This window comes from Gorilla gorilla, chromosome 12, assembly GCF_029281585.2.
Source record: "Gorilla gorilla gorilla isolate KB3781 chromosome 12, NHGRI_mGorGor1-v2.1_pri, whole genome shotgun sequence".
Taxonomy (NCBI): domain Eukaryota; kingdom Metazoa; phylum Chordata; class Mammalia; order Primates; family Hominidae; genus Gorilla; species Gorilla gorilla.
In genome coordinates, this window is record NC_073236.2 from 17627859 (window position 1) to 17699947 (window position 72089).

The following is a 72089-nucleotide window of genomic DNA, read 5'->3' on the forward strand; positions in this document are numbered from 1 at the left end:
ATGGAACGGATTGGAATGGAATGGAATGGACAGGAGCAGAACGGAATGGAATGCAATGGAATGGAATGGAATGTACCCGAGCAGAACGGAATGGAATGAAATGGAAATGGAAAGGGAATGGAAATGGAACGGGAATGGAAATGGAACGGGAATGGAAATGGAACGGGAATGGAAATGGATCGGGAATGGAAATGGAATGGGAATGGTAATGGAACTGGAATGGAAATGGAACGGGAATGGAAAAGAAACGGGAATGGAAATGGAACGGGAATGGAAATGGAATGGGAATGGAAATGGAATGGAATGGAATGGAATGGAATGGAATGGAATGGAATGTACCGGAGTGGAGTGGAGTGGAGTGGAGTGCAGTAGAGTGCACTGGAACGGAATGGAATGGAATGGAAAGGAATGGAACGGAACGGAATGTACCCGAGAAGCACGGAATGGAATGGAATGGAATGGAATGGAATGGAATGGAATGGAATGGAATGGAATGGAATGTACCGGAGTGGAGTGGAGTGGAATGGAGTGGAGTGGAGTGGAGTGGAGTGGAGTGGAATGGAATGGAATGGAATGGAATGGAATGGAATGGAATGGAATGGAATGGAATGCAATGGAATGCAATGGAATGGAAAGGAATGGAATGGAATGGAATGGAATGGAATGGAATGGAATGGAATGGACACCAGTAGAATGGAATGGAATGGAATGGAATGGAATGGAATGGAATGGAATGGAATGGAATGGAATTCAATGGAATGGAATGGAATGGAATGGAATTCAATGGAATGGAATGGAACGGAATGGAATTCAATGGAATGGAATGGAATGGAATGGAATGGAATTCAATGGAATGGAATGGAATGGAATGGAATGGAATGGAATGGAATTCAATGGAATGGAATGGAATGGAATGGAATGGAATGGAATGGAACGGAATGGAATGGAATGGAATTCAATGGAATGGAACGGAATGGATTGGAATGGAATGGAATAGAATGGAATCAACCCGAGTAGAACGGAACGGAACACAACGGAACGGAACGGAATGCAACGGAACGGAACGGAACGGAACGGAACGGAATGGAATGGAATGGAACGGAATTCAGTGGAATGGAATGGAATGGAATGGAATTCTATGGAATGGAATGGAATGGAATGGAATGGAATTCCATGGAATGGAATGGAATGGAATGGAATTCCATGGAATGGAATGGAATGGAATGGAATGGAATGGAATGGAATGGAATTCAATGGAATGGAATGGAGTGGAATGGAATGGAATCGAATGGAATTGAATGGAATCGAATGGAATCAAATGGGATCGAATGGAATGGAATGGAATAGAATGGAATCAACCCGAGTAGAACGGAATGGAATGGAATGGAATGGAATGGGATGGAATGGAATGGAATGGAATGGAATGGAATGGAATGGAATGGGATGGAATGGAATGGAATGGAATGGAATGGAATGGAATTCCATGGAATGGAATGGAATGGAATGGAATGGAATGGAATGGAATGGAATGGAATGGAATTCAATGGAATGGAATGGAACGGAATGGAATTCAATGGAATGGAATGGAATGGAATGGAATGGAATTCAATGGAATGGAATGGAATGGAATGGAATGGAATGGAATGGAATGGAATGGAATGGAATGGAATGGAATGGAATGGAATGGAATGGAATGGAATGGAATGGAATGGAATTCAATGGAATGGAATGGAATGGAATCGAATGGAATGGAATGGAATGGAATGGAATGGAATGGAATAGAATGGAATCAACCTGAGTAGAACGGAATGGAATGGAATGGAATGTAATGGAATGGAATGGAATGGAATGGAATGGAATGGAATGTACCAAAGTAGAACGGAAAGGAATGGAATGGAATGGAATGGAATGGAATGGAATGGAACGGAAGGTACCCGAGTAGAACGGAATGGAATGGAATGGAATGGATTGGAATGGAATGGAATGGAATGGAATGGAATGTAACCGAGTAGAACGGAATGGAATGTAATTGAATGGAATGTAACCGAGTTGAACGGAACGGAATGGAATGGAATGGAATGGAATGGAATGGAATGGAATGGAATGGAATTGAGTGCAATGAAATGCAATGGAATGCAATGGAATGGAAAGGAATGGAATGGAATGGAATGGAATCTACCCGAGTAGAACAGAATGGAATGGAATTGAATGGAATGTAACCGAGTAGAACGGAACGGAATGGAATGGAATGGAATGGAATGCAATGGAATGGAATGGAATGGAATGGAATGGAATGGAATGGAATGGAATGGAATGGAATGGAATGGACACCAGTAGAATGGAATGGAATGGAATGGAATGGAATGGAATGGAATGGAATGGAATGGAATGGAATGGAATTGAATCTACCCGAGTAGAACGGAATGGAACGGATTGGAATGGAATGGAATGGACAGGAGCAGAACGGAATGGAATGCAATGGAATGGAATGGAATGTACCCGAGCAGAACGGAATGGAATGAAATGGAAATGGAAAGGGAATGGAAATGGAACGGGAATGGAAATGGAACGGGAACGGAAATGGAACGGGAATGGAAATGGAACGGGAACGGAAACGGAACGAGAACGGAAATGGAACGGGAATGGTAATGGAACGGGAATGGAAATGGAACGGGAATGGAAAAGGAACGGGAATGGAAATGGATCGGGAATGGAAATGGAACGGGAATGGTAATGGAACTGGAATGGAAATGGAACGGGAATGGAAAAGAAACGGGAATGGAAATGGAACGGGAATGGAAATGGAATGGGAATGGAAATGGAATGGAATGGAATGGAATGGAATGTACCGGAGTGGAGTGGAGTGGAATGGAGTGGAGTGGAGTGGAATGGAGTGGAATGGAATGGAATGGAATGGAATGGAATGGAATGCAATGGAATGCAATGGAATGGAAAGGAATGGAATGGAATGGAATGGAATGGAATGGAATGGAATGGACACCAGTAGAATGGAATGGAATGGAATGGAATGGAATGGAATGGAATGGAATGGAATTCAATGGAATGGAATGGAATGGAATGGAATTCTATGGAATGGAATGGAATGGAATGGAATTCAAATGAATGGAATGGAATGGAATGGAATTCTATGGAATGGAATGGAGTGGAATCGAATGGAATCGAATGGAATCGAATGGAATGGAATGGAATAGAATGGAATCAACCCGAGTAGAACGGAACGGAACGCAACGGAACGGAACGGAACGGAACGGGACGGAAAGGAACGGAATGGAATGGAATGGAACGGAATTCCATGGAATGGAATGGAATGGAATGGAATTCAATGGAATGGAATGGAATGGAATGGAATGGAATGGAATGGAATTCAATGGAATGGAACGGAATGGATTGGAATGGAATGGAATAGAATGGAATCAACCCGAGTAGAACGGAACGGAACACAACGGAACGGAACGGAACGCAACGGAACGGAACGGAACGGAACGGAACGGAATGGAATGGAATGGAACGGAATTCTATGGAATGGAATGGAATGGAATGGAATGGAATTCAATGGAATGGAATGGAGTGGAATGGAATGGAATCGAATGGAATTGAATGGAATCGAATGGAATCAAAAGGGATCGAATGGAATGGAATGGAATAGAATGGAATCAACCCGAGTAGAACGGAATGGAATGGAATGGAATGGAATGGGATGGAATGGAATGGAATGGAATGGAATGGAATGGAATGGAATTCAATGGAATGGAATGGAATGGAATGGAATGGAATGGAATGGAATTCAATGGAATGGAATGGAACGGAATGGAATTCAATGGAATGGAATGGAATGGAATGGAATGGAATTCAATGGAATGGAAAGGAATGGAATGGAATGGAATGGAATGGAATGGAATGGAATGGAATGGAATGGAATTCCATGGAATGGAATGGAATTCCATGGAATGGAATGGAATGGAATGGAATTCCATGGAATGGAATGGAATTCCATGGAATGGAATGGAATTCCATGGAATGGAATGGAATGGAATGGAATTCAATGGAATGGAATGGAATGGAATCGAATGGAATGGAATGGAATGGAATGGAGTGGAATGGAATAGAATGGAATCAACCTGAGTAGAACGGAATGGAATGGAATGGAATGTAATGGAATGGAATGGAATGGAATGGAATGGAATGGAATGGAATGTACCAAAGTAGAACGGAAAGGAATGGAATGGAATGGAATGGAATGGAATGGAACGGAATGTACCCGAGTAGAACGGAATGGAATGGAATGGAATGGATTGGAATGGAATGGAATGGAATGGAATGGAATGTAACCGAGTAGAACGGAATGGAATGTAATTGAATGGAATGTAACCGAGTTGAACGGAACGGAATGGAATGGAATGGAATGGAATGGAATGGAATGGAATGGAATTGAGTGCAATGCAATGCAATGGAATGCAATGGAATGGAAAGGAATGGAATGGAATGGAATGGAATCTACCCGAGTAGAACGGAATGGAATGGAATTGAATGGAATGTAACCGAGTAGAACGGAACGGAATGGAATGGAATGGAATGGAATGCAATGCAATGGAATGGAATGGAATGGAATGGAATGGAATGGAATGGAATGGAATGGAATGGACACCAGTAGAATGGAATGGAATGGAATGGAATGGAATGGAATGGAATGGAATGGAATGGAATGGAATGGAATCTACCCGAGTAGAATGGAATGGAACGGATTGGAATGGAATGGAATGGACAGGAGCAGAACGGAATGGAATGCAATGGAATGGAATGGAATGTACCCGAGCAGAACGGAATGGAATGAAATGGAAATGGAAAGGGAATGGAAATGGAACGGGAATGGAAATGGAACGGGAACGGAAATGGAACGGGAATGGAAATGGAACGGGAACGGAAACGGAACGAGAACGGAAATGGAACGGGAACGGAAACGGAACGGGAACGGAAATGGAACGGGAATGGTAATGGAACGGGAATGGAAATGGAACGGGAATGGAAATGGAACGGGAATGGAAATGGATCGGGAATGGAAATGGAACGGGAATGGTAATGGAACTGGAATGGAAATGGAACGGGAATGGAAAAGAAACGGGAATGGAAATGGAACGGGAATGGAAATGGAATGGGAATGGAAATGGAATGGAATGGAATGGAATGGAATGGAATGGAATGTACCGGAGTGGAGTGGAGTGGAGTGGAGTGCAGTAGAGTGCACTGGAACGGAATGGAATGGAATGGAAAGGAATGGAACGGAACGGAATGTACCCGAGAAGCACGGAATGGAATGGAATGGAATGGAATGGAATGGAATGGAATGGAATGGAATGGAATGGAATGGAATGTACCGGAGTGGAGTGGAGTGGAATGGAGTGGAGTGGAGTGGAGTGGAGTGGAATGGAATGGAATGGAATGGAATGGAATGGAATGGAATGGAATGCAATGGAATGCAATGGAATGGAAAGGAATGGAATGGAATGGAATGGAATGGAATGGAATGGAATGGACACCAGTAGAATGGAATGGAATGGAATGGAATGGAATGGAATGGAATGGAATGGAATGGAATGGAATGGAATGGAATGGAATTCAATGGAATGGAATGGAATGGAATGGAATTCAATGGAATGGAATGGAATGGAATGGAATTCAATGGAATGGAATGGAGTGGAATGGAAAGGAATCGAATGGAATTGAATGGAATCGAATGGAATCAAATGGGATCGAATGGAATGGAATGGAATAGAATGGAATCAACCCGAGTAGAACGGAATGGAATGGAATGGAATGGAATGGGATGGAATGGAATGGAATGGAATGGAATGGAATGGAATTCAATGGAATGGAATGGAATGGAATGGAATGGAATTCAATGGAATGGAATGGAACGGAATGGAATTCAATGGAATGGAATGGAATGGAATGGAATGGAATTCGATGGAATGGAATGGAATGGAATGGAATGGAATGGAATGGAATTCAATGGAATGGAATGGAATGGAATGGAATGGAATGGAATGGAATGGAATGGAATGGAATTCAATGGAATAGAACGGAATGGATTGGAATGGAATTTAATAGAATGGAATCAACCCGAGTAGAACGGAACGGAACACAACGGAACGGAACGGAATGCAACGGAACGGAACGGAACGGAATGGAATGGAATGGAACGGAATTCAGTGGAATGGAATGGAATGGAATGGAATTCTATGGAATGGAATGGAATGGAATGGAATGGAATGGAATTCTATGGAATGGAATGGAATGGAATGGAATGGAATGGAATTCCATGGAATGGAATGGAATGGAATGGAATGGAATTCCATGGAATGGAATGGAATGGAATGGAATGGAATGGAATTCCATGGAATGGAATGGAATGGAATGGAATGGAATGGAATGGAATTCCATGGAATGGAATGGAATGGAATGGAATGGAATGGAATGGAATTCAATGGAATGGAATGGAATGGAATGGAATGGAATGGAATGGAATGGAATTCAATGGAATGGAACGGAATGGATTGGAATGGAATGGAATAGAATGGAATCAACCCGAGTAGAACGGAACGGAACACAACGGAACGGAACGGAACGCAACGGAACGGAACGGAACGGAACGGAATGGAATGGAATGGAACGGAATTCTATGGAATGGAATGGAATGGAATGGAATGGAATTCCATGGAATGGAATGGAATGGAATGGAATGGAATGGAATGGAATTCAATGGAATGGAATGGAGTGGAATGGAATGGAATCGAATGGAATTGAATGGAATCGAATGGAATCAAAAGGGATCGAATGGAATGGAATGGAATAGAATGGAATCAACCCGAGTAGAACGGAATGGAATGGAATGGAATGGAATGGGATGGAATGGAATGGAATGGAATGGAATGGAATGGAATTCAATGGAATGGAATGGAATGGAATGGAATGGAATGGAATGGAATTCAATGGAATGGAATGGAACGGAATGGAATTCAATGGAATGGAATGGAATGGAATGGAATGGAATTCAATGGAATGGAAAGGAATGGAATGGAATGGAATGGAATGGAATGGAATGGAATGGAATGGAATGGAATGGAATTCCATGGAATGGAATGGAATTCCATGGAATGGAATGGAATGGAATGGAATTCCATGGAATGGAATGGAATTCCATGGAATGGAATGGAATGGAATGGAATTCAATGGAATGGAATGGAATGGAATCGAATGGAATGGAATGGAATGGAATGGAATGGAATGGAATAGAATGGAATCAACCTGAGTAGAACGGAATGGAATGGAATGGAATGTAATGGAATGGAATGGAATGGAATGGAATGGAATGGAATGGAATGTACCAAAGTAGAACGGAAAGGAATGGAATGGAATGGAATGGAATGGAATGGAATGGAACGGAATGTACCCGAGTAGAACGGAATGGAATGGAATGGAATGGATTGGAATGGAATGGAATGGAATGGAATGGAATGTAACCGAGTAGAACGGAATGGAATGTAATTGAATGGAATGTAACCGAGTTGAACGGAACGGAATGGAATGGAATGGAATGGAATGGAATGGAATTGAGTGCAATGCAATGCAATGGAATGCAATGGAATGGAAAGGAATGGAATGGAATGGAATGGAATCTACCCGAGTAGAACGGAATGGAATGGAATTGAATGGAATGTAACCGAGTAGAACGGAACGGAATGGAATGGAATGGAATGGAATGCAATGCAATGGAATGGAATGGAATGGAATGGAATGGAATGGAATGGAATGGAATGGAATGGAATGGACACCAGTAGAATGGAATGGAATGGAATGGAATGGAATGGAATGGAATGGAATGGAATGGAATCTACCCGAGTAGAATGGAATGGAACGGATTGGAATGGAATGGAATGGACAGGAGCAGAACGGAATGGAATGCAATGGAATGGAATGGAATGTACCCGAGCAGAACGGAATGGAATGAAATGGAAATGGAAAGGGAATGGAAATGGAACGGGAATGGAAATGGAACGGGAACGGAAATGGAACGGGAATGGAAATGGAACGGGAACGGAAACGGAACGAGAACGGAAATGGAACGGGAACGGAAACGGAACGGGAACGGAAATGGAACGGGAATGGTAATGGAACGGGAATGGAAATGGAACGGGAATGGAAATGGAACGGGAATGGAAATGGATCGGGAATGGAAATGGAACGGGAATGGTAATGGAACTGGAATGGAAATGGAACGGGAATGGAAAAGAAACGGGAATGGAAATGGAACGGGAATGGAAATGGAATGGGAATGGAAATGGAATGGAATGGAATGGAATGGAATGGAATGGAATGTACCGGAGTGGAGTGGAGTGGAGTGGAGTGCAGTAGAGTGCACTGGAACGGAATGGAATGGAATGGAAAGGAATGGAACGGAACGGAATGTACCCGAGAAGCACGGAATGGAATGGAATGGAATGGAATGGAATGGAATGGAATGGAATGGAATGGAATGGAATGGAATGTACCGGAGTGGAGTGGAGTGGAATGGAGTGGAGTGGAGTGGAGTGGAGTGGAATGGAATGGAATGGAATGGAATGGAATGGAATGGAATGGAATGCAATGGAATGCAATGGAATGGAAAGGAATGGAATGGAATGGAATGGAATGGAATGGAATGGAATGGAATGGACACCAGTAGAATGGAATGGAATGGAATGGAATGGAATGGAATGGAATGGAATGGAATGGAATGGAATGGAATTCAATGGAATGGAATGGAATGGAATGGAATTCAATGGAATGGAATGGAATGGAATGGAATTCAATGGAATGGAATGGAGTGGAATGGAAAGGAATCGAATGGAATTGAATGGAATCGAATGGAATCAAATGGGATCGAATGGAATGGAATGGAATAGAATGGAATCAACCCGAGTAGAACGGAATGGAATGGAATGGAATGGAATGGGATGGAATGGAATGGAATGGAATGGAATGGAATGGAATTCAATGGAATGGAATGGAATGGAATGGAATGGAATTCAATGGAATGGAATGGAACGGAATGGAATTCAATGGAATGGAATGGAATGGAATTCAATGGAATGGAATGGAATGGAATGGAATGGAATGGAATGGAATTCAATGGAATGGAATGGAATGGAATGGAATGGAATGGAATGGAATGGAATGGAATGGAATGGAATGGAATGGAATTCAACGGAATGGAACGGAATGGATTGGAATGGAATGGAATAGAATGGAATCAACCCGAGTAGAACGGAACGGAACACAACGGAACGGAACGGAATGCAACGGAACGGAACGGAACGGAATGGAATGGAATGGAACGGAATTCAGTGGAATGGAATGGAATGGAATGGAATTCTATGGAATGGAATGGAATGGAATGGAATGGAATTCCATGGAATGGAATGGAATTCCATGGAATGGAATGGAATGGAATTCCATGGAATGGAATGGAATGGAATGGAATTCCATGGAATGGAATGGAATGGAATGGAATGGAATGGAATGGAATGGAATTCAATGGAATGGAATGGAGTGGAATGGAATGGAATCGAATGGAATTGAATGGAATCGAATGGAATCAAATGGGATCGAATGGAATGGAATGGAATAGAATGGAATCAACCCGAGTAGAATGGAATGGAATGGAATGGAATGGAATGGGATGGAATGGAATGGAATGGAATGGAATGGAATGGAATGGAATGGAATGGGATGGAATGGAATGGAATGGAATGGAATGGAATGGAATTCCATGGAATGGAATGGAATGGAATGGAATGGAATGGAATGGAATGGAATGGAATGGAATTCAATGGAATGGAATGGAACGGAATGGAATTCAATGGAATGGAATGGAATGGAATGGAATGGAATTCAATGGAATGGAATGGAATGGAATGGAATGGAATGGAATGGAATGGAATGGAATGGAATTCCATGGAATGGAATGGAATGGAATGGAATTCAATGGAATGGAATGGAATGGAATCGAATGGAATGGAATGGAATGGAATGGAATGGAATGGAATGGAATAGAATGGAATCAACCTGAGAAGAACGGAATGGAATGGAATGGAATGGAATGGAATGGAATGGAATGGAATGGAATGGAATGTACCAAAGTAGAACGGAAAGGAATGGAATGGAATGGAATGGAATGGAATGGAATGGAATGGAACGGAAGGTACCCGAGTAGAACGGAATGGAATGGAATGGAATGGATTGGAATGGAATGGAATGGAATGGAATGGAATGTAACCGAGTAGAACGGAATGGAATGTAATTGAATGGAATGTAACCGAGTTGAACGGAACGGAATGGAATGGAATGGAATGGAATGGAATGGAATGGAATGGAATGGAATTGAGTGCAATGAAATGCAATGGAATGCAATGGAATGGAAAGGAATGGAATGGAATGGAATGGAATCTACCCGAGTAGAACAGAATGGAATGGAATTGAATGGAATGTAACCGAGTAGAACGGAACGGAATGGAATGGAATGGAATGGAATGCAATGGAATGGAATGGAATGGAATGGAATGGAATGGAATGGAATGGAATGGAATGGACACCAGTAGAATGGAATGGAATGGAATGGAATGGAATGGAATGGAATGGAATTGAATCTACCCGAGTAGAACGGAATGGAACGGATTGGAATGGAATGGAATGGACAGGAGCAGAACGGAATGGAATGCAATGGAATGGAATGGAATGTACCCGAGCAGAACGGAATGGAATGAAATGGAAATGGAAAGGGAATGGAAATGGAACGGGAATGGAAATGGAACGGGAACGGAAATGGAACGGGAATGGAAATGGAACGGGAACGGAAACGGAACGAGAACGGAAATGGAACGGGAACGGAAACGGAACGGGAACGGAAATGGAACGGGAATGGTAATGGAACGGGAATGGAAATGGAACGGGAATGGAAAAGGAACGGGAATGGAAATGGATCGGGAATGGAAATGGAACGGGAATGGTAATGGAACTGGAATGGAAATGGAACGGGAATGGAAAAGAAACGGGAATGGAAATGGAACGGGAATGGAAATGGAATGGGAATGGAAATGGAATGGAATGGAATGGAATGGAATGGAATGGAATGTACCGGAGTGGAGTGGAGTGGAGTGGAGTGGAGTAGAGTGCACTGGAACGGAATGGAATGGAATGGAATGGAATGGAACGGAACGGAATGTACCCGAGAAGCACGGAATGGAATGGAATGGAATGGAATGGAATGGAATGGAATGGAATGGAATGGAATGTACCGGAGTGGAGTGGAGTGGAATGGAGTGGAGTGGAGTGGAGTGGAGTGGAATGGAATGGAATGGAATGGAATGGAATGGAATGGAATGCAATGGAATGCAATGGAATGGAAAGGAATGGAATGGAATGGAATGGAATGGAATGGAATGGAATGGAATGGAATGGACACCAGTAGAATGGAAAGGAATGGAATGGAATGGAATGGAATGGAATGGAATGGAATGGAATTCAATGGAATGGAATGGAATGGAATGGAATTCAATGGAATGGAATGGAATGGAATGGAATGGAATTCAATGGAATGGAATGGAATGGAATGGAATGGAATGGAATGGAATTCAATGGAATGGAATGGAGTGGAATGGAATGGAATCGAATGGAATTGAATGGAATCGAATGGAATCAAATGGGATCGAATGGAATGGAATGGAATAGAATGGAATCAACCCGAGTAGAACGGAATGGAATGGAATGGAATGGAATGGGATGGAATGGAATGGAATGGAATGGAATGGAATGGAATGGAATTCAATGGAATGGAATGGAATGGAATGGAATGGAATGGAATGGAATGGAATGGAATTCAATGGAATGGAATGGAATGGAATGGAATGGAATTCAATGGAATGGAATGGAACGGAATGGAATTCAATGGAATGGAATGGAACGGAATGGAATTCAATGGAATGGAATGGAATGGAATGGAATGGAATTCAATGGAATGGAATGGAATGGAATGGAATGGAATGGAATGGAATGGAATAGAATTCCATGGAATGGAATGGAATGGAATGGAATTCAATGGAATGGAATGGAATGGAATGGAATGGAATGGAATGGAATGGAATGGAATGGAATAGAATGGAATCAACCCGAGTAGAACGGAATGGAATGGAATGGAATGGAATGGAATGGAATGGAATGGAATGGAATGGAATGGAATGTACCAAAGTAGAACGGAATGGAATGGAATGGAATGGAATGGAATGGAATGGAATGGAATGTACCCGAGTAGAACGGAATGAAATGGAATGGAATGGATTGGAATGGAATGGAATGGAATGGAATGGAATGTAACCGAGTAGAACGGAATGGAATGTAATTGAATGGAATGTAACCGAGTTGAACGGAACGGAATGGAATGGAATGGAATGGAATGGAATGGAATGGAATGGAATGGAATGGAATGGAATTGAGTGCAATGCAATGCAATGGAATGCAATGGAATGGAAAGGAATGGAATGGAATGGAATGGAATCTACCCGAGTAGAACGGAATGGAATGGAATTGAATGGAATGTAACCGAGTAGAACGGAACGGAATGGAATGGAATGGAATGGAATGGAATGGAATGGAATGGAATGGAATGGAATGGAATGGACACCAGTAGAATGGAATGGAATGGAATGGAATGGAATGGAATGGAATGGAATGGAATCTACCCGAGTAGAACGGAATGGAACGGATTGGAATGGAATGGAATGGACAGGAGCAGAACGGAATGGAATGCAATGGAATGGAATGGAATGTACCCGAGCAGAACGGAATGGAATGAAATGGAAATGGAAAGGGAATGGAAATGGAACGGGAATGGAAATGGAACGGGAACGGAAATGGAACGGGAATGGAAATGGAACGGGAACGGAAACGGAACGAGAACGGAAATGGAACGGGAACGGAAACGGAACGGGAACGGAAATGGAACGGGAATGGTAACGGAACGGGAATGGAAATGGAACGGGAATGGAAAAGGAACGGGAATGGAAATGGATCGGGAATGGAAATGGAACGGGAATGGTAATGGAACTGGAATGGAAATGGAACGGGAATGGAAAAGAAACGGGAATGGAAATGGAACGGGAATGGAAATGGAATGGGAATGGAAATGGAATGGAATGGAATGGAATGGAATGGAATGTACCGGAGTGGAGTGGAGTGGAGTGGAGTGGAGTAGAGTGCACTGGAACGGAATGGAATGGAATGGAATGGAATGGAACGGAACGGAATGTACCCGAGAAGCACGGAATGGAATGGAATGGAATGGAATGGAATGGAATGGAATGTACCGGAGTGGAGTGGAGTGGAATGGAGTGGAGTGGAGTGGAGTGGAGTGGAATGGAATGGAATGGAATGGAATGGAATGGAATGGAATGCAATGGAATGCCATGGAATGGAAAGGAATGGAATGGAATGGAATGGAATGGAATGGAATGGAATGGAATGGACACCAGTAGAATGGAATGGAATGGAATGGAATGGAATGGAATGGAATGGAATGGAATGGAATGGAATTCAATGGAATGGAATGGAATGGAATGGAATTCTATGGAATGGAATGGAATGGAATGGAATTCAATGGAATGGAATGGAATGGAATGGAATTCTATGGAATGGAATGGAGTGGAATCGAATGGAATCGAATGGAATCGAATGGAATGGAATGGAATAGAATGGAATCAACCCGAGTAGAACGGAACGGAACGCAACGGAACGGAACGGAACGGAACGGGACGGAAAGGAACGGAATGGAATGGAATGGAACGGAATTCCATGGAATGGAATGGAATGGAATGGAATTCAATGGAATGGAATGGAATGGAATGGAATGGAATGGAATGGAATGGAATTCAATGGAATGGAATGGAATGGAATGGAATGGAATGGAATGGAATGGAATGGAATGGAATGGAATGGAATTCCATGGAATGGAATGGAATTCCATGGAATGGAATGGAATGGAATGGAATTCCATGGAATGGAATGGAATGGAATGGAATTCCATGGAATGGAATGGAATTCCATGGAATGGAATTTAATGGAATGGAATTCAATGGAATGGAATGGAATGGAATCGAATGGAATGGAATGGAATGGAATGGAGTGGAATGGAATAGAATGGAATCAACCTGAGTAGAACGGAATGGAATGGAATGGAATGTAATGGAATGGAATGGAATGGAATGGAATGGAATGGAATGGAATGTACCAAAGTAGAACGGAAAGGAATGGAATGGAATGGAATGGAATGGAATGGAATGGAACGGAATGTACCCGAGTAGAACGGAATGGAATGGAATGGAATGGATTGGAATGGAATGGAATGGAATGGAATGGAATGGAATGTAACCGAGTAGAACGGAATGGAATGTAATTGAATGGAATGTAACCGAGTTGAACGGAACGGAATGGAATGGAATGGAATGGAATGGAATGGAATGGAATGGAATTGAGTGCAATGCAATGCAATGGAATGCAATGGAATGGAAAGGAATGGAATGGAATGGAATGGAATCTACCCGAGTAGAACGGAATGGAATGGAATTGAATGGAATGTAACCGAGTAGAACGGAACGGAATGGAATGGAATGGAATGGAATGCAATGGAATGGAATGGAATGGAATGGAATGGAATGGAATGGAATGGAATGGAATGGAATGGAATGGACACCAGTAGAATGGAATGGAATGGAATGGAATGGAATGGAATGGAATGGAATGGAATGGAATGGAATCTACCCGAGTAGAATGGAATGGAACGGATTGGAATGGAATGGAATGGACAGGAGCAGAACGGAATGGAATGCAATGGAATGGAATGGAATGTACCCGAGCAGAACGGAATGGAATGAAATGGAAATGGAAAGGGAATGGAAATGGAACGGGAATGGAAATGGAACGGGAACGGAAATGGAACGGGAATGGAAATGGAACGGGAACGGAAACGGAACGAGAACGGAAATGGAACGGGAACGGAAACGGAACGGGAACGGAAATGGAACGGGAATGGTAATGGAACGGGAATGGAAATGGAACGGGAATGGAAATGGAACGGGAATGGAAATGGATCGGGAATGGAAATGGAACGGGAATGGTAATGGAACTGGAATGGAAATGGAACGGGAATGGAAAAGAAACGGGAATGGAAATGGAACGGGAATGGAAATGGAATGGGAATGGAAATGGAATGGAATGGAATGGAATGGAATGGAATGGAATGTACCGGAGTGGAGTGGAGTGGAGTGGAGTGCAGTAGAGTGCACTGGAACGGAATGGAATGGAATGGAAAGGAATGGAACGGAACGGAATGTACCCGAGAAGCACGGAATGGAATGGAATGGAATGGAATGGAATGGAATGGAATGGAATGGAATGGAATGGAATGTACCGGAGTGGAGTGGAGTGGAATGGAGTGGAGTGGAGTGGAGTGGAGTGGAATGGAATGGAATGGAATTCCATGGAATGGAATGGAATGGAATGGAATGGAATGGAATGGAATTCAATGGAATGGAATGGAGTGGAATGGAATGGAATCGAATGGAATTGAATGGAATCGAATGGAATCAAAAGGGATCGAATGGAATGGAATGGAATAGAATGGAATCAACCCGAGTAGAACGGAATGGAATGGAATGGAATGGAATGGGATGGAATGGAATGGAATGGAATGGAATGGAATGGAATTCAATGGAATGGAATGGAATGGATTGGAATGGAATGGAATGGAATGGAATTCAATGGAATGGAATGGAACGGAATGGAATTCAATGGAATGGAATGGAATGGAATGGAATGGAATTCAATGGAATGGAAAGGAATGGAATGGAATGGAATGGAATGGAATGGAATGGAATGGAATTCCATGGAATGGAATGGAATTCCATGGAATGGAATGGAATGGAATGGAATTCCATGGTATGGAATGGAATTCCATGGAATGGAATGGAATGGAATGGAATTCAATGGAATGGAATGGAATGGAATCGAATGGAATGGAATGGAATGGAATGGAATGGAATGGAATAGAATGGAATCAACCTGAGTAGAACGGAATGGAATGGAATGGAATGGAATGGAATGGAATGGAATGGAATGGAATGGAATGGAATGGAATGTACCAAAGTAGAACGGAAAGGAATGGAATGGAATGGAATGGAATGGAATGGAATGGAACGGAATGTACCCGAGTAGAACGGAATGGAATGGAATGGAATGGATTGGAATGGAATGGAATGGAATGGAATGGAATGTAACCGAGTAGAACGGAATGGAATGTAATTGAATGGAATGTAACCGAGTTGAACGGAACGGAATGGAATGGAATGGAATGGAATGGAATGGAATGGAATGGAATGGAATTGAGTGCAATGCAATGCAATGGAATGCAATGGAATGGAAAGGAATGGAATGGAATGGAATGGAATCTACCCGAGTAGAACGGAATGGAATGGAATTGAATGGAATGTAACCGAGTAGAACGGAACGGAATGGAATGGAATGGAATGGAATGCAATGGAATGGAATGGAATGGAATGGAATGGAATGGAATGGAATGGAATGGAATGGAATGGAATGGACACCAGTAGAATGGAATGGAATGGAATGGAATGGAATGGAATGGAATGGAATGGAATGGAATGGAATCTACCCGAGTAGAATGGAATGGAACGGATTGGAATGGAATGGAATGGACAGGAGCAGAACGGAATGGAATGCAATGGAATGGAATGGAATGTACCCGAGCAGAACGGAATGGAATGAAATGGAAATGGAAAGGGAATGGAAATGGAACGGGAATGGAAATGGAACGGGAACGGAAATGGAACGGGAATGGAAATGGAACGGGAACGGAAACGGAACGAGAACGGAAATGGAACGGGAACGGAAACGGAACGGGAACGGAAATGGAACGGGAATGGTAATGGAACGGGAATGGAAATGGAACGGGAATGGAAATGGAACGGGAATGGAAATGGATCGGGAATGGAAATGGAACGGGAATGGTAATGGAACTGGAATGGAAATGGAACGGGAATGGAAAAGAAACGGGAATGGAAATGGAACGGGAATGGAAATGGAATGGGAATGGAAATGGAATGGAATGGAATGGAATGGAATGGAATGGAATGTACCGGAGTGGAGTGGAGTGGAGTGGAGTGCAGTAGAGTGCACTGGAACGGAATGGAATGGAATGGAAAGGAATGGAACGGAACGGAATGTACCCGAGAAGCACGGAATGGAATGGAATGGAATGGAATGGAATGGAATGGAATGGAATGGAATGGAATGGAATGGAATGTACCGGAGTGGAGTGGAGTGGAATGGAGTGGAGTGGAGTGGAGTGGAGTGGAATGGAATGGAATGGAATGGAATGGAATGGAATGGAATGGAATGCAATGGAATGCAATGGAATGGAAAGGAATGGAATGGAATGGAATGGAATGGAATGGAATGGAATGGAATGGACACCAGTAGAATGGAATGGAATGGAATGGAATGGAATGGAATGGAATGGAATGGAATGGAATGGAATTCAATGGAATGGAATGGAATGGAATGGAATTCAATGGAATGGAATGGAATGGAATGGAATTCAATGGAATGGAATGGAGTGGAATGGAAAGGAATCGAATGGAATTGAATGGAATCGAATGGAATCAAATGGGATCGAATGGAATGGAATGGAATAGAATGGAATCAACCCGAGTAGAACGGAATGGAATGGAATGGAATGGAATGGGATGGAATGGAATGGAATGGAATGGAATGGAATGGAATTCAATGGAATGGAATGGAATGGAATGGAATGGAATTCAATGGAATGGAATGGAACGGAATGGAATTCAATGGAATGGAATGGAATGGAATGGAATGGAATTCAATGGAATGGAATGGAATGGAATGGAATGGAATGGAATGGAATTCAATGGAATGGAATGGAATGGAATGGAATGGAATGGAATGGAATGGAATGGAATGGAATTCAATGGAATGGAACGGAATGGATTGGAATGGAATGGAATAGAATGGAATCAACCCGAGTAGAACGGAACGGAACACAACGGAACGGAACGGAATGCAACGGAACGGAACGGAACGGAATGGAATGGAATGGAACGGAAATCAGTGGAATGGAATGGAATGGAATGGAATTCTATGGAATGGAATGGAATGGAATGGAATGGAATTCCATGGAATGGAATGGAATGTAATTCCATGGAATGGAATGGAATGGAATGGAATTCCATGGAATGGAATGGAATGGAATGGAATGGAATGGAATGGAATGGAATGGAATTCAATGGAATGGAATGGAGTGGAATGGAATGGAATCGAATGGAATTGAATGGAATCGAATGGAATCAAATGGGATCGAATGGAATGGAATGGAATAGAATGGAATCAACCCGAGTAGAATGGAATGGAATGGAATGGAATGGAATGGGATGGAATGGAATGGAATGGAATGGAATGGAATGGAATGGAATGGGATGGAATGGAATGGAATGGAATGGAATGGAATGGAATTCCATGGAATGGAATGGAATGGAATGGAATGGAATGGAATGGAATTCCATGGAATGGAATGGAATGGAATGGAATTCCATGGAATGGAATGGAATGGAATGGAATTCAATGGAATGGAATGGAACGGAATGGAATTCAATGGAATGGAATGGAATGGAATGGAATGGAATTCAATGGAATGGAATGGAATGGAATGGAATGGAATGGAATGGAATGGAATGGAATGGAATTCCATGGAATGGAATGGAATGGAATGGAATTCCATGGAATGGAATGGAATGGAATCGAATGGAATGGAATGGAATGGAATGGAATGGAATGGAATGGAATAGAATGGAATCAACCTGAGAAGAACGGAATGGAATGGAATGTAATGTAATGGAATGGAATGGAATGGAATGGAATGGAATGGAATGTACCAAAGTAGAACGGAAAGGAATGGAATGGAATGGAATGGAATGGAATGGAATGGAATGGAACGGAAGGTACCCGAGTAGAACGGAATGGAATGGAATGGAATGGATTGGAATGGAATGGAATGGAATGGAATGGAATGTAACCGAGTAGAACGGAATGGAATGTAATTGAATGGAATGTAACCGAGTTGAACGGAACCGAATGGAATGGAATGGAATGGAATGGAATGGAATGGAATGGAATGGAATTGAGTGCAATGAAATGCAATGGAATGCAATGGAATGGAAAGGAATGGAATGGAATGGAATGGAATCTACCCGAGTAGAACAGAATGGAATGGAATTGAATGGAATGTAACCGAGTAGAACGGAACGGAATGGAATGGAATGGAATGGAATGCAATGGAATGGAATGGAATGGAATGGAATGGAATGGAATGGAATGGAATGGAATGGAATGGACACCAGTAGAATGGAATGGAATGGAATGGAATGGAATGGAATGGAATGGAATGGAATGGAATGGAATGGAATTGAATCTACCCGAGTAGAACGGAATGGAACGGATTGGAATGGAATGGAATGGACAGGAGCAGAACGGAATGGAATGCAATGGAATGGAATGGAATGTACCCGAGCAGAACGGAATGGAATGAAATGGAAATGGAAAGGGAATGGAAATGGAACGGGAATGGAAATGGAACGGGAACGGAAATGGAACGGGAATGGAAATGGAACGGGAACGGAAACGGAACGAGAACGGAAATGGAACGGGAACGGAAACGGAACGGGAACGGAAATGGAACGGGAATGGTAATGGAACGGGAATGGAAATGGAACGGGAATGGAAAAGGAACGGGAATGGAAATGGATCGGGAATGGAAATGGAACGGGAATGGTAATGGAACTGGAATGGAAATGGAACGGGAATGGAAAAGAAACGGGAATGGAAATGGAACGGGAATGGAAATGGAATGGGAATGGAAATGGAATGGAATGGAATGGAATGGAATGGAATGGAATGTACCGGAGTGGAGTGGAGTGGAGTGGAGTGGAGTAGAGTGCACTGGAACGGAATGGAATGGAATGGAATGGAATGGAACGGAACGGAATGTACCCGAGAAGCACGGAATGGAATGGAATGGAATGGAATGGAATGGAATGGAATGGAATGTACCGGAGTGGAGTGGAGTGGAATGGAGTGGAGTGGAGTGGAGTGGAGTGGAATGGAATGGAATGGAATGGAATGGAATGGAATGGAATGCAATGGAATGCAATGGAATGGAAAGGAATGGAATGGAATGGAATGGAATGGAATGGAATGGAATGGAATGGAATGGACACCAGTAGAATGGAAAGGAATGGAATGGAATGGAATGGAATGGAATGGAATGGAATGGAATTCAATGGAATGGAATGGAATGGAATGGAATTCAATGGAATGGAATGGAATGGAATGGAATGGAATTCAATGGAATGGAATGGAATGGAATGGAATGGAATGGAATGGAATTCAATGGAATGGAATGGAGTGGAATGGAATGGAATCGAATGGAATTGAATGGAATCGAATGGAATCAAATGGGATCGAATGGAATGGAATGGAATAGAATGGAATCAACCCGAGTAGAACGGAATGGAATGGAATGGAATGGAATGGGATGGAATGGAATGGAATGGAATGGAATGGAATGGAATTCAACGGAATGGAATGGAATGGAATGGAATGGAATGGAATGGAATGGAATGGAATGGAATTCAATGGAATGGAATGGAATGGAATGGAATTCAATGGAATGGAATGGAATGGAATGGAATTCAATGGAATGGAATGGAACGGAATGGAATGGAATGGAATGGAATGGAATGGAATGGAATGGACACCAGTAGAATGGAATGGAATGGAATGGAATGGAATGGAATGGAATGGAATGGAATGGAATTGAATCTACCCGAGTAGAACGGAATGGAACGGATTGGAATGGAATGGAATGGACAGGAGCAGAACGGAATGGAATGCAATGGAATGGAATGGAATGTACCCGAGCAGAACGGAATGGAATGAAATGGAAATGGAAAGGGAATGGAAATGGAACGGGAATGGAAATGGAACGGGAACGGAAATGGAACGGGAATGGAAATGGAACGGGAACGGAAACGGAACGAGAACGGAAATGGAACGGGAACGGAAACGGAACGGGAACGGAAATGGAACGGGAATGGTAATGGAACGGGAATGGAAATGGAACGGGAATGGAAAAGGAACGGGAATGGAAATGGATCGGGAATGGAAATGGAACGGGAATGGTAATGGAACTGGAATGGAAATGGAACGGGAATGGAAAAGAAACGGGAATGGAAATGGAACGGGAATGGAAATGGAATGGGAATGGAAATGGAATGGAATGGAATGGAATGGAATGGAATGGAATGTACCGGAGTGGAGTGGAGTGGAGTGGAGTGGAGTAGAGTGCACTGGAACGGAATGGAATGGAATGGAATGGAATGGAACGGAACGGAATGTACCCGAGAAGCACGGAATGGAATGGAATGGAATGGAATGGAATGGAATGGAATGGAATGTACCGGAGTGGAGTGGAGTGGAATGGAGTGGAGTGGAGTGGAGTGGAGTGGAATGGAATGGAATGGAATGGAAAGGAATGGAATGGAATGCAATGGAATGCAATGGAATGGAAAGGAATGGAATGGAATGGAATGGAATGGAATGGAATGGAATGGAATGGACACCAGTAGAATGGAAAGGAATGGAATGGAATGGAATGGAATGGAATGGAATGGAATGGAATGGAATTCAATGGAATGGAATGGAATGGAATGGAATTCAATGGAATGGAATGCAATGGAATGGAATGGAATTCAATGGAATGGAATGGAATGGAATGGAATGGAATGGAATGGAATGGAATTCAATGGAATGGAATGGAGTGGAATGGAATGGAATCGAATGGAATTGAATGGAATCGAATGGAATCAAATGGGATCGAATGGAATGGAATGGAATAGAATGGAATCAACCCGAGTAGAACGGAATGGAATGGAATGGAATGGAATGGGATGGAATGGAATGGAATGGAATGGAATGGAATGGAATGGAATTCAATGGAATGGAATGGAATGGAATGGAATGGAATGGAATGGAATGGAATGGAATGGAATTAAATGGAATGGAATGGAATGGAATGGAATTCAATGGAATGGAATGGAACGGAATGGAATTCAATGGAATGGAATGGAACGGAATGGAATTCTATGGAATGGAATGGAATGGAATGGAATGGAATTCAATGGAATGGAATGGAATGGAATGGAATGGAATGGAATGGAATAGAATTCCATGGAATGGAATGGAATGGAATGGAATTCAATGGAATGGAATGGAATGGAATGGAATGGAATGGAATGGAATGGAATGGAATGGAATAGAATGGAATCAACCCGAGTAGAACGGAATGGAATGGAATGGAATGGAATGGAATGGAATGGAATGGAATGGAATGGAATGTACCAAAGTAGAACGGAATGGAATGGAATGGAATGGAATGGAATGGAATGGAATGGAATGTACCCGAGTAGAACGGAATGGAATGGAATGGAATGGATTGGAATGGAATGGAATGGAATGGAATGGAATGTAACCGAGTAGAACGGAATGGAATGTAATTGAATGGAATGTAACCGAGTTGAACGGAACGGAATGGAATGGAATGGAATGGAATGGAATGGAATGGAATGGAATGGAATGGAATTGAGTGCAATGCAATGCAATGGAATGCAATGGAATGCAATGGAATGGAAAGGAATGGAATGGAATGGAATGGAATCTACCCGAGTAGAACGGAATGGAATGGAATTGAATGGAATGTAACCGAGTAGAACGGAACGGAATGGAATGGAATGGAATGGAATGGAATGGAATGGAATGGAATGGAATGGACACCAGTAGAATGGAATGGAATGGAATGGAATGGAATGGAATGGAATGGAATGGAATGGAATCTACCCGAGTAGAACGGAATGGAACGGATTGGAATGGAATGGAATGGACAGGAGCAGAACGGAATGGAATGCAATGGAATGGAATGGAATGTACCCGAGCAGAACGGAATGGAATGAAATGGAAATGGAAAGGGAATGGAAATGGAACGGGAATGGAAATGGAACGGGAACGGAAATGGAACGGGAATGGAAATGGAACGGGAACGGAAACGGAACGAGAACGGAAATGGAACGGGAACGGAAACGGAACGGGAACGGAAATGGAACGGGAATGGTAACGGAACGGGAATGGAAATGGAACGGGAATGGAAAAGGAACGGGAATGGAAATGGATCGGGAATGGAAATGGAACGGGAATGGTAATGGAACTGGAATGGAAATGGAACGGGAATGGAAAAGAAACGGGAATGGAAATGGAACGGGAATGGAAATGGAATGGGAATGGAAATGGAATGGAATGGAATGGAATGGAATGGAATGGAATGGAATGTACCGGAGTGGAGTGGAGTGGAGTGGAGTGGAGTAGAGTGCACTGGAACGGAATGGAATGGAATGGAATGGAATGGAACGGAACGGAATGTACCCGAGAAGCACGGAATGGAATGGAATGGAATGGAATGGAATGGAATGGAATGTACCGGAGTGGAGTGGAGTGGAATGGAGTGGAGTGGAGTGGAGTGGAGTGGAATGGAATGGAATGGAATGGAATGGAATGGAATGGAATGCAATGGAATGCCATGGAATGGAAAGGAATGGAATGGAATGGAATGGAATGGAATGGAATGGAATGGAATGGACACCAGTAGAATGGAATGGAATGGAATGGAATGGAATGGAATGGAATGGAATGGAATTCAATGGAATGGAATGGAATGGAATGGAATTCTATGGAATGGAATGGAATGGAATGGAATTCAATGGAATGGAATGGAATGGAATGGAATTCTATGGAATGGAATGGAGTGGAATCGAATGGAATCGAATGGAATCGAATGGAATGGAATGGAATAGAATGGAATCAACCCGAGTAGAACGGAACGGAACGCAACGGAACGGAACGGAACGGAACGGGACGGAAAGGAACGGAATGGAATGCAATGGAACGGAATTCCATGGAATGGAATGGAATGGAATGGAATTCAATGGAATGGAATGGAATGGAATGGAATGGAATGGAATGGAATTCAATGGAATGGAATGGAATGGAATGGAATGGAATGGAATGGAATGGAATGGAATTCAATGGAATGGAACGGAATGGATTGGAATGGAATGGAATAGAATGGAATCAACCGGAGTAGAACGGAACGGAACACAACGGAACGGAACGGAACGCAACGGAACGGAACGGAACGGAACGGAACGGAATGGAATGGAATGGAACGGAATTCAGTGGAATGGAATGGAATGGAATGGAATTCTATGGAATGGAATGGAATGGAATGGAATGGAATGGAATGGAATGGAATGGAATTCCATGGAATGGAATGGAATGGAATGGAATGGAATGGAATGGAATGGAATTCAATGGAATGGAATGGAGTGGAATGGAATGGAATCGAATGGAATTGAATGGAATCGAATGGAATCAAATGGGATCGAATGGAATGGAATGGAATAGAATGGAATCAACCCGAGTAGAACGGAATGGAATGGAATGGAATGGAATGGGATGGAATGGAATGGAATGGAATGGAATGGAATGGAATGGAATTCAATGGAATGGAATGGAATGGAATGGAATGGAATGGAATGGAATTCAATGGAATGGAATGGAACGGAATGGAATTCAATGGAATGGAATGGAATGGAATGGAATGGATTTCAATGGAATGGAATGGAATGGAATGGAATGGAATGGAATGGAATGGAATGGAATGGAATGGAATGGAATTCAATGGAATGGAATGGAATGGAATGGAATGGAATTCAATGGAATGGAATGGAATGGAATGGAATGGAATGGAATGGGATGGAATGGAATGGAATGGAATGGAATGGAATGGAATGGAATTCAATGGAATGGAATGGAATAGAATGGAATCAACCCGAGTAGAACGGAATGGAATGGAATGGAATGGAATGGAATGGAATGGAATGGTATGGAATGGAATGGAATGTACCAAAGTAGAACGGAATGGAATGGAATGGAATGGAATGGAATGGAATGGAATGGAATGGAATGTACCAAAGTAGAACGGAATGGAATGGAATGGAATGGATTGGAATGGAATGGAATGGAATGGAATGGAATGTAACCGAGTAGAACGGAATGGAATGTAATTGAATGGAATGTAACCGAGTTGAACGGAACGGAATGGAATGGAATGGAATGGAATGGAATGGAATGGAATGGAATGGAATTGAGTGCAATGCAATGCAATGGAATGCAATGGAATGGAAAGGAATGGAATGGAATGGAATGGAATCTACCCGAGTAGAACGGAATGGAATGGAATTGAATGGAATGTAACCGAGTAGAACGGAACGGAATGGAATGGAATGGAATGGAATGGAATGGAATGGAATGGAATGGAATGGAATGGAATGGAATGGAATCTACCAGAGTAGAACGGAATGGAACGGAATGGAATGGAATGGAATGGACAGGAGCAGAACGGAATGGAATGCAATGGAATGGAATGGAATGTACCCGAGCAGAACGGAATGGAATGAAATGGAAATGGAAAGGGAATGGAAATGGAACGGGAATGGAAATGGAACGGGAACGGAAATGGAACGGGAATGGAAATGGAACGGGAACGGAAACGGAACGAGAACGGAAACGGAACGGGAACGGAAACGGAACGGGAACGGAAATGGAACGGGAATGGTAACGGAACGGGAATGGAAATGGAACGGGAAAGGAAAAGGAACGGGAATGGAAATGGATCGGGAATGGAAATGGAACGGGAATGGTAATGGAACTGGAATGGAAATGGAACGGGAATGGAAAAGAAACGGGAATGGAAATGGAACGGGAATGGAAATGGAATGGGAATGGAAATGGAATGGAATGGAATGGAATGGAATGGAATGGAATGGAATGTACCGGAGTGGAGTGGAGTGGAGTGGAGTGGAGTAGAGTGCACTGGTACGGAATGGAATGGAATGGAATGGAATGGAACGGAACGGAATGTACCCGAGAAGCACGGAATGGAATGGAATGGAATGGAATGGAATGGAATGTACCGGAGTGGAGTGGAGTGGAATGGAGTGGAGTGGAGTGGAGTGGAGTGGAATGGAATGGAATGGAATGGAATGGAATGGAATGGAATGCAATGGAATGCAATGGAATGGAAAGGAATGGAATGGAATGGAATGGAATGGAATTGAATGGAATGGAATGGACACCAGTAGAATGGAATGGAATGGAATGGAATGGAATGGAATGGAATGGAATGGAATGCAGTTCAATGGAATGGAATGGAATGGAATGGAATTCAATGGAATGGAATGGAATGGAATGGAATTCTATGGAATGGAATGGAGTGGAATCGAATGGAATCGAATGGAATCGAATGGAATGGAATGCAATAGAATGGAATCAACCCGAGTAGAACGGAACGGAACGCAACGGAACGGAACGGAACGGAACGGGACGGAAAGGAACGGAATGGAATGGAATGGAACGGAATTCCATGGAATGGAATGGAATGGAATGGAATTCAATGGAATGGAATGGAATGGAATGGAATGGAATGGAATGGAATGGAATTCAATGGAATGGAATGGAATGGAATGGAATGGAATGGAATGGAATGGAATTCAATGGAATGGAACGGAATGGATTGGAATGGAATGGAATAGAATGGAATCAACCCGAGTAGAACGGAACGGAACACAACGGAACGGAACGCAACGGAACGGAACGGAACGGAACGGAACGGAATGGAATGGAATGGAACGGAATTCAGTGGAATGGAATGGAATGGAATGGAATTCTATGGAATGGAATGGAATGGAATGGAATGGAATTCCATGGAATGGAATGGAATGGAATGGAATGGAATGGAATGGAATGGAATTCAATGGAATGGAATGGAGTGGAATGGAATGGAATCGAATGGAATTGAATGGAATCGAATGGAATCAAATGGGATCGAATGGAATGGAATGGAATAGAATGGAATCAACCCGAGTAGAACGGAATGGAATGGAATGGAATGGAATGGGATGGAATGGAATGGAATGGAATGGAATGGAATGGAATTCAATAGAATGGAATGGAATGGAATGGAATGGAATGGAATGCAATGGAATGCAATGGAATGGAAAGGAATGGAATGGAATGGAATGGAATGGAATGGAATGGAATGGACACCAGTAGAATGGAATGGATTGGAATGGAATGGAATGGAATGGAATGGAATGGAATGGAATGGAATGGAATGTACCGGAGTGGAGTGGAGTGGAGTGGAGTGGAGTAGAGTGCACTGGAACGGAATGGAATGGAATGGAATGGAATGGAACGGAACGGAATGTACCCGAGAAGCACGGAATGGAATGGAATGGAATGGAATGGAATGGAATGGAATGGAATGTACCGGAGTGGAGTGGAGTGGAATGGAGTGGAGTGGAGTGGAGTGGAGTGGAATGGAATGGAATGGAATGGAATGGAATGGAATGGAATGCAATGGAATGCAATGGAATGGAAAGGAATGGAATGGAATGGAATGGAATGGAATGGAATGGAATGGACACCAGTAGAATGGAATGGAATGGAATGGAATGGAATGGAATGGAATGGAATGGAATGGAATTCAATGGAATGGAATGGAATGGAATGGAATTCAATGGAATGGAATGGAATGGAATGGAACGGAATTCAATGGAATGGAATGGAATGGAATGGAATGGAATGGAATGGAATGGAATTCAATGGAATGGAATGGAGTGGAATGGAATGGAATCGAATGGAATTGAATGGAATCGAATGGAATCAAATGGGATCGAATGGAATGGAATGGAATAGAATGGAATCAACCCGAGTAGAACGGAATGGAATGGAATGGAATGGAATGGGATGGAATGGAATGGAATGGAATGGAATGGAATGGAATGGAATGGAATGGAATTCAATGGAATGGAATTCAATGGAATGGAATGGAATGGAATGGAATGGAATGGAATTCAATGGAATGGAATGGAATGGAATTCAATGGAATGGAATGGAATGGAATGGAATTCAATGGAATGGAATGGAACGGAATGGAATTCAATGGAATGGAATGGAATGGAATGGAATGGAATTCAATGGAATGGAATGGAATGGAATGGAATGGAATGGAATGGAATAGAATTCCATGGAATGGAATGGAATGGAATGGAATTCCATGGAATGGAATGGAATGGAATGGAATGGAATGGAATGGAATGGAATGGAATAGAATGGAATCAACCCGAGTAGAACGGAATGGAATGGAATGGAATGGAATGGAATGGAATGGAATGGAATGGAATGGAATGGAATCTACCCGAGTAGAACGGAATGGAACGGAATGGAATGGAATGGAATGGACAGGAGCAGAACGGAATGGAATGCAATGGAATGGAATGGAATGTACCCGAGCAGAACGGAATGGAATGAAATGGAAATGGAAAGGGAATGGAAATGGAACGGGAATGGAAATGGAACGGGAATGGAAAAGGAACGGGAATGGAAATGGATCGGGAATGGAAATGGAACGGGAATGGTAATGGAACTGGAATGGAAATGGAACGGGAATGGAAAAGAAACGGGAATGGAAATGGAACGGGAATGGAAATGGAATGGGAATGGAAATGGAATGGAATGGAATGGAATGGAATGGAATGTACCGGAGTGGAGTGGAGTGGAGTGGAGTGGAGTAGAGTGCACTGGAACGGAATGGAATGGAATGGAATGGAATGGAACGGAACGGAATGTACCCGAGAAGCACGGAATGGAATGGAATGGAATGGAATGGAATGGAATGGAATGTACCGGAGTGGAGTGGAGTGGAATGGAGTGGAGTGGAGTGGAGTGGAGTGGAATGGAATGGAATGGAATGGAATGGAATGGAATGCAATGGAATGCAATGGAATGGAAAGGAATGGAATGGAATGGAATGGAATGGAATGGAATGGAATGGACACCAGTAGAATGGAATGGAATGGAATGGAATGGAATGGAATGGAATGGAATGGAATTCAATGGAATGGAATGGAATGGAATGGAATTCTATGGAATGGAATGGAATGGAATGGAATTCAATGGAATGGAATGGAATGGAATGGAATTCTATGGAATGGAATGGAGTGGAATCGAATGGAATCGAATGGAATCGAATGGAATGGAATGGAATAGAATGGAATCAACCCGAGTAGAACGGAACGGAACGCAACGGAAGGGAACGGAACGGAACGGGACGGAAAGGAACGGAATGGAATGGAATGGAACGGAATTCCATGGAATGGAATGGAATGGAATGGAATTCAATGGAATGGAATGGAATGGAATGGAATGGAATGGAATGGAATGGAATTCAATGGAATGGAATGGAATGGAATGGAATGGAATGGAATTCAATGGAATGGAACGGAATGGATTGGAATGGAATGGAATAGAATGGAATCAACCCGAGTAGAACGGAACGGAACACAACGGAACGGAACGGAACGCAACGGAACGGAACGGAACGGAACGGAACGGAATGGAATGGAATGGAATGGAATTCTATGGAATGGAATGGAATGGAATGGAATGGAATTCCATGGAATGGAATGGAATGGAATGGAATGGAATGGAATGGAATTCTATGGAATGGAATGGAGTGGAATGGAATGGAATCGAATGGAATTGAATGGAATCGAATGGAATCAAAAGGGATCGAATGGAATGGAATGGAATAGAATGGAATCAACCCGAGTAGAACGGAATGGAATGGAATGGAATGGAATGGGATGGAATGGAATGGAATGGAATGGAATGGAATGGAATTCAATGGAATGGAATGGAATGGAATGGAATGGAATTCAATGGAATTGAATGGAACGGAATGGAATTCAATGGAATGGAATGGAATGGAATGGAATGGAATTCAATGGAATGGAAAGGAATGGAATGGAATGGAATTCTATGGAATGGAATGGAATGGAATGGAATGGAATGGAATGGAATGGAATGGAATGGAATGTACCGGAGTGGAGTGGAGTGGAATGGAGTGGAGTGGAGTGGAGTGGAGTGGAATGGAATGGAATGGAATGGAATGGAATGGAATGGAATGCAATGGAATGCAATGGAATGGAAAGGAATGGAATGGAATGGAATGGAATGGAATGGAATGGAATGGAATGGAATGGACACCAGTAGAATGGAATGGAATGGAATGGAATGGAATGGAATGGAATGGAATGGAATGGAATGGAATTCAATGGAATGGAATGGAATGGAATGGAATTCTATGGAATGGAATGGAATGGAATGGAATTCGATGGAATGGAATGGAATGGAATGGAATTCTATGGAATGGAATGGAGTGGAATCGAATGGAATCGAATGGAATCGAATGGAATGGAATGGAATAGAATGGAATCAACCCGAGTAGAACGGAACGGAACGCAACGGAACGGAACGGAACCGAACGGGACGGAAAGGAACGGAATGGAATGGAATGGAATGGAACGGAATTCCATGGAATGGAATGGAATGGAATGGAATTCAATGGAATGGAATGGAATGGAATGGAATGGAATGGAATGGAATGGAATGGAATTCAATGGAATGGAATGGAATGGAATGGAATGGAATGGAATGGAATGGAATGGAATTCAATGGAATGGAACGGAATGGATTGGAATGGAATGGAATAGAATGGAATCAACCGGAGTAGAACGGAACGGAACACAACGGAACGGAACGGAACGCAACGGAACGGAACGGAACGGAACGGAACGGAATGGAATGGAATGGAACGGAATTCAGTGGAATGGAATGGAATGGAATGGAATTCTATGGAATGGAATGGAATGGAATGGAATGGAATTCCATGGAATGGAATGGAATGGAATGGAATGGAATGGAATGGAATTCAATGGAATGGAATGGAGTGGAATGGAATGGAATCGAATGGAATTGAATGGAATCGAATGGAATCAAATGGGATCGAATGGAATGGAATGGAATAGAATGGAATCAACCCGAGTAGAACGGAATGGAATGGAATGGAATGGAATGGGATGGAATGGAATGGAATGGAATGGAATGGAATGGAATTCAATGGAATGGAATGGAATGGAATGGAATGGAATGGAATGGAATGGAATTCAATGGAATGGAATGGAACGGAATGGAATTCAATGGAATGGAATGGAATGGAATGGAATGGAATTCAATGGAATGGAATGGAATGGAATGGAATGGAATGGAATGGAATGGAATGGAATGGAATGGAATTCAATGGAATGGAATGGAATGGAATGGAATGGAATGGAATGGGATGGAATGGAATGGAATGGAATGGAATGGAATGGAATGGAATTCAATGGAATGGAATGGAATGGAATGGAATGGAATGGAATGGAATGGAATGGAATGGAATGGAATGGAATGGAATGGAATCTACCAGAGTAGAACGGAATGGAACGGAATGGAATGGAATGGAATGGACAGGAGCAGAACGGAATGGAATGCAATGGAATGGAATGGAATGTACCCGAGCAGAACGGAATGGAATGAAATGGAAATGGAAAGGGAATGGAAATGGAACGGGAATGGAAATGGAACGGGAACGGAAATGGAACGGGAATGGAAATGGAACGGGAACGGAAACGGAACGAGAACGGAAACGGAACGCGAACGGAAACGGAACGGGAACGGAAATGGAACGGGAATGGTAACGGAACGGGAATGGAAATGGAACGGGAAAGGAAAAGGAACGGGAATGGAAATGGATCGGGAATGGAAATGGAACGGGAATGGTAATGGAACTGGAATGGAAATGGAACGGGAATGGAAAAGAAACGGGAATGGAAATGGAACGGGAATGGAAATGGAATGGGAATGGAAATGGAATGGAATGGAATGGAATGGAATGGAATGGAATGGAATGGAATGTACCGGAGTGGAGTGGAGTGGAGTGGAGTGGAGTAGAGTGCACTGGTACGGAATGGAATGGAATAGAATGGAATGGAACGGAACGGAATGTACCCGAGAAGCACGGAATGGAATGGAATGGAATGGAATGGAATGGAATGTACCGGAGTGGAGTGGAGTGGAATGGAGTGGCGTGGAGTGGAGTGGAGTGGAATGGAATGGAATGGAATGGAATGGAATGGAATGGAATGCAATGGAATGCAATGGAATGGAAAGGAATGGAATGGAATGGAATGGAATCGAATGGAATGGAATGGACACCAGTAGAATGGAATGGAATGGAATGGAATGGAATGGAATGGAATGGAATGGAATGCAATTCAATGGAATGGAATGGAATGGAATGGAATTCCATGGAATGGAATGGAATGGAATGGAATTCTATGGAATGGAATGGAGTGGAATCGAATGGAATCGAATGGAATCGAATGGAATGGAATGCAATAGAATGGAATCAACCCGAGTAGAACGGAACGGAACGCAACGGAACGGAACGGAACGGAACGGGACGGAAAGGAACGGAATGGAATGGAATGGAATGGAATTCCATGGAATGGAATGGAATGGAATGGAATTCAATGGAATGGAATGGAATGGAATGGAATGGAATGGAATGGAATGGAATTCAATGGAATGGAATGGAATGGAATGGAATGGAATGGAATGGAATGGAATGGAATGGAATGAAATGGAATGGAACGGAATGGATTGGAATGGAATGGAATAGAATGGAATCAACCCGAGTAGAACGGAACGGAACACAACGGAACGGAACGGAACGCAACGGAACGGAACGGAACGGAACGGAACGGAATGGAATGGAATTGAACGGAATTCAGTGGAATGGAATGGAATGGAATGGAATTCTATGGAATGGAATGGAATGGAATGGAATGGAATTCCATGGAATGGAATGGAATGGAATGGAATGGAATGGAATGGAATGGAATTCAATGGAATGGAATGGAGTGGAATGGAATGGAATCGAATGGAATTGAATGGAATCGAATGGAATCAAATGGGATCGAATGGAATGGAATGGAATAGAATGGAATCAACCCGAGTAGAACGGAATGGAATGGAATGGAATGGAATGGGATGGAATGGAATGGAATGGAATGGAATGGAATGGAATTCAATGGAATGGAATGGAATGGAATGGAATGGAATGGAATGGAATTCAATGGAATGGAATGGAACGGAATGGAATTCAATGGAATGGAATGGAATGGAATGGAATGGAATTCAATGGAATGGAAAGGAATGGAATGGAATGGAATGGAATGGAATGGAATGGAATTCCATGGAATGGAATGGAATGGAATTCCATGGAATGGAATGGAATGGAATGGAATTCCATGGAATGGAATGGAATGGAATCGAATGGAATGGAATGGAATGGAATGGAATGGAATGGAATAGAATGGAATCAACCTGAGTAGAACGGAATGGAATGGAATGGAATGGAATGGAATGGAATGGAATGGAATGGAATGGAATGGAATGGAATGGAATGTACCAAAGTAGAACGGAAAGGAATGGAATGGAATGGAATGGAATGGAATGGAATGGAACGGAATGTACCCGAGTAGAACGGAATGGAATGGAATGGAATGGATTGGAATGGAATGGAATGGAATGGAATGGAATGTAACCGAGTAGAACGGAATGGAATGTAATTGAATGGAATGTAACCGAGTTGAACGGAACGGAATGGAATGGAATGGAATGGAATGGAATGGAATGGAATGGAATGGAATTGAGTGCAATGCAATGCAATGGAATGCAATGGAATGGAAAGGAATGGAATGGAATGGAATGGAATCTACCCGAGTAGAACGGAATGGAATGGAATTGAATGGAATGTAACCGAGTATAACGGAACGGAATGGAATGGAATGGAATGGAATGCAATGGAATGGAATGGAATGGAATGGAATGGAATGGAATGGAATGGAATGGAATGGAATGGAATGGACACCAGTAGAATGGAATGGAATGGAATGGAATGGAATGGAATGGAATGGAATGGAATCTACCCGAGTAGAACGGAATGGAACGGATTGGAATGGAATGGAATGGACAGGAGCAGAACGGAATGGAATGCAATGGAATGGAATGGAATGTACCCGAGCAGAACGGAATGGAATGAAATGGAAATGGAAAGGGAATGGAAATGGAACGGGAATGGAAATGGAACGGGAACGGAAATGGAACGGGAATGGAAATGGAACGGGAACGGAAACGGAACGAGAACGGAAATGGAACGGGAACGGAAACGGAACGGGAACGGAAATGGAACGGGAATGGTAATGGAACGGGAATGGAAATGGAACGGGAATGGAAATGGAACGGGAATGGAAATGGATCGGGAATGGAAATGGAACGGGAATGGTAATGGAACTGGAATGGAAATGGAACGGGAATGGAAAAGAAACGGGAATGGAAATGGAACGGGAATGGAAATGGAATGGGAATGGAAATGGAATGGAATGGAATGGAATGGAATGGAATGGAATGTACCGGAGTGGAGTGGAGTGGAGTGGAGTGCAGTAGAGTGCACTGGAACGGAATGGAATGGAATGGAACGGAACGGAATGTACCCGAGAATCACGGAATGGAATGGAATGGAATGGAATGGAATGGAATGGAATGGAATGGAATGGAATGGAATGGAATGTACCAGAGTGGAGTGGAGTGGAATGGAGTGGAGTGGAGTGGAGTGGAGTGGAATGGAATGGAATGGAATGGAATGGAATGGAATGGAATGGAATGCAATGGAATGCAATGGAATGGAAAGGAATGGAATGGAATGGAATGGAATGGAATGGAATGGACACCAGTAGAATGGAATGGAATGGAATGGAATGGAATGGAATAGAATGGAATGGAATGGAATGGAATTCAATGGAATGGAATGGAATGGAATGGAATTCAATGGAATGGAATGGAATGGAATGGAATGGAATTCAATGGAATGGAATGGAATGGAAAGGAATGGAATGGAATGGAATGGAATGGAATTCAATGGAATGGAATGGAGTGGAATGGAATGGAATCGAATGGAATTGAATGGAATCGAATGGAATCAAATGGGATCGAATGGAATGGAATGGAATAGAATGGAATCAAATGGGATCGAATGGAATGGAATGGAATAGAATGGAATCAACCCGAGTAGAACGGAATGGAATGGAATGGAATGGAATGGGATGGAATGGAATGGAATGGAATGGAATGGAATGGAATGGAATGGAATTCAATGGAATGGAATGGAATGGAATGGAATGGAATGGAATGGAATGGAATGGAATTCAATGGAATGGAATGGAATGGAATGGAATGGAATGGAATGGAATTCAATGGAATGGAATGGAACGGAATGGAATTCAATGGAATGGAATGGAATGGAATGGAATGGAATGGAATTCAATGGAATGGAAAGGAATGGAATGGAATGGAATGGAATGGAATGGAATTCCATGGAATGGAATGGAATGGAATTCCATGGAATGGAATGGAATTCCATGGAATGGAATGGAATGGAATTCCATGGAATGGAATGGAATTCCATGGAATGGAATGGAATGGAATGGAATTCCATGGAATGGAATGGAATGGAATGGAATTCAATGGAATGGAATGGAATGGAATGGAATGGAATGGAATGGAATGGAATGGAATAGAATGGAATCAACCTGAGTAGAACGGAATGGAATGGAATGGAATGTAATGGAATGGAATGGAATGGAATGGAATGGAATGGAATGGAATGGAATGTACCAAAGTAGAACGGAAAGGAATGGAATGGAATGGAATGGAATGGAATGGAATGGAACGGAATGTACCCGAGTAGAACGGAATGGAATGGAATGGAATGGATTGGAATGGAATGGAATGGAATGGAATGGAATGTAACCGAGTAGAACGGAATGGAATGTAATTGAATGGAATGTAACCGAGTTGAACGGAACGGAATGGAATGGAATGGAATGGAGTGGAATGGAATGGAATGGAATGGAATGGAATTGAGTGCAATGCAATGCAATGGAATGCAATGGAATGGAAAGGAATGGAATGGAATGGAATGGAATCTACCCGAGTAGAACGGAATGGAATGGAATTGAATGGAATGTAACCGAGTAGAACGGAACGGAATGGAATGGAATGGAATGGAATGCAATGGAATGGAATGGAATGGAATGGAATGGAATGGAATGGAATGGACACCAGTAGAATGGAATGGAATGGAATGGAATGGAATCTACCCGAGTAGAACGGAATGGAACGGATTGGAATGGAATGGAATGGACAGGAGCAGAACGGAATGGAATGCAATGGAATGGAATGGAATGTACCCGAGCAGAACGGAATGGAATGAAATGGAAATGGAAAGGGAATGGAAATGGAACGGGAATGGAAATGGAACGGGAACGGAAATGGAACGGGAATGGAAATGGAACGGGAACGGAAACGGAACGAGAACGGAAATGGAACGGGAACGGAAACGGAACGGGAACGGAAATGGAACGGGAATGGTAACGGAACGGGAATGGAAATGGAACGGGAATGGAAATGGAACGGGAATGGAAATGGATCGGGAATGGAAATGGAACGGGAATGGCAATGGAACTGGAATGGAAATGGAACGGGAATGGAAAAGAAACGGGAATGGAAATGGAACGGGAATGGAAATGGAATGGGAATGGAAATGGAATGGAATGGAATGGAATGGAATGGAATGGAATGTACCGGAGTGGAGTGGAGTGGAGTGGAGTGCAGTAGAGTGCACTGGAACGGAATGGAATGGAATGGAACGGAACGGAATGTACCCGAGAATCACGGAATGGAATGGAATGGAATGGAATGGAATGGAATGGAATGGAATGGAATGGAATGTACCGGAGTGGAGTGGAGTGGAATGGAGTGGAGTGGAGTGGAGTGGAGTGGAATGGAATGGAATGGAATGGAATGGAATGGAATGGAATGCAATGGAATGCAATGGAATGCAATGGAATGGAAAGGAATGGAATGGAATGGAATGGAATGGAATGGAATGGAATGGAATGGAATGGACACCAGTAGAATGGAATGGAATGGAATGGAATGGAATGGAATGGAATGGAATGGAATGGAATGGAATGGAATGGAATTCAATGGAATGGAATGGAATGGAATGGAATTCAATGGAATGGAATGGAATGGAATGGAATGGAATTCAATGGAATGGAATGGAATGGAATGGAATGGAATGGAATGGAATGGAATGGAATTCAATGGAATGGAATGGAGTGGAATGGAATGGAATCGAATGGAATTGAATGGAATCGAATGGAATCAAATGGGATCGAATGGAATGGAATGGAATAGAATGGAATCAACCCGAGTAGAACGGAATGGAATGGAATGGAATGGAATGGGATGGAATGGAATGGAATGGAATGGAATGGAATGGAATGGAATGGAATTCAATGGAATGGAATGGAATGGAATGGAATGGAATGGAATGGAATGGAATGGAATGGAATTCAATGGAATGGAATGGAACGGAATGGAATGGAATGGAATAGAATGGAATCAACCCGAGTAGAACGGAATGGAATGGAATGGAATGGAATGGAATGGAATGGAATGGAATGGAATGGAATGTACCAAAGTAGAACGGAATGGAATGGAATGGAATGGAATGGAATGGAATGGAATGGAATGTACCCGAGTAGAACGGAATGGAATGGAATGGAATGGATTGGAATGGAATGGAATGGAATGGAATGGAATGTAACCGAGTAGAACGGAATGGAATGTAATTGAATGGAATGTAACCGAGTTGAACGGAACGGAATGGAATGGAATGGAATGGAATGGAATGGAATTGAGTGCAATGCAATGCAATGGAATGCAATGGAATGGAAAGGAATGGAATGGAATGGAATGGAATCTACCCGAGTAGAACGGAATGGAATGGAATTGAATGGAATGTAACCGAGTAGAACGGAACGGAATGGAATGGAATGGAATGGAATGGAATGGAATGGAATGGAATGGAATGGAATGGACACCAGTAGAATGGAATGGAATGGAATGGAATGGAATGGAATGGAATGGAATGGAATGGAATGGAATGGAATCTACCCGAGTAGAACGGAATGGAACGGAATGGAATGGAATGGAATGGACAGGAGCAGAACGGAATGGAATGCAATGGAATGGAATGGAATGTACCCGAGCAGAACGGAATGGAATGAAATGGAAATGGAAAGGGAATGGAAATGGAACGGGAATGGAAATGGAACGGGAACGGAAATGGAACGGGAATGGAAATGGAACGGGAACGGAAACGGAACGAGAACGGAAATGGAACGGGAACGGAAACGGAACGGGAACGGAAATGGAACGGGAATGGTAATGGAACGGGAATGGAAATGGAACGGGAATGGAAATGGAACGGGAATGGAAATGGATCGGGAATGGAAATGGAACGGGAATGGAAATGGATCGGGAATGGAAATGGAACGGGAATGGTAATGGAACTGGAATGGAAATGGAACGGGAATGGAAAAGAAACGGGAATGGAAATGGAACGGGAATGGAAATGGAATGGGAATGGAAATGGAATGGAATGGAATGGAATGGAATGTACCGGAGTGGAGTGGAGTGGAGTGGAGTGCAGTAGAGTGCACTTGAACGGAATGGAATGGAATGGAACGGAACGGAATGTACCCGAGAAGCACGGAATGGAATGGAATGGAATGGAATGGAATGGAATGGAATGGAATGGAATGGAATGTACCGGAGTGGAGTGGAGTGGAATGGAGTGGAGTGGAGTGGAGTGGAGTGGAATGGAATGGAATGGAATGGAATGGAATGGAATGGAATGCAATGGAATGCAATGGAATGGAAAGGAATGGAATGGAATGGAATGGAATGGAATGGAATGGAATGGAATGGAATGGACACCAGTAGAATGGAATGGAATGGAATGGAATGGAATGGAATGGAATGGAATGGAATGGAATGGAATGGAATGGAATGGAATGGAATGGAATGTACCAGAGTGGAGTGGAGTGGAATGGAGTGGAGTGGAGTGGAGTGGAGTGGAATGGAATGGAATGGAATGGAATGGAATGGAATGGAATGGAATGCAATGGAATGCAATGGAATGGAAAGGAATGGAATGGAATGGAATGGAATGGAATGGAATGGAATGGAATGGAATGGAATGGACACCAGTAGAATGGAATGGAATGGAATGGAATGGAATGGAATGGAATGGAATGGAATGGAATGGAATGGAATTCAATGGAATGGAATGGAATGGAATGGAATTCAATGGAATGGAATGGAATGGAATGGAATGGAATTCAATGGAATGGAATGGAATGGAAAGGAATGGAATGGAATGGAATGGAATGGAATTCAATGGAATGGAATGGAGTGGAATGGAATGGAATCGAATGGAATTGAATGGAATCGAATGGAATCAAATGGGATCGAATGGAATGGAATGGAATAGAATGGAATCAACCCGAGTAGAACGGAATGGAATGGAATGGAATGGAATGGGATGGAATGGAATGGAATGGAATGGAATGGAATGGAATTCAATGGAATGGAATGGAATGGAATGGAATGGAATGGAATGGAATTCAATGGAATGGAATGGAACGGAATGGAATTCAATGGAATGGAATGGAATGGAATGGAATGGAATTCAATGGAATGGAAAGGAATGGAATGGAATGGAATGGAATGGAATGGAATGGAATGGAATGGAATTCCATGGAATGGAATTCCATGGAATGGAATGGAATGGAATTCCATGGAATGGAATGGAATGGAATGGAATTCCATGGAATGGAATGGAATGGAATCGAATGGAATGGAATGGAATGGAATGGAATGGAATGGAATGGAATAGAATGGAATCAACCTGAGTAGAACGGAATGGAATGGAATGGAATGGAATGGAATGGAATGGAATGGAATGGAATGGAATGTACCAAAGTAGAACGGAAAGGAATGGAATGGAATGGAATGGAATGGAATGGAATGGAACGGAATGTACCCGAGTAGAACGGAATGGAATGGAATGGAATGGATTGGAATGGAATGGAATGGAATGGAATGGAATGTAACCGAGTAGAACGGAATGGAATGTAATTGAATGGAATGTAACCGAGTTGAACGGAACGGAATGGAATGGAATGGAATGGAATGGAATGGAATGGAATGGAATGGAATTGAGTGCAATGCAATGCAATGGAATGCAATGGAATGGAAAGGAATTGAATGGAATGGAATGGAATCTACCCGAGTAGAACGGAATGGAATGGAATTGAATGGAATGTAACCGAGTATAACGGAACGGAATGGAATGGAATGGAATGGAATGCAATGGAATGGAATGGAATGGAATGGAATGGAATGGAATGGAATGGAATGGAATGGAATGGAATGGAATGGACACCAGTAGAATGGAATGGAATGGAATGGAATGGAATGGAATGGAATGGAATGGAATCTACCCGAGTAGAACGGAATGGAACGGATTGGAATGGAATGGAATGGACAGGAGCAGAACGGAATGGAATGCAATGGAATGGAATGGAATGTACCCGAGCAGAACGGAATGGAATGAAATGGAAATGGAAAGGGAATGGAAATGGAACGGGAATGGAAATGGAACGGGAACGGAAATGGAACGGGAATGGAAATGGAACGGGAACGGAAACGGAACGAGAACGGAAATGGAACGGGAACGGAAACGGAACGGGAACGGAAATGGAACGGGAATGGTAATGGAACGGGAATGGAAATGGAACGGGAATGGAAATGGAACGGGAATGGAAATGGATCGGGAATGGAAATGGAACGGGAATGGTAATGGAACTGGAATGGAAATGGAACGGGAATGGAAAAGAAACGGGAATGGAAATGGAACGGGAATGGAAATGGAATGGGAATGGAAATGGAATGGAATGGAATGGAATGGAATGGAATGGAATGTACCGGAGTGGAGTGGAGTGGAGTGGAGTGCAGTAGAGTGCACTGGAACGGAATGGAATGGAATGGAACGGAACGGAATGTACCCGAGAATCACGGAATGGAATGGAATGGAATGGAATGGAATGGAATGGAATGGAATGGAATGGAATGGAATGGAATGTACCAGAGTGGAGTGGAGTGGAATGGAGTGGAGTGGAGTGGAGTGGAGTGGAATGGAATGGAATGGAATGGAATGGAATGGAATGGAATGGAATGCAATGGAATGCAATGGAATGGAAAGGAATGGAATGGAATGGAATGGAATGGAATGGAATGGAATGGAATGGACACCAGTAGAATGGAATGGAATGGAATGGAATGGAATGGAATGGAATGGAATGGATTGGAATGGAATTCAATGGAATGGAATGGAATGGAATGGAATTCAATGGAATGGAATGGAATGGAATGGAATGGAATTCAATGGAATGGAATGGAATGGAAAGGAATGGAATGGAATGGAATGGAATGGAATTCAATGGAATGGAATGGAGTGGAATGGAATGGAATCGAATGGAATTGAATGGAATCGAATGGAATCAAATGGGATCGAATGGAATGGAATGGAATAGAATGGAATCAAATGGGATCGAATGGAATGGAATGGAATAGAATGGAATCAACCCGAGTAGAACGGAATGGAATGGAATGGAATGGAATGGGATGGAATGGAATGGAATGGAATGGAATGGAATGGAATGGAATGGAATGGAATGGAATTCAATGGAATGGAATGGAATGGAATGGAATGGAATGGAATGGAATGGAATTCAATGGAATGGAATGGAATGGAATGGAATGGAATGGAATGGAATTCAATGGAATGGAATGGAACGGAATGGAATTCAATGGAATGGAATGGAATGGAATGGAATGGAATGGAATTCAATGGAATGGAAAGGAATGGAATGGAATGGAATGGAATGGAATGGAATTCCATGGAATGGAATGGAATGGAATTCCATGGAATGGAATGGAATTCCATGGAATGGAATGGAATGGAATTCCATGGAATGGAATGGAATTCCATGGAATGGAATGGAATGGAATGGAATTCCATGGAATGGAATGGAATTCCATGGAATGGAATGGAATTCCATGGAATGGAATGGAATTCCATGGAATGGAATTGAATGGAATGGAATTCAATGGAATGGAATGGAATGGAATGGAATGGAATGGAATGGAATAGAATGGAATCAACCTGAGTAGAACGGAATGGAATGGAATGGAATGTAATGGAATGGAATGGAATGGAATGGAATGGAATGGAATGGAATGGAATGTACCAAAGTAGAACGGAAAGGAATGGAATGGAATGGAATGGAATGGAATGGAATGGAACGGAATGTACCCGAGTAGAACGGAATGGAATGGAATGGAATGGATTGGAATGGAATGGAATGGAATGGAATGGAATGTAACCGAGTAGAACGGAATGGAATGTAATTGAATGGAATGTAACCGAGTTGAACGGAACGGAATGGAATGGAATGGAATGGAGTGGAATGGAATGGAATGGAATGGAATGGAATTGAGTGCAATGCAATGCAATGGAATGCAATGGAATGGAAAGGAATGGAATGGAATGGAATGGAATCTACCCGAGTAGAACGGAATGGAATGGAATTGAATGGAATGTAACCGAGTAGAACGGAACGGAATGGAATGGAATGGAATGGAATGCAATGGAATGGAATGGAATGGAATGGAATGGAATGGAATGGAATGGAATGGACACCAGTAGAATGGAATGGAATGGAATGGAATGGAATGGAATGGAATCTACCCGAGTAGAACGGAATGGAACGGATTGGAATGGAATGGAATGGACAGGAGCAGAACGGAATGGAATGCAATGGAATGGAATGGAATGTACCCGAGCAGAACGGAATGGAATGAAATGGAAATGGAAAGGGAATGGAAATGGAACGGGAATGGAAATGGAACGGGAACGGAAATGGAACGGGAATGGAAATGGAACGGGAACGGAAACGGAACGAGAACGGAAATGGAATGGGAACGGAAACGGAACGGGAACGGAAATGGAACGGGAATGGTAACGGAACGGGAATGGAAATGGAACGGGAATGGAAATGGAACGGGAATGGAAATGGATCGGGAATGGAAATGGAACGGGAATGGCAATGGAACTGGAATGGAAATGGAACGGGAATGGAAAAGAAACGGGAATGGAAATGGAACGGGAATGGAAATGGAATGGGAATGGAAATGGAATGGAATGGAATGGAATGGAATGGAATGGAATGTACCGGAGTGGAGTGGAGTGGAGTGGAGTGCAGTAGAGTGCACTGGAACGGAATGGAATGGAATGGAACGGAACGGAATGTACCCGAGAATCACGGAATGGAATGGAATGGAATGGAATGGAATGGAATGGAATGGAATGGAATGGAATGTACCGGAGTGGAGTGGAGTGGAATGGAGTGGAGTGGAGTGGAGTGGAGTGGAATGGAATGGAATGGAATGGAATGGAATGGAATGGAATGCAATGGAATGCAATGGAATGGAAAGGAATGGAATGGAATGGAATGGAATGGAATGGAATGGAATGGAATGGAATGGACACCAGTAGAATGGAATGGAATGGAATGGAATGGAATGGAATGGAATGGAATGGAATGGAATTCAATGGAATGGAATGGAATGGAATGGAATTCAATGGAATGGAATGGAATGGAATGGAATGGAATTCAATGGAATGGAATGGAATGGAATGGAATGGAATGGAATGGAATGGAATGGAATGGAATTCAATGGAATGGAATGGAGTGGAATGGAATGGAATCGAATGGAATTGAATGGAATCGAATGGAATCAAATGCGATCGAATGGAATGGAATGGAATAGAATGGAATCAACCCGAGTAGAACGGAATGGAATGGAATGGAATGGAATGGGATGGAATGGAATGGAATGGAATGGAATGGAATGGAATGGAATGGAATTCCATGGAATGGAATGGAATGGAATGGAATTCCATGGAATGGAATGGAATGGAATCGAATGGAATGGAATGGAATGGAATGGAATGGAATGGAATGGAATAGAATGGAATCAACCTGAGTAGAACGGAATGGAATGGAATGGAATGGAATGGAATGGAATGGAATGGAATGGAATGGAATGGAATGTACCAAAGTAGAACGGAAAGGAATGGAATGGAATGGAATGGAATGGAATGGAATGGAATGGAACGGAATGTACCCGAGTAGAACGGAATGGAATGGAATGGAATGGATTGGAATGGAATGGAATGGAATGGAATGGAATGTAACCGAGTAGAACGGAATGGAATGTAATTGAATGGAATGTAACCGAGTTGAACGGAACGGAATGGAATGGAATGGAATGGAATGGAATGGAATGGAATGGAATGGAATTGAGTGCAATGCAATGCAATGGAATGCAATGGAATGGAAAGGAATTGAATGGAATGGAATGGAATCTACCCGAGTAGAACGGAATGGAATGGAATTGAATGGAATGTAACCGAGTATAACGGAACGGAATGGAATGGAATGGAATGGAATGCAATGGAATGGAATGGAATGGAATGGAATGGAATGGAATGGAATGGAATGGAATGGAATGGAATGGAATGGACACCAGTAGAATGGAATGGAATGGAATGGAATGGAATGGAATGGAATGGAATGGAATCTACCCGAGTAGAACGGAATGGAACGGATTGGAATGGAATGGAATGGACAGGAGCAGAACGGAATGGAATGCAATGGAATGGAATGGAATGTACCCGAGCAGAACGGAATGGAATGAAATGGAAATGGAAAGGGAATGGAAATGGAACGGGAATGGAAATGGAACGGGAACGGAAATGGAACGGGAATGGAAATGGAACGGGAACGGAAACGGAACGAGAACGGAAATGGAACGGGAACGGAAACGGAACGGGAACGGAAATGGAACGGGAATGGTAATGGAACGGGAATGGAAATGGAACGGGAATGGAAATGGAACGGGAATGGAAATGGATCGGGAATGGAAATGGAACGGGAATGGTAATGGAACTGGAATGGAAATGGAACGGGAATGGAAAAGAAACGGGAATGGAAATGGAACGGGAATGGAAATGGAATGGGAATGGAAATGGAATGGAATGGAATGGAATGGAATGGAATGGAATGTACCGGAGTGGAGTGGAGTGGAGTGGAGTGCAGTAGAGTGCACTGGAACGGAATGGAATGGAATGGAACGGAACGGAATGTACCCGAGAATCACGGAATGGAATGGAATGGAATGGAATGGAATGGAATGGAATGGAATGGAATGGAATGGAATGTACCGGAGTGGAGTGGAGTGGAATGGAGTGGAGTGGAGTGGAGTGGAGTGGAATGGAATGGAATGGAATGGAATGGAATGGAATGGAATGGAATGCAATGGAATGCAATGGAATGGAAAGGAATGGAATGGAATGGAATGGAATGGAATGGAATGGAATGGAATGGACACCAGTAGAATGGAATGGAATGGAATGGAATGGAATGGAATGGAATGGATTGGAATGGAATTCAATGGAATGGAATGGAATGGAATGGAATTCAATGGAATGGAATGGAATGGAATGGAATGGAATTCAATGGAATGGAATGGAATGGAAAGGAATGGAATGGAATGGAATGGAATGGAATTCAATGGAATGGAATGGAGTGGAATGGAATGGAATCGAATGGAATTGAATGGAATCGAATGGAATCAAATGGGATCGAATGGAATGGAATGGAATAGAATGGAATCAAATGGGATCGAATGGAATGGAATGGAATAGAATGGAATCAACCCGAGTAGAACGGAATGGAATGGAATGGAATGGAATGGGATGGAATGGAATGGAATGGAATGGAATGGAATGGAATGGAATGGAATGGAATTCAATGGAATGGAATGGAATGGAATGGAATGGAATGGAATGGAATGGAATTCAATGGAATGGAATGGAATGGAATGGAATGGAATGGAATGGAATTCAATGGAATGGAATGGAACGGAATGGAATTCAATGGAATGGAATGGAATGGAATGGAATGGAATGGAATTCAATGGAATGGAAAGGAATGGAATGGAATGGAATGGAATGGAATGGAATTCCATGGAATGGAATGGAATGGAATTCCATGGAATGGAATGGAATTCCATGGAATGGAATGGAATGGAATTCCATGGAATGGAATGGAATTCCATGGAATGGAATGGAATGGAATGGAATTCCATGGAATGGAATGGAATGGAATGGAATGGAATGGAATGGAATAGAATGGAATCAACCTGAGTAGAACGGAATGGAATGGAATGGAATGTAATGGAATGGAATGGAATGGAATGGAATGGAATGGAATGGAATGGAATGTACCAAAGTAGAACGGAAAGGAATGGAATGGAATGGAATGGAATGGAATGGAATGGAACGGAATGTACCCGAGTAGAACGGAATGGAATGGAATGGAATGGATTGGAATGGAATGGAATGGAATGGAATGGAATGTAACCGAGTAGAACGGAATGGAATGTAATTGAATGGAATGTAACCGAGTTGAACGGAACGGAATGGAATGGAATGGAATGGAGTGGAATGGAATGGAATGGAATGGAATGGAATTGAGTGCAATGCAATGCAATGGAATGCAATGGAATGGAAAGGAATGGAATGGAATGGAATGGAATCTACCCGAGTAGAACGGAATGGAATGGAATTGAATGGAATGTAACCGAGTAGAACGGAACGGAATGGAATGGAATGGAATGGAATGCAATGGAATGGAATGGAATGGAATGGAATGGAATGGAATGGAATGGACACCAGTAGAATGGAATGGAATGGAATGGAATGGAATGGAATGGAATCTACCCGAGTAGAACGGAATGGAACGGATTGGAATGGAATGGAATGGACAGGAGCAGAACGGAATGGAATGCAATGGAATGGAATGGAATGTACCCGAGCAGAACGGAATGGAATGAAATGGAAATGGAAAGGGAATGGAAATGGAACGGGAATGGAAATGGAACGGGAACGGAAATGGAACGGGAATGGAAATGGAACGGGAACGGAAACGGAACGAGAACGGAAATGGAACGGGAACGGAAACGGAACGGGAACGGAAATGGAACGGGAATGGTAACGGAACGGGAATGGAAATGGAACGGGAATGGAAATGGAACGGGAATGGAAATGGATCGGGAATGGAAATGGAACGGGAATGGCAATGGAACTGGAATGGAAATGGAACGGGAATGGAAAAGAAACGGGAATGGAAATGGAACGGGAATGGAAATGGAATGGGAATGGAAATGGAATGGAATGGAATGGAATGGAATGGAATGGAATGTACCGGAGTGGAGTGGAGTGGAGTGGAGTGCAGTAGAGTGCACTGGAACGGAATGGAATGGAATGGAACGGAACGGAATGTACCCGAGAATCACGGAATGGAATGGAATGGAATGGAATGGAATGGAATGGAATGGAATGGAATGGAATGTACCGGAGTGGAGTGGAGTGGAATGGAGTGGAGTGGAGTGGAGTGGAGTGGAATGGAATGGAATGGAATGGAATGGAATGGAATGGAATGGAATGCAATGGAATGCAATGGAATGGAAAGGAATGGAATGGAATGGAATGGAATGGAATGGAATGGAATGGAATGGAATGGAATGGACACCAGTAGAATGGAATGGAATGGAATGGAATGGAATGGAATGGAATGGAATGGAATGGAATGGAATTCAATGGAATGGAATGGAATGGAATGGAATTCAATGGAATGGAATGGAATGGAATGGAATGGAATTCAATGGAATGGAATGGAATGGAATGGAATGGAATGGAATGGAATGGAATGGAATTCAATGGAATGGAATGGAGTGGAATGGAATGGAATCGAATGGAATTGAATGGAATCGAATGGAATCAAATGCGATCGAATGGAATGGAATGGAATAGAATGGAATCAACCCGAGTAGAACGGAATGGAATGGAATGGAATGGAATGGGATGGAATGGAATGGAATGGAATGGAATGGAATGGAATGGAATGGAATTCAATGGAATGGAATGGAATGGAATGGAATGGAATGGAATGGAATGGAATGGAATGGAATTCAATGGAATGGAATGGAACGGAATGGAATTCAATGGAATGGAATGGAATGGAATGGAATGGAATTCAATGGAATGGAATGGAATGGAATGGAATGGAATGGAATGGAATGGAATTCCATGGAATGGAATGGAATGGAATGGAATTCAATGGAATGGAATGGAATGGAATGGAATGGAATGGAATGGAATGGAATGGAATGGAATGGAATGGAATGGAATCAACCCGAGTAGAACGGAATGGAATGGAATGGAATGGAATGGAATGGAATGGAATGGAATGGAATGGAATGGAATGTACCAAAGTAGAACGGAATGGAATGGAATGGAATGGAATGGAATGGAATGGAATGGAATGGAATGGAATGTACCCGAGTAGAACGGAATGGAATGGAATGGAATGGATTGGAATGGAATGGAATGGAATGGAATGGAATGTAGCCGAGTAGAACGGAATGGAATGTAATTGAATGGAATGTAACCGAGTTGAACGGAACGGAATGGAATGGAATGGAATGGAATGGAATGGAATTGAGTGCAATGCAATGCAATGGAATGCAATGGAATGGAAAGGAATGGAATGGAATGGAATGGAATCTACCCGAGTAGAACGGAATGGAATGGAATTGAATGGAATGTAACCGAGTAGAACGGAACGGAATGGAATGGAATGGAATGGAATGGAATGGAATGGAATGGAATGGAATGGACACCAGTAGAATGGAATGGAATGGAATGGAATGGAATGGAATGGAATGGAATCTACCCGAGTAGAACGGAATGGAACGGAATGGAATGGAATGGAATGGACAGGAGCAGAACGGAATGGAATGCAATGGAATGGAATGGAATGTACCCGAGCAGAACGGAATGGAATGAAATGGAAATGGAAAGGGAATGGAAATGGAACGGGAATGGAAATGGAACGGGAACTGAAATGGAACGGGAATGGAAATGGAACGGGAACGGAAACGGAACGAGAACGGAAACGGAACGGGAACGGAAATGGAACGGGAATGGTAACGGAACGGGAATGGAAATGGAACGGGAATGGAAATGGAACGGGAATGGAAATGGATCGGGAATGGAAATGGAACGGGAATGGCAATGGAACTGGAATGGAAATGGAACGGGAATGGAAAAGAAACGGGAATGGAAATGGAACGGGAATGGAAATGGAATGGGAATGGAAATGGAATGGAATGGAATGGAATGGAATGGAATGGAATGTACCGGAGTGGAGTGGAGTGGAGTGGAGTGCAGTAGAGTGCACTGGAACGGAATGGAATGGAATGGAACGGAACGGAATGTACCCGAGAATCACGGAATGGAATGGAATGGAATGGAATGGAATGGAATGGAATGGAATGGAATGGAATGTACCGGAGTGGAGTGGAGTGGAATGGAGTGGAGTGGAGTGGAGTGGAGTGGAATGGAATGGAATGGAATGGAATGGAATGGAATGGAATGGAATGCAATGGAATGCAATGGAATGGAAAGGAATGGAATGGAATGGAATGGAATGGAATGGAATGGAATGGAATGGAATGGACACCAGTAGAATGGAATGGAATGGAATGGAATGGAATGGAATGGAATGGAATGGAATGGAATGGAATTCAATGGAATGGAATGGAATGGAATGGAATTCAATGGAATGGAATGGAATGGAATGGAATGGAATTCAATGGAATGGAATGGAATGGAATGGAATGGAATGGAATGGAATGGAATGGAATGGAATTCAATGGAATGGAATGGAGTGGAATGGAATGGAATCGAATGGAATTGAATGGAATCGAATGGAATCAAATGCGATCGAATGGAATGGAATGGAATAGAATGGAATCAACCCGAGTAGAACGGAATGGAATGGAATGGAATGGAATGGGATGGAATGGAATGGAATGGAATGGAATGGAATGGAATGGAATGGAATTCAATGGAATGGAATGGAATGGAATGGAATGGAATGGAATGGAATGGAATGGAATTCAATGGAATGGAATGGAACGGAATGGAATTCAATGGAATGGAATGGAATGGAATGGAATGGAATTCAATGGAATGGAATGGAATGGAATGGAATGGAATGGAATGGAATGGAATTCCATGGAATGGAATGGAATGGAATGGAATTCAATGGAATGGAATGGAATGGAATGGAATGGAATGGAATGGAATGGAATGGAATGGAATGGAATAGAATGGAATCAACCCGAGTAGAACGGAATGGAATGGAATGGAATGGAATGGAATGGAATGGAATGGAATGGAATGGAATGGAATGTACCAAAGTAGAACGGAATGGAATGGAATGGAATGGAATGGAATGGAATGGAATGGAATGGAATGGAATGTACCCGAGTAGAACGGAATGGAATGGAATGGAATGGATTGGAATGGAATGGAATGGAATGGAATGGAATGTAGCCGAGTAGAACGGAATGGAATGTAATTGAATGGAATGTAACCGAGTTGAACGGAACGGAATGGAATGGAATGGAATGGAATGGAATGGAATTGAGTGCAATGCAATGCAATGGAATGCAATGGAATGGAAAGGAATGGAATGGAATGGAATGGAATCTACCCGAGTAGAACGGAATGGAATGGAATTGAATGGAATGTAACCGAGTAGAACGGAACGGAATGGAATGGAATGGAATGGAATGGAATGGAATGGAATGGAATGGAATGGAATGGAATGGAATGGACACCAGTAGAATGGAATGGAATGGAATGGAATGGAATGGAATGGAATGGAATCTACCCGAGTAGAACGGAATGGAACGGAATGGAATGGAATGGAATGGACAGGAGCAGAACGGAATGGAATGCAATGGAATGGAATGGAATGTACCCGAGCAGAACGGAATGGAATGAAATGGAAATGGAAAGGGAATGGAAATGGAACGGGAATGGAAATGGAACGGGAACTGAAATGGAACGGGAATGGAAATGGAACGGGAACGGAAACGGAACGAGAACGGAAATGGAACGGGAACGGAAACGGAACGGGAACGGAAATGGAACGGGAATGGTAATGGAACGGGAATGGAAATGGAACGGGAATGGAAATGGAACGGGAATGGAAATGGATCGGGAATGGAAATGGAACGGGAATGGAAATGGATCGGGAATGGAAATGGAACGGGAATGGTAATGGAACTGGAATGGAAATGGAACGGGAATGGAAAAGAAACGGGAATGGAAATGGAACGGGAATGGAAATGGAATGGGAATGGAAATGGAATGGAATGGAATGGAATGGAATGTACCGGAGTGGAGTGGAGTGGAGTGGAGTGCAGTAGAGTGCACTGGAACGGAATGGAATGGAATGGAACGGAACGGAATGTACCCGAGAAGCACGGAATGGAATGGAATGGAATGGAATGGAATGGAATGGAATGGAATGGAATGGAATGGAATGGAATGTACCGGAGTGGAGTGGAGTGGAATGGAGTGGAGTGGAGTGGAGTGGAGTGGAATGGAATGGAATGGAATGGAATGGAATGGAATGGAATGCAATGGAATGCAATGGAATGGAAAGGAATGGAATGGAATGGAATGGAATGGAATGGAATGGAATGGAATGGAATGGACACCAGTAGAATGGAATGGAATGGAATGGAATGGAATGGAATGGAATGGAATGGAATGGAATGGAATGGAATGGAATGGAATGGAATGGAATGGAATGGAATGTACCAGAGTGGAGTGGAGTGGAATGGAGTGGAGTGGAGTGGAGTGGAGTGGAATGGAATGGAATGGAATGGAATGGAATGGAATGGAATGGAATGCAATGGAATGCAATGGAATGGAAAGGAATGGAATGGAATGGAATGGAATGGAATGGAATGGAATGGAATGGAATGGAATGGAATGGACACCAGTAGAATGGAATGGAATGGAATGGAATGGAATGGAATGGAATGGAATGGAATGGAATGGAATGGAATTCAATGGAATGGAATGGAATGGAATGGAATTCAATGGAATGGAATGGAATGGAATGGAATGGAATTCAATGGAATGGAATGGAATGGAAAGGAATGGAATGGAATGGAATGGAATGGAATTCAATGGAATGGAATGGAGTGGAATGGAATGGAATCGAATGGAATTGAATGGAATCGAATGGAATCAAATGGGATCGAATGGAATGGAATGGAATAGAATGGAATCAAATGGGATCGAATGGAATGGAATGGAATAGAATGGAATCAACCCGAGTAGAACGGAATGGAATGGAATGGAATGGAATGGGATGGAATGGAATGGAATGGAATGGAATGGAATGGAATGGAATGGAATGGAATGGAATGGAATGGAATTCAATGGAATGGAATGGAATGGAATGGAATGGAATGGAATGGAATGGAATGGAATTCAATGGAATGGAATGGAACGGAATGGAATGGAATGGAATGGAATGGAATGGAATGGAATGGAATGGAATTCAATGGAATGGAAAGGAATGGAATGGAATGGAATGGAATGGAATGGAATGGAATTCCATGGAATGGAATGGAATTCCATGGAATGGAAAGGAATGGAATGGAATGGAATTCAATGGAATGGAATGGAATGGAATGGAATGGAATGGAATGGAATGGAATGGAATGGAATAGAATGGAATCAACCTGAGTAGAACGGAATGGAATGGAATGGAATGTAATGGAATGGAATGGAATGGAATGGAATGGAATGGAATGGAATGTACCAAAGTAGAACGGAAAGGAATGGAATGGAATGGAATGGAATGGAATGTAATGGAACGGAATGTACCCGAGTAGAACGGAATGGAATGGAATGGAATGGATTGGAATGGAATGGAATGGAATGGAATGGAATGTAACCGAGTAGAACGGAATGGAATGTAATTGAATGGAATGTAACCGAGTTGAACGGAACGGAATGGAATGGAATGGAATGGAGTGGAATGGAATGGAATGGAATGGAATGGAATTGAGTGCAATGCAATGCAATGGAATGCAATGGAATGGAAAGGAATGGAATGGAATGGAATGGAATCTACCCGAGTAGAACGGAATGGAATGGAATTGAATGGAATGTAACCGAGTAGAACGGAACGGAATGGAATGGAATGGAATGGAATGCAATGGAATGGAATGGAATGGAATGGAATGGAATGGAATGGAATGGACACCAGTAGAATGGAATGGAATGGAATGGAATGGAATGGAATGGAATCTACCCGAGTAGAACGGAATGGAACGGATTGGAATGGAATGGAATGGACAGGAGCAGAACGGAATGGAATGCAATGGAATGGAATGGAATGTACCCGAGCAGAACGGAATGGAATGAAATGGAAATGGAAAGGGAATGGAAATGGAACGGGAATGGAAATGGAACGGGAACGGAAATGGAACGGGAATGGAAATGGAACGGGAACGGAAACGGAACGAGAACGGAAATGGAACGGGAACGGAAACGGAACGGGAACGGAAATGGAACGGGAATGGTAACGGAACGGGAATGGAAATGGAACGGGAATGGAAATGGAACGGGAATGGAAATGGATCGGGAATGGAAATGGAACGGGAATGGCAATGGAACTGGAATGGAAATGGAACGGGAATGGAAAAGAAACGGGAATGGAAATGGAACGGGAATGGAAATGGAATGGGAATGGAAATGGAATGGAATGGAATGGAATGGAATGGAATGGAATGTACCGGAGTGGAGTGGAGTGGAGTGGAGTGCAGTAGAGTGCACTGGAACGGAATGGAATGGAATGGAACGGAACGGAATGTACCCGAGAATCACGGAATGGAATGGAATGGAATGGAATGGAATGGAATGGAATGGAATGTACCGGAGTGGAGTGGAGTGGAATGGAGTGGAGTGGAGTGGAGTGGAGTGGAATGGAATGGAATGGAATGGAATGGAATGGAATGGAATGGAATGGAATGGAATGGAATGCAATGGAATGCAATGGAATGGAAAGGAATGGAATGGAATGGAATGGAATGGAATGGAATGGAATGGAATGGAATGGAATGGACACCAGTAGAATGGAATGGAATGGAATGGAATGGAATGGAATGGAATGGAATGGAATGGAATGGAATGGAATTCAATGGAATGGAATGGAATGGAATGGAATTCAATGGAATGGAATGGAATGGAATGGAATGGAATTCAATGGAATGGAATGGAATGGAATGGAATGGAATGGAATGGAATGGAATGGAATTCAATGGAATGGAATGGAGTGGAATGGAATGGAATCGAATGGAATTGAATGGAATCGAATGGAATCAAATGGGATCGAATGGAATGGAATGGAATAGAATGGAATCAACCCGAGTAGAACGGAATGGAATGGAATGGAATGGAATGGGATGGAATGGAATGGAATGGAATGGAATGGAATGGAATGGAATTCAATGGATTGGAATGGAATGGAATGGAATGGAATTGAATGGAATTCCATGGAATGGAATGGAACGGAATGGAATTCAATGGAATGGAATGGAATGGAATGGAATGGAATTCAATGGAATGGAAAGGAATGGAATGGAATGGAATGGAATGGAATGGAATGGAATGGAATGGAATGGAATGGAATTCCATGGAATGGAATGGAATGGAATGGAATTCCATGGAATGGAATGGAATTCCATGGAATGGAATGGAATGGAATGGAATTCCATGGAATGGAATGGAATTCCATGGAATGGAATGGAATGGAATGGAATTCCATGGAATGGAATGGAATTCCATGGAATGGAATGGAATGGAATGGAATTCCATGGAATGGAATGGAATGGAATTCCATGTAATGGAATGGAATGGAATGGAATTCAATGGAATGGAATGGAATGGAATGGAATGGAATGGAATAGAATGGAATCAACCTGAGTAGAACGGAATGGAATGGAATGGAATGGAATGGAATGGAATGGAATGGAATGGAATGGAATGTACCAAAGTAGAACGGAAAGGAATGGAATGGAATGGAATGGAATGGAATGGAATGGAATGGAATGGAACGGAATGTACCCGAGTAGAACGGAATGGAATGGAATGGAATGGATTGGAATGGAATGGAATGGAATGGAATGGAATGTAACCGAGTAGAACGGAATGGAATGTAATTGAATGGAATGTAACCGAGTTGAACGGAACGGAATGGAATGGAATGGAATGGAATGCAATGGAATGGAAAGGAATGGAATGGCATGGAATGGAATCTACCCGAGTAGAACGGAATGGAATGGAATTGAATGGAATGTAACCGAGTAGAACGGAACGGAATGGAATGGAATGGAATGGAATGCAATGGAATGGAATGGAATGGAATGGAATGGAATGGAATGGAATGGAATGGAATGGACACCAGTAGAATGGAATGGAATGGAATGGAATGGAATGGAATGGAATGGAATGGAATCTACCCGAGTAGAACGGAATGGAACGGATTGGAATGGAATGGAATGGACAGGAGCAGAACGGAATGGAATGCAATGGAATGGAATGGAATGTACCCGAGCAGAACGGAATGGAATGAAATGGAAATGGAAAGGGAATGGAAATGGAACGGGAATGGAAATGGAACGGGAACGGAAATGGAACGGGAATGGAAATGGAACGGGAACGGAAACGGAACGAGAAAGGAAATGGAACGGGAATGGAAATGGAACGGGAACGGAAACGGAACGAGAACGGAAATGGAACGGGAACGGAAACGGAACGGGAACGGAAATGGAACGGGAATGGTAATGGAACGGGAATGGAAATGGAACGGGAATGGAAATGGAACGGGAATGGAAATGGATCGGGAATGGAAATGGAACGGGAATGGTAATGGAACTGGAATGGAAATGGAACGGGAATGGAAAAGAAACGGGAATGGAAATGGAACGGGAATGGAAATGGAATGGGAATGGAAATGGAATGGAATGGAATGGAATGGAATGGAATGGAATGGAATGTACCGGAGTGGAGTGGAGTGGAGTGGAGTGCAGTAGAGTGCACTGGAACGGAATGGAATGGAATGGAACGGAACGGAATGTACCCGAGAATCACGGAATGGAATGGAATGGAATGGAATGGAATGGAACGGAATGTACCCGAGTAGAACGGAATGGAATGGAATGGAATGGATTGGAATGGAATGGAATGGAATGGAATGGAATGTAACCGAGTAGAACGGAATGGAATGTAATTGAATGGAATGTAACCGAGTTGAACGGAACGGAATGGAATGGAATGGAATTGAGTGCAATGCAATGCAATGGAATGCAATGGAATGGAAAGGAATGGAATGGAATGGAATGGAATCTACCCGAGTAGAACGGAATGGAATGGAATTGAATGGAATGTAACCGAGTAGAACGGAACGGAATGGAATGGAATGGAATGGAATGCAATGGAATGGAATGGAATGGAATGGAATGGAATGGAATGGAATGGACACCAGTAGAATGGAATGGAATGGAATGGAATGGAATGGAATGGAATCTACCCGAGTAGAACGGAATGGAACGGATTGGAATGGAATGGAATGGACAGGAGCAGAACGGAATGGAATGCAATGGAATGGAATGGAATGTACCCGAGCAGAACGGAATGGAATGAAATGGAAATGGAAAGGGAATGGAAATGGAACGGGAATGGAAATGGAACGGGAACGGAAATGGAACGGGAATGGAAATGGAACGGGAACGGAAACGGAACGAGAACGGAAATGGAACGGGAACGGAAACGGAACGGGAACGGAAATGGAACGGGAATGGTAACGGAACGGGAATGGAAATGGAACGGGAATGGAAATGGAACGGGAATGGAAATGGATCGGGAATGGAAATGGAACGGGAATGGCAATGGAACTGGAATGGAAATGGAACGGGAATGGAAAAGAAACGGGAATGGAAATGGAACGGGAATGGAAATGGAATGGGAATGGAAATGGAATGGAATGGAATGGAATGGAATGGAATGGAATGTACCGGAGTGGAGTGGAGTGGAGTGGAGTGCAGTAGAGTGCACTGGAACGGAATGGAATGGAATGGAACGGAACGGAATGTACCCGAGAATCACGGAATGGAATGGAATGGAATGGAATGGAATGGAATGGAATGGAATGGAATGGAATGTACCGGAGTGGAGTGGAGTGGAATGGAGTGGAGTGGAGTGGAGTGGAGTGGAATGGAATGGAATGGAATGGAATGGAATGGAATGGAATGGAATGGAATGGAATGCAATGGAATGCAATGGAATGGAAAGGAATGGAATGGAATGGAATGGAATGGAATGGAATGGAATGGAATGGAATGGACACCAGTAGAATGGAATGGAATGGAATGGAATGGAATGGAATGGAATGGAATGGAATGGAATGGAATGGAATTCAATGGAATGGAATGGAATGGAATGGAATTCAATGGAATGGAATGGAATGGAATGGAATGGAATTCAATGGAATGGAATGGAATGGAATGGAATGGAATGGAATGGAATGGAATGGAATTCAATGGAATGGAATGGAGTGGAATGGAATGGAATCGAATGGAATTGAATGGAATCGAATGGAATCAAATGGGATCGAATGGAATGGAATGGAATAGAATGGAATCAACCCGAGTAGAACGGAATGGAATGGAATGGAATGGAATGGGATGGAATGGAATGGAATGGAATGGAATGGAATGGAATGGAATTCAATGGATTGGAATGGAATGGAATGGAATGGAATTGAATGGAATTCCATGGAATGGAATGGAACGGAATGGAATTCAATGGAATGGAATGGAATGGAATGGAATGGAATTCAATGGAATGGAAAGGAATGGAATGGAATGGAATGGAATGGAATGGAATGGAATGGAATGGAATGGAATGGAATGGAATGGAATTCCATGGAATGGAATGGAATGGAATGGAATTCCATGGAATGGAATGGAATGGAATGGAATTCCATGGAATGGAATGGAATTCCATGGAATGGAATGGAATTCCATGGAATGGAATGGAATGGAATGGAATTCCATGGAATGGAATGGAATTCCATGGAATGGAATGGAATGGAATGGAATTCCATGGAATGGAATGGAATGGAATTCCATGTAATGGAATGGAATGGAATGGAATTCAATGGAATGGAATGGAATGGAATGGAATGGAATGGAATAGAATGGAATCAACCTGAGTAGAACGGAATGGAATGGAATGGAATGGAATGGAATGGAATGGAATGGAATGGAATGGAATGTACCAAAGTAGAACGGAAAGGAATGGAATGGAATGGAATGGAATGGAATGGAATGGAATGGAACGGAATGTACCCGAGTAGAACGGAATGGAATGGAATGGAATGGATTGGAATGGAATGGAATGGAATGGAATGGAATCTACCCGAGTAGAACGGAATGGAATGGAATTGAATGGAATGTAACCGAGTAGAACGGAACGGAATGGAATGGAATGGAATGGAATGCAATGGAATGGAATGGAATGGAATGGAATGGAATGGAATGGAATGGAATGGACACCAGTAGAATGGAATGGAATGGAATGGAATGGAATGGAATGGAATGGAATGGAATCTACCCGAGTAGAACGGAATGGAACGGATTGGAATGGAATGGAATGGACAGGAGCAGAACGGAATGGAATGCAATGGAATGGAATGGAATGTACCCGAGCAGAACGGAATGGAATGAAATGGAAATGGAAAGGGAATGGAAATGGAACGGGAATGGAAATGGAACGGGAACGGAAATGGAACGGGAATGGAAATGGAACGGGAACGGAAACGGAACGAGAAAGGAAATGGAACGGGAACGGAAATGGAACGGGAACGGAAACGGAACGAGAACGGAAATGGAACGGGAACGGAAACGGAACGGGAACGGAAATGGAACGGGAATGGTAATGGAACGGGAATGGAAATGGAACGGGAATGGAAATGGAACGGGAATGGATATGGATCGGGAATGGAAATGGAACGGGAATGGTAATGGAACTGGAATGGAAATGGAACGGGAATGGAAAAGAAACGGGAATGGAAATGGAACGGGAATGGAAATGGAATGGGAATGGAAATGGAATGGAATGGAATGGAATGGAATGGAATGGAATGGAATGTACCGGAGTGGAGTGGAGTGGAGTGGAGTGCAGTAGAGTGCACTGGAACGGAATGGAATGGAATGGAACGGAACGGAATGTACCCGAGAATCACGGAATGGAATGGAATGGAATGGAATGGAATGGAATGGAATGGAATGGAATGGAATGGAATGTACCGGAGTGGAGTGGAGTGGAATGGAGTGGAGTGGAGTGGAGTGGAGTGGAATGGAATGGAATGGAATGGAATGGAATGGAATGGAATGGAATGGAACGGAATGGAATGGAATGCAATGGAATGCAATGGAATGGAAAGGAATGGAATGGAATGGAATGGAATGGAATGGAATGGAATGGACACCAGTAGAATGGAATGGAATGGAATGGAATGGAATGGAATGGAATGGAATGGAATGGAATTCAATGGAATGGAATGGAATGGAATGGAATTCTATGGAATGGAATGGAATGGAATGGAATGGAATTCAATTGAATGGAATGGAATGGAATGGAATGGAATGGAATGGAATGGAATTCAATGGAATGGAATGGAATGGAATGGAATTCAATGGAATGGAATGGAGTGGAATGGAATGGAATCGAATGGAATTGAATGGAATCGAATGGAATCAAATGGGATCGATTGGAATGGAATGGAATAGAATGGAATCAACCCGAGTAGAACGGAATGGAATGGAATGGAATGGAATGGGATGGAATGGAATGGAATGGAATGGAATGGAAAGGAATTCAATGGAATGGAATGGAATGGAATGGAATGGAATGGAATTCCATGGAATGGAATGGAACAGAATGGAATTCAATGGAATGGAATGGAATGGAATGGAATTCCATGAAATGGAATGGAATGGACTGGAATTCCATGGAATGGAATGGAATGGAATCGAATGGAATGGAATGGAATGGAATGGAATGGAATGGAATGGAATAGAATGGAATCAACCTGAGTAGAACGGAATGGAATGGAATGGAATGGAATGGAATGGAATGGAATGGAATGGAATGGAATGGAATGGAATGTACCAAAGTAGAACGGAATGGAATGGAATGGAATGGAATGGAATGGAATGGAATGGAATGGAATGTACCGGAGTAGAACGGAATGGAATGGAATGGAATGGATTGGAATGGAATGGAATGGAATGGAATGGAATGTAACCGAGTAGAACGGAATGGAATGTAATTGAATGGAATGTAACCGAGTTGAACGGAACGGAATGGAATGGAATGGAATGGAATGGAATGGAATGGAATGGAATGGAATGGAATTGAGTGCAATGCAATGCAATGGAATGCAATGGAATGGAAAGGAATGGAATGGAATGGAATGGAATCTACCCGAGTAGAACGGAATGGAATGGAATTGAATGGAATGTAACCGAGTAGAACGGAACGGAATGGAATGGAATGGAATGGAATGCAATGCAATGGAATGGAATGGAATGGAATGGAATGGAATGGAATGGAATGGAATGGACACCAGTAGAATGGAGTGGAATGGAATGGAATGGAATGGAATGGAATGGAATGGAATGGAATGGAATGGAATCTACCCGAGTAGAACGGAATGGAACGGAATGGAATGGAATGGAATGGACAGGAGCAGAACGGAATGGAATGCAATGGAATGGAATGGAATGTACCCGAGCAGAACGGAATGGAATGAAATGGAAATGGAAAGGGAATGGAAATGGAACGGGAATAGAAATGGAACGGGAACGGAAACGGAACGGGAATGGAAATGGAACGGGAACAGAAACGGAACGAGAACGGAAATGGAACGGGAACGGAAACGGAACGGGAACGGAAATGGAACGGGAATGGTAATGGAACGGGAATGGAAATGGAACGGGAATGGAAATGGAACGGGAATGGAAATGGATCGGGAATGGAAATGGAACGGGAATGGTAATGGAACTGGAATGGAAATGGAACGGGAATGGAAAAGAGACGGGAATGGAAATGGAACGGGAATGGAAATGGAATGGGAATGGAAATGGAATGGAATGGAATGGAATGGAATGGAATGGAATGGAATGTACCGGAGTGGAGTGGAGTGGAGTGGAGTGGAGTAGAGTGCACTGGAACGGAATGGAATGGAATGGAATGGAATGGAACGGAACGGAATGTACCCGAGAAGCACGGAATGGAATGGAATGGAATGGAATGGAATGGAATGGAATGTACCGGAGTGGAGTGGAGTGGAATGGAGTGGAGTGGAGTGGAGTGGAGTGGAATGGAATGGAACGGAATGGAATGGAATGGAATGGAATGCAATGGAATGCAATGGAATGGAAAGGAATGGAATGGAATGGAATGGAATGGAATGGAATGGAATGGAATGGAATGGACACCAGTAGAATGGAATGGAATGGAATGGAATGGAATGGAATGGAATGGAATGGAATGGAATGGAATTCAATGGAATGGAATGGAATGGAATGGAATGGAATGGAATTCTATGGAATGGAATGGAGTGGAATCGAATGGAATCGAATGGAATCGAATGGAATGGAATGGAATAGAATGGAATCAACCCGAGTAGAACGGAACGGAACGCAACGGAACGGAACGGAACGGAACGGGACGGAACGGAACGGAATGGAATGGAATGGAACGGAATTCCATGGAATGGAATGGAATGGAATGGAATGGAATGGAATGGAATGGAATGGAATGGAATGGAATGGAATTCAATGGAATGGAATGGAATGGAATGGAATGGAATGGAATGGAATCGAATGGAATCGAATGGAATCTAATGGAATCGAATGGAATGGAATGGAATAGAATGGAATCAACCCGAGTAGAACGGAATGGAATGGAATGGAATGGAATGGAATGGAATGGAATGGAATGAAATGTTATGGAATGGAATGGAATGGAATTCAATGCAATTCAATTGAATGGAATGGAAGGGAATGGAATGGAGTGGAGTGGAGTGGAGTGGAGTGGAGTGGAATGGAATGGAGTGGAATGGAATGGAATGGAATGGAATGGAATGGAATGGAATGGAATTCAATTTAATGGAATGGAAGGGAGTGGAATGGAGTGGAGTGGAGTGGAGTGGAGTGCAGTGGAGTGTAATGGAATGGAGTGGAATGGAATGGAATGGAATGGAATGGAATGGAATGGAATTCAACGGAAAGGAATGGAATGGAATGGAATTCAACGGAAAGGAATGGAATGGAATGGAATGGAATTCAATGGAATGGAATTCAATGGAATGGAATGGAATGGAATGGAATGGAACGGAATTCTATGGAATGGAATGGAATGGAATTCAATGGAATGGAATGGAATGGAATGGAATGGAATGGAACGGAATTCTATGGAATGGAATGGAATGGAATGGAATTCAATGGAATGGAATGGAATTCAATGGAATGGAATGGAATGGAATGGAATGGAATGGAATGGAATTCAATGGAATGGAATGGAGTGGAATCGAATGGAATCGAATGGAATCGAATGAGATCGAATGGAATGGAATGGAATAGAATGGAATCAACCCGAGTAGAACGGAATGGAATGGAATGGAATGGAATGGAATGGAATGGAATGGAATGGAATTCAATGGAATGGAATGGAATGGAATGGAATGGAATGGAATGGAATGGAATCAACCCGAGTAGAACGGAACGGCACGCAACGGAACGGAACGGAACGGAACGGGACGGAACGGAACGGAATGGAATATAAAGCAACGGAATTCAATGGAATCGAATGGAATGGAATGGAATTCCATGGAATCGAATGGAATCGAATGGAATCGATTGGAATCGAATGGAATCGAATAGAATGGAATGGAATAGAATTTAATCAACCCGAGTAGAACGGAACGGAACGCAACGGAACGGAACGGAACGGAACGGAACGGGACAGAACGGAACGGAATGGAATGGAATGGAATGGAATTCAATTGAATGGAATGGAATGGAATGGAATTCAATGGAATGGAATGGAATGGAATGGAATTCAATGGAATGGAATGGAATGGAATGGAATGGAATGGAATGGAATTCAATGGAATGGAATGGAGTGGAATGGAATGGAATCGAATGGAATTGAATGGAATCGAATGGAATCAAATGGGATCGAATGGAATGGAATGGAATAGAATGGAATCAACCCGAGTAGAACGGAATGGAATGGAATGGAATGGAATGGGATGGAATGGAATGGAATGGAATGGAATGGAATGGAATTCCATGGAATGGAATGGAACAGAATGGAATTCAATGGAATGGAATGGAATGGAATGGAATGGAATGGAATGGAATGGAATGGAATGGAATTCCATGAAATGGAATGGAATGGACTGGAATTCCATGGAATGGAATGGAATGGAATCGAATGGAATGGAATGGAATGGAATGGAATGGAATGGAATAGAATGGAATCAACCTGAGTAGAACGGAATGGAATGGAATGGAATGGAATGGAATGGAATGGAATGGAATGGAATGGAATGTACCAAAGTAGAACGGAATGGAATGGAATGGAATGGAATGGAATGGAATGTACCGGAGTAGAACGGAATGGAATGGAATGGAATGGATTGGAATGGAATGGAATGGAATGGAATGGAATGTAACCGAGTAGAACGGAATGGAATGTAATTGGAATGTAACCGAGTTGAACGGAACGGAATGGAATGGAATGGAATGGAATGGAATGGAATGGAATGGAATGGAATTGAGTGCAATGCAATGCAATGGAATGCAATGGAATGGAAAGGAATGGAATGGAATGGAATGGAATCTACCCGAGTAGAACGGAATGGAATGGAATTGAATGGAATGTAACCGAGTAGAACGGAACGGAATGGAATGGAATGGAATGGAATGCAATGGAATGGAATGGAATGGAATGGAATGGAATGGAATGGAATGGACACCAGTAGAATGGAATGGAATGGAATGGAATGGAATGGAATGGAATGGAATGGAATGGAATGGAATGGAATGGAATCTACCCGAGTAGAACGGAATGGAACGGAATGGAATGGAATGGAATGGACAGGAGCAGAACGGAATGGAATGCAATGGAATGGAATGGAATGTACCCGAGCAGAACGGAATGGAATGAAATGGAAATGGAAAGGGAATGGAAATGGAACGGGAATGGAAATGGAACGGGAACGGAAATGGAACGGGAATGGAAATGGAACGGGAACGGAAACGGAACGAGAACGGAAATGGAACGGGAACGGAAACGGAACGGGAACGGAAATGGAACGGGAATGGTAATGGAACGGGAATGGAAATGGAACGGGAATGGAAATGGAACGGGAATGGAAATGGATCGGGAATGGAAATGGAACGGGAATGGTAATGGAACTGGAATGGAAATGGAACGGGAATGGAAAAGAAACGGGAATGGAAATGGAACGGGAATGGAAATGGAATGGGAATGGAAATGGAATGGAATGGAATGGAATGGAATGTACCGGAGTGGAGTGGAGTGGAGTGGAGTGGAGTAGAGTGCACTGGAACGGAATGGAATGGAATGGAATGGAATGGAACGGAACGGAATGTACCCGAGAAGCACGGAATGGAATGGAATGGAATGGAATGGAATGGAATGGAATGTACCGGAGTGGAGTGGAGTGGAATGGAGTGGAGTGGAGTGGAGTGGAGTGGAATGGAATGGAATGGAATGGAATGGAATGGAATGGAATGCAATGGAATGCAATGGAATGGAAAGGAATGGAATGGAATGGAATGGAAAGGAATGGAATGGAATGGAATGGAATGGAATGGAATGGAATGGACACCAGTAGAATGGAATGGAATGGAATGGAATGGAATGGAATGGAATGGAATGGAATTCAATGGAATGGAATGGAATGGAATGGAATTCAATGGAATGGAATGGAATGGAATGGAATTCTATGGAATGGAATGGAATGGAATGGAATTCTATGGAATGGAATGGAGTGGAATCGAATGGAATCGAATGGAATCGAATGGAATGGAATGGAATAGAATGGAATCAACCCGAGTAGAACGGAACGGAACGCAACGGAACGGAACGGAACGGAACGGGACGGAACGGAACGGAATGGAATGGAATGGAACGGAATTCCATGGAATGGAATGGAATGGAATGGAATTCTATGGAATGGAATGGAATGGAATGGAATGGAATGGAATTCAATGGAATGGAATGGAATGGAATGGAATGGAATGGAATGGAATGGAATGGAATTCCATGGAATGGAATTCAATGGAATTCAATGGAATGGAATGCAATGGAATGGAATGGAATGGAATGGAATGGAATTCAATGGAATAGAATGGAATGGAATGGAATGGAAACGAATGGAATCGAATGGAATCGAATGGAATCGAATGGAATCGAATGGAATGGAATGGAATAGAATGGAATCAACCCGAGTAGAACGGAATGGAATGGAATGGAATGGAATGGAAAGGAATGGAATGGAATGAAATGTTATGGAATGGAATGGAATTGAATTCAATGCAATTCAATTGAATGGAATGGAAGGGAATGGAATGGAGTGGAGTGGAGTGGAGTGGAGTGGAATGGAATGGAGTGGAATGGAATGGAATGGAATGGAATGGAATGGAATGGAATTCAATTTAATGGAATGGAAGGGAGTGGAATGGAGTGGAGTGGAGTGGAGTGGAGTGCAGTGGAGTGTAATGGAATGGAGTGGAATGGAATGGAATGGAATGGAATGGAATGGAATGGAATGGAATGGAATGGAATTCAATGGAGTGGAATGGAATGGAATGGAATGGAATGGAATGGAATGGAATGGAATTCAATGCAATGGAATGGAATGGAATCGAATGGAGTCAAATGGAATGGAATGGAATAGAATGGAATCAACCCGAGTAGAACGGAACGGAACGCAACGGAACGGAACGGAACGGAACGGAACGGAATGGAATGGAATGGAATGGAATGGAATGGAATGGAATGGAGTGGAATGGAATGCAATGGAATGGAATGGAAAGGAATGGAATGGAATGGAATGGAATGGAGTCGAATGGAATCGAATGGAATGGAATGGAATAGAATGCAATCAACCCGAGTAGAATGGAATGGAATGGAATGGAATGGGATGGAATGGAATAGAATGGAAAGGAATGGAATGGAATGGAATTCAAATGGAATGGAATGGAATGGAATTCTATGGAATGGAATGGAGTGGAATCGAATGGAATCGAATGGAATCGAATGGAATCGAATGGGATCGAATGGAATGGAATGGAATAGAATGGAATCAACCCGAGTAGAACGGAGCGGAACGCAACGGAACGGAACGGAACGGAACGGAACGGAAAGGAATGGAATTGAATGGAATGGAACGGAATTCAAAGGAATGGAATGGAACAGAATGGAATTCAATGGAAAGGAATGGAATGGAATGGAATGGAATTCAATGGAATGGAATGGAATGGAATGGAATGGAATGGAATGGAATGGAATGGAACGGAATTCTATGGAATGGAATGGAATGGAATTCAATGGAATGGAATGGAGTGGAATCGAATGGAATCGAATGGAATCGAATGAGATCGAATGGAATGGAATGGAATAGAATGGAATCAACCCGAGTAGAACGGAATGGAATGGAATGGAATGGAATGGAATGGAATGGAATGGAATTCAATGGAATGGAATGGAATGGAATGGAATGGAATGGAATGGAATGGAATGGAATCGAATGGAATCGAATGGAATCGAATGGAATCGAATGGAATCGAATGGAATAGAATGCAAACCCGAGTAGAATGGAATGGAATGGAATGGAATGGAATGGAATGGAATGGAATGGAATAGAATGGAATGGATTGGAATGGAATGGAATTCAAATGGAATGGAATGGAATGGAATTCTATGGAATGGAATGGAGTGGAATCCAATGGAATCGAATGGAATCGAATGGAATCGAATGGGATCGAATGGAATGGAATGGAATAGAATGGAATCAACCCGAGTAGAACGGAGCGGAACGCAACGGAACGGAACGGAACGGAACGGAACGGAAAGGAATGGAATGGAATGGAATGGAACGGAATTCAAAGGAATGGAATGGAACAGAATGGAATTCAATGGAATGGAATGGAATGGAATGGAATGGAATTCAATGGAATGGAATGGAATGGAATGGAATGGAATGGAATGGAATCGAATGGAATGGAATGGAATAGAATGGAATCAACCCGAGTAGAACGGAATGCAATGGAATGGAATGGAATGGAATGGAATGGAATGGAATGGAATGGAATCGAATGGAATCGAATGGAATGGAATGGAATAGAATGGAATCAACCCGAGTAGAACGGAATGCAACGGAACGGAACGGAACGGAACGGAACGGAACGGAATGGAATGATCAACCCTTGTAGAATGGAATGGAATGGAATGGAATAGAATGGAATCAAACCGAGTTGAACGGAACGGAACGGAACGGAACGGAACGGAATGGAATGAACCCGAGGAGAACGGAACGGAAAGGAACGGAACGGAGCGGAGCGGAGCGGAATGGAATGGAATGGAATGGATTTCAATGGAATTAAATGGAATTGAATGGAATGGAATGGAGTGGACTGGAGTGGAGTGGAGTGGAGTGGAGTGGACTGGAGTGGAATGGAAGGGAGTGGAATGGAATGGAATGGAATGGAATGGAAATCAATTGAATGGAATGGAATCGAATGGAATCGAATGGAATGGAACGGAATAGAATGGAATCAACTCGAGTAGAACGGAACGGAACGGAACGGAACGGAACGGAACGGAATGGAATGATCAACCCGTGTAGAATGGAATGGAATGGAATTGAATAGAATGGAATCAACCCTAGTTGAACGGAACGGAACGGAACGGAACGGAATGGAATGAACCCGAGGAGAACGGAACGGAAAGGAACGGAATGGAGCGGAGCGGAGCGGAATGGAATGGAATGGAATGGAATTCAATGGAATAGAATGGAATGGAATGGAATCGAATGGAATCGAATGGAATCGAATGGAATAGAATGGAATAGAATGGAATCAACCTGAGTAGAGCGGAACGGAACGGAACGGAACGGAATGGAACGGAATGGAATTCAATGGAATGGATTTCAATGGAATTCAATGGAATGGAATGGAATGGAATGGAGTGGAGTGGAGTGGAGTGCAGTGGAGTGGAGTGGAGTGGAGTGGAATGGAATGGAGTGGAATGGAATGGAATGGAATGGAATGCAATGGAATGGAATTCAATTGAAAGGAATGGAATGGAATGGAATGGAATTCAATGGAAGGGAATGGAATGGAAAGGAATGGAATGGAATTCAATTGAATGGAATGGAATCGAATGGAATCGAATGGAATCGAATGGAATCGAATAGAATGGAATGGAATAGAATTTAATCAACCCGAGTAGAACGGAACGGAACGGAACGGAACGGAACGGAACGGGACGGAACGGAACGGAATGGAATATAATGCAACGGAATTCAATGGAATGGAATGGAATGGAATGGAATTCAATGGAATCGAATGGAATCGAATGGAATCGATTGGAATCGAATGGAATCGAATAGAATGGAATGGAATAGAATTTAATCAACCCGAGTAGAACGGAACGGAACGCAACGGAACGGAACGGAACGGAACGGAACGGGACGGAACGGAACGGAATGGAATGGAATGGAATGGAATTCAATTGAATGGAATGGAATGGAATGGAATTCAATGGAATGGAATGGAATGGAATGGAATGGAATTCAATGGAATGGAATGGAATGGAATGGAATGGAATGGAATGGAATGGAATTCAATGGAATGGAATGGAGTGGAATGGAATGGAATCGAATGGAATTGAATGGAATCGAATGGAATCAAATGGGATCGAATGGAATGGAATGGAATAGAATGGAATCAACCCGAGTAGAACGGAATGGAATGGAATGGAATGGAATGGGATGGAATGGAATGGAATGGAATGGAATGGAATGGAATGGAATGGAATTCAATGGAATGGAATGGAATGGAATGGAATGGAATGGAATGGAATGGAATTCAAAGGAATGGAATGGAACGGAATGGAATTCAATGGAATGGAATGGAATGGAATGGAATGGAATTCAATGGAATGGAATGGAATGGAATGGAATGGAATGGAATGGAATGTACCCGAGTAGAACGGAATGGAATGGAATGGAATGGATTGGAATGGAATGGAATGGAATGGAATGGAATGTAACCGAGTAGAACGGAATGGAATGTAATTGAATGGAATGTAACCGAGTTGAACGGAACGGAATGGAATGGAATGGAATGGAATGGAATGGAATGGAATGGAATGGAATGGAATGGAATTGAGTGCAATGCAATGCAATGGAATGCAATAGAATGGAAAGGAATGGAATGGAATGGAATGGAATCTACCCGAGTAGAACGGAATGGAATGGAATTGAATGGAATGTAACCGAGTAGAACGGAACGGAATGGAATGGAATGGAATGGAATGGAATGGAATGCAATGGAATGGAATGGAATGGAATGGAATGGAATGGAATGGAATGGAATGGAATGGAATGGAATGGACACCAGTAGAATGGAATGGAATGGAATGGAATGGAATGGAATGGAATGGAATGGAATGGAATGGAATCTACCCGAGTAGAACGGAATGGAACGGAATGGAATGGAATGGAATGGACAGGAGCAGAACGGAATGGAATGCAATGGAATGGAATGGAATGTACCCGAGCAGAACGGAATGGAATGAAATGGAAATGGAAAGGGAATGGAAAAGAGACGGGAATGGAAATGGAACGGGAATGGAAATGGAATGGGAATGGAAATGGAATGGAATGGAATGGAATGGAATGTACCGGAGTGGAGTGGAGTGGAGTGGAGTGGAGTAGAGTGCACTGGAACGGAATGGAATGGAATGGAATGGAATGTAACGGAACGGAATGTACCCGAGAAGCACGGAATGGAATGGAATGGAATGGAATGGAATGGAATGGAATGTACCGGAGTGGAGTGGAGTGGAATGGAGTGGAGTGGAGTGGAGTGGAGTGGAATGGAATGGAATGGAATGGAATGGAATGGAATGGAATGGAATGCAATGGAATGCAATGGAATGGAAAGGAATGGAATGGAATGGAATGGAATGGAATGGAATGGAATGGAATGGAATGGAATGGAATGGAATGGACACCAGTAGAATGGAATGGAATGGAATGGAATGGAATGGAATGGAATGGAATGGAATGGAATGGAATGGAATTCCATGGAATGGAATGGAATGGAATGGAATTCCATGGAATGGAATGGAATGGAATGGAATTCCATGGAATGGAATGGAATGGAATGGAATGGAATTCTATGGAATGGAATGGAGTGGAATCGAATGGAATCGAATGGAATCGAATGGAATGGAATGGAATAGAATGGAATCAACCCGAGTAGAACGGAACGGAACGCAACGGAACGGAACGGAACGGAACGGGACGGAACGGAACGGAATGGAATGGAATGGAACGGAATTCCATGGAATGGAATGGAATGGAATGGAATGGAATGGAATGGAATGGAATGGAATGGAATTCAATGGAATGGAATGGAATGGAATGGAATGGAATGGAATGGAATGGAATGGAATGGAATGGAATTCAATGGAATGGAATGGAATGGATTGGAATGGAATGGAATAGAATGGAATCAACCCGAGTAGAACGGAACGGAACACAACGGAACGGAACGGAACGCAACGGAACGGAACGGAACGGAAAGGAACGGAATGGAATGGAATGGAACGGAATTCAGTGGAATGGAATGGAATGGAATGGAATTCCATGGAATGGAATGGAATGGAATGGAATGGAATGGAATTCAATGGAATGGAATGGAGTGGAATGGAATGGAATCGAATGGAATTGAATGGAATCGAATGGAATCAAATGGGATCGAATGGAATGGAATGGAATAGAATGGAATCAACCCGAGTAGAACGGAATGGAATGGAATGGAATGGAATGGGATGGAATGGAATGGAATGGAATGGAATGGAATGGGATGGGATAGAATGGAATGGAATGGAATGGAATGGAATGGAATGGAATGGAATGGAATGGAATTCAATGGATTGGAATGGAACGGAATGGAATTCAATGGAATGGAATGGAATGGAATGGAATGGAATGGAATTCCATGGAATGGAATGGAATGCAATGGAATTCAATGGAATGGAATGGAATGGAATCGAATGGTATGGAATGGAATGGAATGGAATGGAATGGAATGGAATGGAATAGAATGGAATCAACCTGAGTAGAACGGAATGGAATGGAATGGAATGTAATGGAATGGAATGGAATGGAATGGAATGGAATGGAATGTACCAAAGTAGAACGGAATGGAATGGAATGGAATGGAATGGAATGGAATGGAATGGAATGGAATGGAATGGAATGTACCCGAGTAGAACGGAATGGAATGGAATGGAATGGATTGGAATGGAATGGAATGGAATGGAATGGAATGTAACCGAGTAGAACGGAATGGAATGTAATTGAATGGAATGTAACCGAGTTGAACGGAACGGAATGGAA